We start from the raw sequence: 72,089 nt of genomic DNA, 5'->3' as shown, positions 1-72,089 counted from the left end.
TTACTTTGCTTCTATATATTGCTAACTAAGGAAAAAGGAGGTTTCAGATCTTAAACTATCATTAGACATATCATCAGAACCGGGACAGAGCCTGACTTGTGATTTGCATTTCCTGTCTCAGCAATTGCTTCAGCTGCCTCACTTAACACTGCATTTCTCGGGGGCCGGGCGCGGTGGCTCAAGCCTGTAATCCCAGCACTTTGGGAGGCCGAGGCGGGCGGATCACAAGGTCAGGAGATCGAGACCACGGTGAAACCCCGTCTCTACTAAAAATACAAAAAATTAGCCGGGCGCGGTTGTGGGCGCCTGTAGTCCCAGCTACTTGGGAGGCTGAGGCAGGAGAATGGCGTGAACCCGGGAGGCGGAGCTTGCAGTGAGCCGAGATCACGCCACTGCACTCCAGCCTGGGCGACAGAGCGAGACTCTGTCTCAAAAAAAAAAAAAAAAACAAAACACTGCATTTCTCATTACCTTGGTGGAGCTGGGGGGAGATGGAAAGGGGGAATTTCATGAGCTCGAGCGTCCTCTTTTGCATCCTTTGAAATTCAAATCATGTTCAGCCATGAGCAATTCATAGACAGGGTGTAATTGCCGATACAGCTTATAAGATGTCCTTTCCTCACCAAAACGCGATCAGTCTACACACCCACCTGAAGGCCATGCAGAGGAGCGGCGCTCCTGACAGGCACAGCCTCCGCGAGGCAGTGCGTTCTAACCATACAGAACTCTGTGCCCCAGAGGCCCAATTACACGGCAAAATGCTGTGTTTCCTCACATAGTTCTCAAAGACAGTCACCTGCTCACTGTGGGGAGATTTAAGGTCTTAAACACCGAGGAAAGGCATTTCATGAAAAGGTTACCCCCAAAGAGAAATCCAAGGTCGAATTTAGATGGCTAGATACGCATTGGAGGTACTCTACTCATTAGTTCTTAAAACAAGGGACACCTAGAATTCAAAGGGGGCTGTTTTACATCAGGGGCACCCAATCTTTTGGTTTCCCTGGGTCACATTGGAAGATGAATTGTCTCAGGCCACACACAAAATACACTAACTCTAATGATAGCTGATGAGCTAAAAAAAAATGCCAACATAATCTCATGTTTTAATGTTTTAAGAAAGTTTACGAATTTGTGTTGGGCTAAATTCAAAGCTCTCCCGGGCCACATGTAGCCCACGGACTGCGGGTTGGACAAGCTTCTTTTACACATTCAGAGAAGGAATTTGGATGAATACGTGGGACATTTTTTCCTTTTATGAGCATCCGTTGAAGGGAAGAAACAAGAAATCCCAGGCTGCCCATGTATCCCCGTGGTGGGTGGGTTGAGAAGCAGCACCCAGGCCCCCGGGGGGCAGATGCTGCCCCGATTTATCCAGTGTGTACTGAGCTATATAAGAGCTACACCTACAACTGTGTCAACTTTGCACACAAGTATATGAACAGTAAATAGAAAATTACAAGCAGCTTGGCATTGAAACACTCTCAGAGGAAAAGTGAACCATGGCAGACAGGCAGCGTGAAAATCCTAAACCAACAAGTGGAATAAGTTTGGTTCAGGCAAGGATGGTGGTTAATTCCCCTGGTCATTCCAAGGGACCTTTATACCTTTATCCTTGGCTACTGTGCCCTCCATCGCAAAGGCCCCAAAAAATGAGCCACCGTGCTCTGGGTCGTAAAACCTGCTTGCTGCCTGACTGCTGACTCAGAGCGTGGACTGGATTCCCAGATCTTCACCCATGAGCCATGTCACTCCCTGTCTGATTCTTCCTCCCACACAGCAAGGACCTGGGGCGCTGCACCTGAGCTGCGGTGGGTGGAGTCTGCATGCCAAGACTGGGTGTAGTAGCTGGGTAAGGACTTGCCCCTGGGCTATGATGCTTGGAGACAAGGGAACCCAGCAAGAGAAAACATCTTATGTAAAAACCAAAGTTAAAAACTAGGCAGTCCTCCCAAAGAAGAGGTGGAACGAAAGAAACTAAAGAAGACTAAAGAAGACAGGCACAAGGGGGAAATTCAGATTTGAGGCAACTGGACAGAAGAATGTCAAGGAGAAGAACTTGGAGAAAATCCTTGAGCCATGAGACTACATCCAAGGCCAGCCTTTTGAGTACTGAGTAACGCCGTAAATTGCCATTCCTACCGTGAGTCTTGGTTGACAAAACAGGGCTCTGGTTATGTGCAGCTGTGTGTGTGCTGGAAAGTTTCTGTGTAAGCAGCTCCACTGAACAGGTTCCAGCTAATAGTGTGTCCTCAAGAAGTAACCCAAGTCCCCCCCAGCACAGCACACCACACCACACTGACCAAAAGGTCAGGGGCTGTTTCTTGATTGTTGGCTGTGCCACCTCTTGTATCTCAAAGAGCATGTTTCTCCCAGCACTTTGGGAGGCCGAGACGGGCGGATCACGAGGTCAGGAGATCGAGACCATCCTGGCTAACACGGTGAAACCCCGTCTCTACTAAAAAATACAAAAAACTAGCCGGGCGAGGTGGCGGGCGCCTGTAGTCCCAGCTACTCGGGAGGCTGAGGCAGGAGAATGGCGTAAACCCGGGAGGCGGAGCTTGCAGTGAGCTGAGATCCGGCCACTGCACTCCAGCCTGGGTGACAGAGCAAGACTCCGTCTCAAAAAAAAAAAAAAAAAAAAAAAAAAGAGCATGTTTCTAGGTTAGGCCTGGCCTGAAGAAAATGTGCTTAGCCCCAGACCAACTATGCCCCATATCCCATTGCTATTTCCCTCTATGCTACTTGACAGAGGTTGCTCCTATGCCTGGCACTGACCACAGGACCATATCACATGTCTCTATAAGGTTACTTTTTTTTTTTTTTTAAACACAGTTACAGGGAAAACAGAGTTTATTGAAAAACTGCAGCTCTATTATCCCTGGCAAATTTACGCTGACTTATTCTTTCAAACTCTTCCACAGGTTTTAAAATTTGCAGAATCTTGGCCAGGTGTGGTGGCTCACGCCTGTAATCCCAGCACTTTGGGAGGCTGAGGCAGACGGATCACGAGGTCAGGAGATCGAGACCATCCTGGCTAACACGGTGAAACCCCATCTCTACTAAAAATATAAAAAGTTAGCCGGGCGAGGTGGCGGGCGCCTGTAGTCCCAGCTACTCAGGAGGCTGAGGCAGGAGAAGGGCGGGAACCCAGGAAGCAGAGCTTGCAGCGAGCCAATATCAGGCCACTGCATTCCAGCCCGGAAGACAGAGCGAGATTCAGTCTCAAAAAAAAAAAAAAAAAAAATTGCAGAATCTCAGGATGGAAGAAATCCTAAACGTGTTCTACGTAGTGTCCGCCCTTCGTAGGTTTTCTAACTCCCAACCCCGTGCTCTTTTGTAATGTGCAGTGAAAGCCCTAAATGCTTTTAACAAGTGAAGAGCTCTTCACTCCAGAAGTACACATAGAGTTTGAAATGTAAACACAATGAGAGAGGTAACCTATGATTTAATTTCCCTCTAAGATAATAATAATGGCCATGAACAATACATTCTGCAAAAAAATGATATGAGGAAGCAGCCAGGGAGGTTGGCAAGAGAAGGCTGAAAGACAGTAAATGATGTGGCAAAGAGAGACCCTGGGTGCCTCAGAAATGTCCTTGATGGCAAAGGCGGCAGAACAGGGCTGAAGAGAAGCCTCCTAACCTCCTCCTGGGTCACAAGCCTGTCTCCCTTGCTGAGGCCCCTCTGACTGACTGTGTTTTGTGTCACCTGGACTGCATGGTGGGGTGCCCAGATTAACTACGACTTCTGTAAGGATGTTTCCAGGGATTAGCATCTGAAGCAGATGGCCCTCCCCAGTGTGTGTGGGCCTCATTCAACCCCTTGACAGCCTGAATAGAACCAAAGGCAGAGGAAGGAAGAACCTGTCCCTTTTCCTTCTTGCCTCACATCTGGGGCTGAAATGTCTCATCTTTCCAGCCCTCAACTGTTGTTTACACCGTCGGCTCTCCTGGGTCTGCAGCCTTTGGCTCCTGTTGAATTACCACTGGGTTTCCTCGGCCTCCTGCTTATATACAACAGATTGTGGGACTTCTCAGCCTCCATAATCACAGGAGCCAATTACTGATTTTACAGACACCATTGACTCTGTTTCTCTGGAAGACTCTGATTAAGATAGTAACTTGTTGTGGAAAATGTCCTTTTAATTTACTTTATGTTACTTCGACCCACAGAGGTTGCAAGGTTTTGTCAGCTGAAGAATGATGAGGTTCATCCATCTGGAAAGGAGAGCTTCATGTCTCATAAAGGGCAGCCTGCTGGTGGCCATTCTGATAGGCTGGAAATCGTAGCCTCTGGCCAGAAGCCAGAAACATATTCGTAGGGAGGGGCAAAGGGAGCAAGAATGTATGAGGAGTGGGGTGGCCGAGCACACATATTTAACAACCCCTAGGAGGAGCTGTGCATGTTTATGGAAGGAGAAACATGCACATGCACAACTGAGCTTCGTGCCTCTCCTTGGGGACCCAGGTCCAAAAACAGTGGCATTAGCACGACATGAGGATGGAGACTTTAGCCCTATGATGTCAAAAGGTGAAGCAAAGGAAAAAAGAAAAAAAAAAAAAAAACCCTCTCTGTGCATCCCCTGTAGAGTGGCCAGAACCACTCTGTGGTCAGTGGTAGTCTTATCAGGAAGGAATGCTGGTCAGTTGTTTTGAAACTGCAAAAGGGATGGGCACTGTCAGGCGGCTGGTTGATATCGGGGTGGAATAGTCTTTCCAAAGGGCTGGTTTCTGTTCAGCCCCCAGTGGAGAAAACCTCCTGGGGCCAGCAAGCGAGGGGGGATAGTGAAACACGTCTAAGCTCCCCTCCCATCATGGCCAGAACTCAGTTTTTAAGGGTTATCTGAGGTCCCCTTGGCCAAGTGGGGGTCTATTCAGTTTGTTGAAGGACTTAGGATTTCATTTTTGTTTCTCAGTTCAAAGCTCTGAATTAGGCACTCTGAAGGGTGCAGAAATAACTTAAAGGCCGTCCCTTACCTTATATAGCTTACAGTCTGTCAGAGAAGATACACTTGCAAATATTAAACTGTAATCTGAAACAGAAGTATACTGAGATGAGCCAAGCACTGTGGAAACTTATAGGAAGGTGTCATTGTACCTAGCCAAAGGGAAGCTGGGGAGGGCTTCGTGAAGGCCCTTTGGCCCAGCAAGAGTCCCCTGCCCAGGGCTCCCCTCTTGAAGGGGCCTGTGCTTTGACCCTATGCACTGCCCCACTCCTTGCAGGTGCCGAGAGCAGCTGAGGGACCTGGGCCTGTGGAGTCACGTGGGTCGTGGGTGGGCTCTGGCTCCAGCGGGCACCCCGGCATGGCCATCACTCCCACTCACTGCCACAGAAGATTGTTTGGGATCTGGCCATCAGAGTGGTGCTGACAGCCTGGTTAAGGTGACCCTGGTCCTTGAGTCTCAGCCTGTGTGCAATTCCACGCATGGGCTCCTCCCCCTGTGTTCCGGCTGTGGTGCCCTCTAGCTTATAGCACTAGATGGTGCTGTAGGTGCCAACATGTGTCCCTCATGGTGCACAGCTCCCACCGACCAGCCGCCCTCCACAGACTCTGCACATGTGACTTGCCATCCTTTGGAGGTGGCCAGATCCATTTCCCCTGATGAAACTTCCCATCAATGTGGCCACACTGCTCTGTTGGGTCATTCCGAAGCCATGACTGGCAGGGATGGGCCATCTTGTATGGATGGGTTTCCTGTCCTTGTTCTGCTTCAGCCCTCTCACCTGGCCTCCTGCTGTTGCGGTGTGGAAGGCAGATGCTGTCCATGGGCAAAGAGACCCCATTCATTACAGGCATGCAGTGATGTCAGCCTAAAGAAGTCAAGGGATGGCCGTGTGCAGTGGCTCATGCCTGTAATCCCAGCACTTTGGGAGGCCGAGGTGGGTGGATCATGAGGTTAGGAGTTCGAGACCAGCCTGACCAACCTGGTGAAACACTGTCTCTACTAAAAATTAAAAAAAATTAGCCAGGCGTGGTGGCATGCACCTGTAATCCCACCTACTCAGGAGGCAGAGGCAGGAAAGTCGCTTGAACCCAGGAGATGGAGGTTGCAGCGAGCCGAGATCGCACCTTTGCACTCCAGCCTGGGTGACAGAGGGAGACTCTGTCTCAGAAAAAAAGAAGCCAAGGAATGATGCCATGGACGATTGGTTATTCTACATTCATGCTACATAACTCGAAATACCACATGACCAGAAAACGAATCTTCATTTGCATTTTCCTGAATCATCTGGGTAATCCTGGCATTGGTGGTCCATGTCAGCAAAGCACATAAACCACTTTGAGAGTCAGAAGCAGCCATGCCCAGTTGTGGTGGACACTGCAGCCTCACAAATGATGTGACCAGTAGTGCATGAATGGTCCCAGGTCTACATTGTTTCAGTACAAACGGGTCCCTGACAGTCATGGCAGTGAGTGATGACAGCATAGTGTTGTTACCTTTTCTTCCTAGAGATACGACCTTGACCAGGAATGTTGCCCTTGACAATAAAGAAAAAGAAGAGATGGTGCCCAGACACCACGAACGTCATGTGCACTGACTGGATGATAGAAAAATACAGAGGTTCTTCTTCTCCACTCACTATCGCAAACCCCCATTGATAAATCACTATACCCCACACGGACCCATGAATTTTGTAACATATTTTACAATCAAATTGTGTAGACAGGAGCCTTACAAAAAATATTTGCCCACAGCCCTGCAAACCCTAAAACCAGCCCTGGTGAGGAGGATGGTCACTGATATTGTTTTAAATCCTCTTTGGTGGCCTCCTTTGAATTATGCCCATTGTACCAGCTCAGTGCCCAATGAACAGTCAATCTCTAATAAATATTTCCTGGAGGAGAGAGAGAGAAGTTGGTGACACTAGTCATGCCCCTCATGTTTTATTTTTGCTCTTCTAAAAAGCAGTGCATAAGAAAGTTACCATACTCAGTGAAATAAAAATGCTGAATTTACCTCTTTTGCTTCCAGAAGGAGGTGAATGTGAAGGTCAGATTTTAGGCAGACTTCAAATTGAAGCTCGGTTTTAGATAAAACATTCTCAGTGCAGAGGCTCAGAGAGGACGCAGTGAGGCGGAGGGTGCCGGAGGGAGGGAGGGAGGCAGGAAAACTCAAGCCCTGTCTCTGATCTCCGTGGACGGCCAGATTAGGAAATGCACGTGGAACCACAGGAAGCGCCACACGGGCCACAGAAGCAACATGCTCTTGAGTGACAAACCCACAAATGAACACACAAGTTCAGAATTCATAAGTGTCCCAGAGAAGACAGCAAGCGTTAGAAGCAGCATGCATTTCATTACTAAGCACATTTACTGATTTGTTTCAGTTTTACGTCTTTGGACAGATACAGATTGGCAGGATTCCCATATTCAGCTCACTTCATGCTGCTGCTTTTGATTTTTTCCTTCCTTAGTTGTGACCTCTTCCAGAATTCCTGACACTGAGCTACAATGTTCTCAAGCATGTTGCAACGGCAAGCTCAGGCACTTAAGAATCTTTAAATCCGAAATTTCTCTCGTCTCTGTTGTTTTTGGAATTGGGGTTAAAAATGGGGTTTGAGGGCAAAGTATTCTTTCTAAGCAGAGACCTGGCAAGCACTGGCTTAAAATGCTGAAATGGTTGTTCTGTCTAAAAATCTACATTTATAAACATGTGTAGTAAAATAAATAAGAGCCACAGCCACATGCCTCCTTGCAGTGCGACTGCATTCCTGATGATGACATCTCCCTTCTCTCGAACTCTGGGAAGTCCTTAGTTTCTCAAAACTAAAGGATTCAATATCTTTTATTAGACACAATTTCTTCCCCAATTAGGAACATGATGATGGAAGCAATTGGATTTTCCAAGTGAGGAAACTGCAACAGAAAAACTTCTGGTACCTGCTGGCCCCACGCCTGCAGCCCCCACTGGCCCCTGTGTATTGAGACCTCAAATATTCATTGCTTCAAACCTGCTGGCAGACACCATTTGGGGCATCTTTGCTCGTGATGACCACTGTAGTCCGCAGTCATCTATCTCTGAGCATTTCCCTTTACTATGACTACAGCGGTGAGGTGATGGATATAATCATTATCCTCTGCTGCTTTCATTTGCATATTCGTTCATCCAACATTTTTTGGATGAACAAAAAATGTTAGATGAATGAATAAAAAGTGTTGGATGCACAAACACACAAATGAAGGCAGCAATGGATAACGCTATGTCCCTCTAGGGGCAGCCTTGTGAACATTTATCATTACACAACATGCTGGGTCACTCAGAAGAGAATAGAAGGTGAGGTGGGGAAGGAAGCCACAGATGTAAGGAAGACCAAAATGAAGCTGCCTTCATCAGGCCCTACTTCCAGAGATGCACGGCGGGATGGAACTTGTCCCTCTGACCCAGTCCTTCAACCGCATGTGATGCCTTTGGGACCCACGCCTCCCATCCCTTCTGCCCTGTCCTTCTCCTGGATGTCGTACGTTGGGCTCCAGGTGTTCAGTTCTGTCTGCCTTGTTCTTGCTCTGCCTGTGATGATTTAGGGACCCAGGTGTCCAGTCCTCTCTGCCCCATCCTCCTCATGTGCATGATACCTTTGGGACTCAGGTAACCAGTCTCCACTTCCATTTCCACAAGAGACAGCCGGATGCTACTTTCAATCAGGGATGTCAGGGATATTTCCCAAAACATGATTCACCCCCTGGTGTAGAAACCTGGTAACGAGACAAGAGGCTGTCACAGCACCACAAGTTTTCCAAATGGGTGAAAAAGGAGAGGTCCTTCTGTGACCCAGTACCGTTTCAGCTTTGCCTGGAAACTGTGGTCTTATAAAAGGAAAAGAATCAGACTCTGAACTGGAAGAGTTTTGTGGATCATCTAGTCCAACATTCAATCGACTCAGGAATTCTGCCTACAAGATAGCTGGCAGGATCTGCTTTTCAAGCACGAGGACTCCCAGCTGAAGAGGCGTATAGGGCATGGCCACACAGAGCTTTCGCAAATGCAGTCTGGCACACCCCTCGCAGCTCCTACTCGCTTAGGACACATCATGTGCTATGCATCACGCTAAGTGCTGTGAGTTCATGCTCAGTCCTCATTACAACCTTAATAGATAGGAACCACTAATACCCCCATTTTACAGATGGGGAACCTGAGGGTTAGACACGCTAAATAACTTGTCCTTGGTAATTCAACCAATAACTGACACAGCCAGGATTCATAATCAGGTTTGTCTGACTTCACAGCTAATTAGACAGCAGAAACTCTACTTGTACTGTGGCCTTGGAGGCCATGTAACACAGGGTCAACTTAAGAGATGCTTCCAAAGGCTTGGAGAGCAAGGATACACTTCCTTTTGAGATGTTTCAGAATGCCAAGAAACCTCCCCAAATAGAACACTCCAAACTCCCCATTGTTCCACATCTATGCTACACTGTGGAACCATTACAGCCCTTGTTTAAGAAATACTCATAACCCGACTCATTAGTAATCCGCTGTAGAGTTTTGCCATCAACTTCTCTCCCCTGTTTTGGAAGGTGAGGTCATATTTTCACATTTCCAAACTTTTGGCACTTTCTCTCTGTTTTGGTGGAACATTACCAGTGATGTCAAAATTCTATCTTCAATTCTTAGGTCTTAAGAACAGTGTTATTAGAATCATGAAAAATGGTGGATTTTCTTCCCCCTTCAGACGTTTATGATGACATTTCTAGTAGATTTTTAACAAACTTCCCATCATGTCAATAAATAAGGGCAGGTAAATTGCATGAACTATTCCTTTTCAGTTAAATATTTTTAAACATATTTTACTAAAAATTCTACTCAGGAAATGCATCATAGACCAATTTCATTTCTGTCAACTTGGTTTTGCCAGCATCTTAGAATGTATTTACAGTTTTAGGAGACCATGACAGTGACTCACACTTTTCACACTTTTCATCCCAAGGTCAATCCCTCCGTCTATGCAGGTCTGCCTACCTCTTGTCGGCAGCATAGTGTAGAATGGCTGATATTTGGAGGTCATTATTAATTCCCAGGTGTCAGGGCTTACTTACAATTCATGCTACAAGTAGGCCCTCAGTGAACATCTGTTATAACTAACTGGGTCACCAAAACTAGATGAAAAAAGTTTCCTCTGATGAATAGGTGAGGCACAGAAGATTGTATGGCGGTGAGACTATTCTGGATGACGCTGTAACGGTGGATACATGGCGTACATTTCTCCAAGCCCACAGAATCTATACCACAAGAGTGAACCCTAGTGTAAAAGATGGATTTAGTTAATAATAATGTATCAATACTGGTTCACCAATGTAACAAATGTAGCATACTAATGCAAGATGTTAAAAGTAGGAGACATTGGTGGAAGGGCAGATTGTGAGGGGGTGTATGAGAACTCTGCACTTTCTGCTCAATTTTTTTTATAAACTTGAAACTGCTCAAAATGTAAAATACATTTTTTTTTAATTTTTATTTTTTGAGACAGTCTTGCTCTGTCAACCCAGGCTGGAGTGCAGTGGTATGATCTCAGTTCATTGCAACTCCACCTCTCAGATTCAAGCAATTCTCCTGCCTCAGCCTCCCAAGTAGCTGGGACTATAGACGTGGGCCACCGTGCCCGGGTTTTTTTTTTTTTTTTTTTTTTTTTTGTTGTTGTTGTAGTTAGAGACAAGGTTTCACTATTGGCCAGGCTTGTCTCGAACTCCTGGCCTCAAGTGATCCACCTGCCTCGGCCTCCCAAAGTGCTGGTATTACAGGCATGAGCCACCATGCCTGGCCAGGAAAATACATTTTATTAATTAAGAAAAAAAAACCTTCTCTTGGCTGGTATGCAAATCTGCAACAACAAAATTATGAGAAGAAAAAAGAGAAAGTAAAAAGAAAAGAGAAGAAAGAGAGAAAGGAAGGAAACAAGAAGCATTACATGATGACAAAGAACCCAATTAAGAAGACATAACTTAGGACATGGAAGACATTTGAATACACCCTGAGAAAAAGAAGACGATCTCTAAGTGTTTTAGACGATAGAATTTTGAAAACACATGTTAATAAATGACTATAGTGAGGCTGAGACTTAATCAAGAGAAGTATAAAATAATTCCAAGTCCAACAAGGCAGTCAGGAGGCTAACCGACTCTATCAGGTCACAAAATAAATTGGCAGCAGCAGGAGCAGGGCACAGGATTCCATCTCTCCCAGTCGGGATTAACTCCTGCCGCAGAGCAGGACTGGAAACACGAACACTGAGCATATGATGCACTAGCCTGTGAAATGAAATCTCCCTAAAAGTGAGGGTTGGGGCTTTGCGGCTGCCCTAAAAGCCAGCACTGATTATCGGAGAGGTTCAGCACATTCATCCACGGCTTGGAGTCACCATTAGCACTTGACCACTATGACGTGTTTTTGTACAATTTAGAAACAGGCACAGCTCTGGGAGAGTATGCCGATGAATAAAAAGATGCTTTTTTGGCTGTACCAGTTAGATAAAGCCAAGCCGTCTGGGCAGAGCAGCGCATACGAGTGTCCTTTTTCCAGTTGTGTCTTGGCAAAAGTGCTGGCTGGATTTTAGCTCCCGCAATGCCCTTTTGCAGATACCGTTGTGTAAGGCACAATCGGCACAACTGCTCCTGATATCTTCACTCGGTGCAATAATTCTGCAAGCGTGTAGCCTCTGGTTCCTGAATCCTTGGCTCAGATCCCTGGCTGATAAGCAACCGCACTGATGCCTGGAATTTTTGGCCCAAGAAACCTTTGTCAAGTTGAGAAGGTAAAATTACTCCTCTTTGTTGGATGTGGAAATGTACAAGAACACAGAACTTGAGAGAATGAATATGGAGACAAAGTAATTCAAACGTAAGATTATTTGTATCAAATTCGTATTTGTAAAACAGTAAGAGTTGTGTGTTAAACCTGAACTCTTAAAATTAGATTTTAAGATTTGTGGCTGGATGTGGTGGATCCCAGCACTTGGGTGGCTGAGGCAGGTGGATCACCTGAGGTCAAGAGTTCGAGACCAGCTGGCCAACATAGTGAAACTCCATCTCTACTAAAAAATATTAAAAAAAAAAAAATTAGCCAGGCATGGTGGCGGGCGCCTGTAGTCCCAGCTACTCAGGAGGCTGAGGCAGAGAATCACTTGAACCCAGGAGGCAGAGGTTGCAGTGAGCCGAGATTGCACCACTGCACTCCAGCCTGGGCAACACAGTGAGACTCTGGCTCAAAAAAAAAAAAAAAAAAAAAAAAGATTTGTAAGTTTAATCAGGTAAACTTAAATTAAGCCAAATAACCCATAAGTAATCCTTTCTGCACATAAAATCACCAATCTAATGTTAACGAGAACTCCATAAAACAAGAGGCAAAAACACAGACTGAGGAAAAACACAGATTGAGGTGAATTGTAGAGCTGAGGAAATAAATTGAGCATTGAAATAATACCATCACAGAACCAGTAAATAGACTGGAAACAGCAAGAAACAAAATATATAGTTAAGGTCAGAAGTCAATTATTGGCCAGGCATGGTGGCTCATGCCTGTAATCCCAGCACTTTGGGAGGCCGAAGCGGTTGGATCACTTGAGGTCAGGAGTTCGAGACCAGCCTGGCCAACATGGTGAAACCTATCTCTACTAAAAATACAAAAATTAGCTAGGCACGGTGGCGCATGCCTGCAATCTTAGCTACTCGGGAGGCTGACAGAATAATCGCTTGAACCCAGGAGGTAGAGGTTACAGCGAGCCAAAATCATGCCACCACACTCCAGTCTGGGCGACAGAGTGAGACACTGTCACAAAAAAAAACTAAAGTGCTAACATAAAAGAATAGCTTAAAATAATCAGAGTGAATACAAAGGAAAAAGATTAATTCCTTATAACAAAGAGAACATAATAGATATAAAGCTAGTGTCCTTAAAAAAAGAAAAATGCCAGCAAATGAAAACCTAACAGTATACAAAGACGTATCAGGAAAGACATTTTTCTGAAATGAAGGAAGAAGAGCCTTCCAGATCATAGAGGTGCATTTTCCAGAAAATAGATTTTAAAGTGATGACTCTAAAGGCTTATCCTGGTTGTTATTAACCTTCAAGGGAAAAATCAAGAATTCTTCAGTCATCCAAACAGAGAAACTCCTGGGGCCTAGTTGGCTGGCCTTAGACTTGTCCATAACAATCTTCACAGCCAAAATACATTGGAGCAACGTTATAAGGGAAAGAAACTCTGATCTAAGCATGTCACACCCAACCAAGATGTCATTCAAGTACAAAGACAAAAGGTCAAAAGTCCTGAACATGAAAGAACTCAGGAAATATAGCACCCTTGAGTCCTTTCTGCAAAACTATGTATTGATGACATGAAGCTCACCAGGGGCTACATGGAGAAACTGAGGACTAACATTTCATGCCAGAAGATAGGCCAGCAAAGTTTACAAGGTTTACAAGGTTTCCCCTTAGGGGAAAGTGATCCAGGAATTTGAGATCCAGCCAACTTTTCCTTTCAAACATTTAAGAATGAAATCCAGCCAAACGAGTGATAAATCAAAATAAAGAAACAAGGAATAGAACAGCCACAGTAAAAGAATAAACGGTAAGGCACCACCTACAAGTACAGCTAAGGCTAAACAACCTGTGGTTATAAATGAAATAAATGTGTTATGAAACTTACTAGGAAGAATCATAATAAAGCATAAGAGCAGTGTCAGGAAGAATAGAAGTACTCAAATGTCCCACTGTTCACAATAGGGGTGAATCTAGCCTATCTAATACTGAAACGTATTGTAAAATAGCCAATGATTTCTACCACTTATTGTTTCCCCAATCATTTTTATAACCATAGAAGGATATCTAGGCCAGGCACAGTGGCTCATGCCTGTAATCCTAGCACTTTGGGAGGCTGAGGCAGGCAGATCACCTGAGGTCAGGGATTCTTTTTCCCTTTCTTCTTTAGATTTTCTGCATTGCTTAAATTTTCATAAAAATTATGAATTGTTTCTTCAAAAAGAATGAAATAGTTATTATTAAAGGAAAATAAAACTGGTCCCAGGTAGTGAAAAGTTGGATGGGGAGGGAGAGAGCTGTACACCCCAACAGTCAGTTTAAACAACTCTCCTACAGTGACAGAGCTAATCCGAAAGACAAAGAAACCACTTCCTCTGTGTGATTTGAAGGCACAAGAAGCTATCAGTCCGTCCAAAATGATCATTCTTCCAAATGATTAACTATGAGTCTATCGAGGTGAACTCATTGATCAAATTCCCTTCCAACTTGTTAGTGGCTGAAAGACCGCAAAGCATGCAAACAGGGGCCAGGCAAACTGTTTACCTCTTGGCTAGGGCAGACCAGTTTACAACTGAGAAGCAGGTGAGGATCTTTGCTGGGTGTGCAGAGTGACCAGCATGGATAGATCGCCTCACGCTGATCTATAGAACCCTCACTTTTGATGTATAGGAGGCTGGCTCCTTGCCACCTGAACATACCTTTTGCATCGGTTCTTCCACACTTTGCCTTGGCTTATTACAAAGGGTGTGTCCTACAGTTTCAACAGGGGCAAGACCAGCTGGATGTGGGGGAAAGTGTGAAGATGTCAGGTTGACTTTGGGGGCTCACCCATCACCCATCTCCTCACACACACTTTTCAAGGCTATGCTTTGCCCCCTCCCAGTGAAGACTCAGACATTGCCTGCTCCTCCCAGGCTACAACTGAGACTCCATCAGAGTTAGCCCACTTGGATCATGCCTGATATTTAATGTTGTCATTGCACCCTTCAGGCACCAACATTGGAGAGTTGCGCCTATAATGTGAGCCAGGGTCCCCCCAGAGAAGAAGCTGGCAAACAACTCTTGCCCAGGGAACTCTCTTAAAGGAGCTCATCTGAACCTTTATTCTTCCACCTTATCTTCCCTTGGCTCTTAATCGACTTTGGTTCTCAGACTGACCTCCTCTGTGCTGTATGCAGTCTTGGGCTCTCTGGGTTGCTGTTTCTTGGCCAGTTTTGCTTCTGCCTACTATCTTGGCTTGCTTCCATCCTCATCCTCCGTGTGCCACAGGCCTCCAGCCATCTGCTGACCCTGGGATTGCTTTTCCTAACTCAGTCAGGGTACCGATCACTGCTGTCATGGATCAGGGTGAGGAAATCTATCCGTGCTGGTCACTCTGCACACCCAGCAAAGACCCTCACCTGCTTCTCAATTGTGAACTGGTCTGCCCTAGCCAAAAAGGAAAAACAGTTTGCCCGGCCCCTGTTGCACAGCAGCAGAATGGAAATTGCACCGAGTCCTGTGAAGCTGGCTGAAACATGCTGAAACTCAAGATTTATTTCTAATTAGTGCAGTGTGCAGTAGAAGGTGCTCCTCAAGCAGCCTTGAAACACTCCCACTGTGTCAACAGAGTTCTCAAAGATTGTGTTTGGCAGCATCATGACACAGTGGGCCAAAAAGGGAGAAGGGATTAATATCAAGCAATAGAAACTCATTTAAAAACCAATATTAGTCACTCAAGTGTACATCCAAAGACTACAAAAGCCAAGTACACATACTGCTTCACTAATGTGAAACTTGGAACGAAGACGAGAAAAAACAGGCACGCACAGGGTCAGAGTAGGAATAAAGAGCCACCTGTGAAATGCAGTAAGTGGTGGTCTCCTTCTGAAAAAGAGGCACGATGCCTCCGTTAAAGGAAGTTAAGGACTAAAGAGATGCTCTGAGCACAGCTGCTGAGAACAGCTTCTCATCACCACTTATAAAGACCACTGGACAAACCTACCTAACAGGTGTATGTAGAAAGCACCATGGAGATGTGATTAGTCCATGGAAGAGCGAGTAGTGTGGCAGGAATGTTCCATACGGTCACACACAGCTCCTCCGCTCACGGACGCTGTGGCCTTGGCCAATCACACAAACGCTCAGGGTCTCAGTGTTTGTCTGTAAAATGCGCATTTGGTCAGCACCATTCACTTGGCCCCAGACCACAGGCCTTGGAGTCCTCCTACATTCTTCCATGGGTTGCTGAGTCCAGTGCACTCAGGCTTCCAGCATCGTTCGCCTCTTTCCCTCCTCATCCGCGTGCTGCGCCCAAACACCTGCCTTAAGTCATGGCGTCTCCCACCCAGGTCACTTCAGGAGCTTCCTCCCTGCCTGAGTCTCACCCTTTTCTAATCAGTCATCCACATGACTTTCAAAGTGATTTTTTTAAAACCAAAAACCTTGTGCCGGGCACAGTGGCTCACACTGAAATCCCAGCACTTTGGGAGGCTCAGGTGGGCAGATTGCCTGAGCTCAGGAGTACGAGACCAGCCTGGGCAACAGGGTGAAACCCCGTCTCGACTGAAATACAAAAACTTAGCTGAGCGTAGTGGCGGGCGCCTGTAATCCCAGCTACTCGGGAGATTGAGGTAGGAGAATTGCTTGAACCTGGGAGGCGGAGGTTGCAGTGAGCCGAGATCAGGCCACTGCACTCCCACCTGGGCGACAGAGCGAGACTCCGTCTCCTCACCACCTGCCCCCGACAACAGCAACAACAACAAAACCCTTGTGATCTGCCCTGTTTACCGCCGTTTTTATGGCTCCCAGTGGCTTTCCAGTTAAAGCCCCCTGACCTGGCCCGGGACAATCAGGGCGTCAATTATGCCCACCTGTCTGGTCGCATCCTCTTGCTGTTCCCAGGTGGCCAACTGTCCAAGTTTGCCCAGGACTGTCCTGGTTTTGGTCCTGCGTCCTGGGGAAACTCTCAGCCCCTGGCAAGCCAGGGAAATTGGTCTCCCCACCTGGGCCCTTCCCTGCAGCAATAAGACTTCCACAAAGGCTTCCTACCTGGGGCTTCCCCCGTGGCATTTTGCACGCCTAGGATGGTCCTCTCCTTTTATTCCTCCTGCAAAACTCACCCAGCATCTCCTCCTCTAGGACAGTGGTTCTCAAAGGGCAGGCTCCCAACCACCAACAGCAGCAGCCCCTGGGGGACTTTCTGGGAATACAAATCCTTGGGCCTTACCCCAGATCTACTGAACCAAACTCTAAGAGTGGGGCCCAGCAATCTGTGCTTAAACAGCCCTCCGGGGTGTTCGGGGGCACACTGAAGTGTGAGAACTGCTGCTCCCTAAGAACTGCTGCTCCCTAAAACCTTCCCCGAGCAGTGACCACTCCCCAAAGCAGATTTGCCTAGTCCCCTCCACACATTACCATGGGCCTGTTTCCTATTTTTATTATTGTACCCATCCCACTAAATTGCAATTAGCTGCTAACATGTCTATCTCCCCAGTCCGACTACAATTTCTTTGCAGTGTTACCACGTTCTGTTGCTTTCCAGGTAATATCAGTCTATGTTTATAAATCCTTGGCAGTTTTATTAGCTCTTTTATTAAGGGAACATGCTTCTTAAGTTATATTTAGTCTCCTAAGTCAAACCATGTCAAAGAGAAATATGTAATCCTAGCGAGAGGATTGTCAGAAAATGAAGAGGAGCAGGTGCTTCTATGCTTCCTTGAAGTATCTGTATGGGTAAATGTTGCCCTAATTCTCAATAAAAGTCACAGATCTTAGATGCTGTCATTTAATACTGAACAATAGACAGCCTTTCTCCTGCTCTAAGGATTGCCACCACTTTTCCAACTATCTTATCCCTTGAACTCTAAGGCTGTACACTGAGTTTTTTGGCACTTCAAAAAGTGGAACACAAAACAAAAAAGCCTCTGACTATTCCCAGTCACTCCTGAGCATTTCACAGTCTGAGTTTGCACTGTCTTTGTACTAGGAAGAACCTCACTTTTGATCTCAATTAAAAACACTACCACATGTCTGCCATTAATAATGACAGCAATTTACTTATGTTGAAATTGAAAGGCTTCGATTCACTTTGAAAATCCTAAATGCATTTCACATGGTTTACAGTCATATTTCAAAGCTTTCTTCTCCTTTATAGGTTTTTCTTTCCTTTCTGTTTTTTGAAATAGGCTTAACCTTCAAAGTTTATGGTGGCCATTTGGTGTCTGAAGATATACATCTAGACATACACATATGTATGCATATGTGTGTGTGTTCATACTGATTTTATATTGATGCTGATATTTATATGTTGTGGTCAAACAAATAGTTCTGCCTTCTGAGGCAGCTTGTTATTGTTCATGTGAATATAATTTAACTGGTTTTGTTTCTAGAATTTTTACTTGACATGTTGAAAGTCAATGAATCTAATGAAAAATAAAAAGAAGGAAAAAAACCTTGCAATGAGGAAACATAATTGTTTTCAGCAAACCACATGTGCCATCTCAGATGTAGGTTTTATATGGTATTGTCTTGAAAGAGCATATAATTGGCATGATTTTTAAAAGTAAATCATTAGAAGAAAACCTAAAACAACTAATTAACATTCATCAAATACATAAGAAGAAATGTGATTTTGACCACATCAAATGGCCAGTCTTCATGCGCTGAACATTCGAAAAACAGATCCTGATTCAAAGGGATTCTTTTCTCCCCCAGACAAGGGCTAACGTTCTGGAAGGGCTAGATGGGTCCGGAAAGGACACCTGGAAGCAGTTAGGGCGGGACTTCCCGGTATTCAGTAGGAAGCAAATGCTATGCCAGGGCCTTGGCTTTCCGAAGGACTCAGGAAACAGGGTCAAAACTAGCTAAATGGTTTGTAAGGTCATAACTTGGAAGATTCACTTTTAAAATTATCTTAAAGCCATTAACAACAAAGTTTGGGTTTTTGACTGGATTTCATTCAATCGAGTAGCCTAGCTGTCCCAGTTGCTGAATAGACACAAAATAAGCCAATGTGCAATCATGCAGTTAAGTACAATATAGTAAATCCAGGAAATGTTCTATCTTTAAAATGTTCTATCTTTTTCATCATAAAGCATTTTCATTTATTCGTTAATTTACTTGTTCGTTACTGAAGCAGTGATTGGGTCCATTAGATGCTCCACAGATTAAATCTTTTAGCAATTGTTCAGTAACTACTATGAACTCCTGACAGATAGTATATTTTATTATATTGCCTTTTTAACTTAAGTTTGTGCCCAAGAGTTGAACAGACCAAATATTTTAGGATTATATATTTATGAAGCCATAACGCGAAAGGCATAGATAGATGCTGGGGTGGTGATTAATGAGAAAGTAGTTGGAAGTGACAATATATTGGTGAATCAAAAGTAGGCAGGTAAATAGACTGAAAATTCAAATGCTGCTGTATTATCTCCACAGGAGTATGCAATTAAAATCAACTAAATATCAATCATAAAGAGCTCAGTTAAAATAACCAGATTTCAGTGAACATACAGAATATGCAAATCTTTGCAATAAAGTTAACATGGCATACATTATCCTGAGCAGAATAATGCAGGGTAAGAAAACCAAACACTACATGTTCTAATGAGTGGGAACTAAACATTGAGTACACAAGGACACAAAGACGGGAACGGCGGACAGTGAGGCCTACTTAAGAGTGGAGGGTGGGAGGATCAAAAAACGACCTATTAGGTACTACCTGTATTACCTGGGTGTTGAAATAATCTGTACACCAAACCCCCAAGACATGCAATTTACCTATATAATAAACCTGCACGTGTATTCCTAAACTTAAACTCAAAGGTTTTTTTATTTAAAGTGAATGTGGCGTAAACATTCACCAAAATTCCACTTTAGAGCATATCATTTATATTAGCCATTTGAAAAAAAAACTGCTATTATTTAGTAAACCAATTATTTAAAATATATCAAAATTAGAGCCTGGAAATAAGCCTTTTAAGACAAATGCAATTAAATTAAACAGGTTACTATATTCAAGTGGTCAACAATTTCTGTATGATTTTTCATGTACTGCTAACAGCTATTTTTGACCTTTGCTTATTAATGTAATGTTAAAAATCTCATAGTCAATACGTTTATAAATAGTTAAACATGTAAAATTGTACACACTTTCTCAGGTTAATCTTTGTCCTTCACTTCTTATTTGAGACATGAAATTAGCAAATTTCAGTCATCTCCTTGAAGTTTTAAATTTAGCTTTAAATTTTATATGGTGCAATTAAAGCACCTTCTAACTTTAGAAGAAAGTTCAATGGAGAAGAGATCATCTTCCACTTGCCTCACCTGAAGGAAAGAAATCAAATTTCTCCAAATTTATAAAACATTTACAGCTGAAGTCTCTTATTACTATTTCTTTTTATCACATTAGTCTTATTGATTAAAGAAAAAAAAGTGTCACACTGCTATGTCCTTAAGGAGACATATAGGAAGACTAAGATTTTTTAAATGATGAGGTAAAGGTAAACCAAGCAATATTTTAAAGCTTATCAATGATACAGAAATCTTGTTCCTGCATGGTTGACTATGCTTCTTTGAAAATCTTGCCTTTGCACTTTGTGATAAAGTGATTTAAATATCTGGCTCTCAGCTTATTTATCTGATTCTCTGCTATAGTGGCTTTGGTGACTGAAGATGGCAAGACTCACGTTACATAGCTACAAACGGAAGAAACTCTATTGGCTGCGAGCACCCTAAATCACAACACTTATTCTTCAATCCCATCCACCAATTTTATCAGCATTTTAGAAATTTACGTACAAAGTTTTCATTTCCTTATTTCAATCAAGATTTTGCAGTGTTCTGTTTCTTTGCAAACTAATTAGAAAGTTTTGCACTTTAATTTTTGGACATTAAATTGGATATTTTAGAGAATTTTCTTTCCAACTGTTTAAAGAGTAGAGATATGAAGGTTTTTGTATTGTTTTAGTAACAAAATCATATAATGATTGAAATAATCACGAACATCTATTTTCATCCTTTTCTGCACCAAGTGTTTCTTTTGAAATCCTTCCTCCCTTCCTTCCTTCCCACCTTCTTTCCTCCCTCCCTCCCTCCTTTCCTTCCTTCCTTTTTTAAGTCACTTTTTTTTACTTATTTTTGAGATTTGCTTTTCTAGGAGATAGCTTCCTACCAACCACCCAACGAAAACCCTGCTAGGTAGCTTTCCACTGACATAGAATGAGTTTTTGTTATAGAAAAGGTCAGAATTTCTAAAACATGTTGCCTTTTATTAATGAGAAATAATGCACTACCTATTTGTACATTAGACAACTTTTCTAAGAGCTTTGCCATGAGATAGCAGTAAATCTCCGTGTGGTACAAAATATTTTCATGTTAACTCAGAATCTCATTAGAAAATATTGTAAGTATTTCCATTCAAAATTCTTAGTGAGGTCAGGCATGGTAGCTCATGACTATAATCCCAGCACTTTGGGAGGCCAAGGCGATGCATCACTTGAGGTTGGGAGCTCGAGACCAGCCAGGCCAACATGGTGAAACCCTGTCTCTACTAAAAAATACAAAAATTAGCCGGGCCTGGTGGCGTACGCCTGTAGTCCCAGCTACTCAGGAGGCTGAGGCAGGAGAATCACTTGAACCTGAGAGGCAGAAGTTGCAGCGAGCCGAGACCACGCCATTGCACTCCAGCTTGTGCAGATGGAGACTCCGTCTCAAAAAAAAAAAAAAAATTATTAGTGAAAGAGCCAGTGGCTGACACCCTAGGCAGATGACATGCCACCTGTCATGGACTGGAAGGGAACAGGGAGAAAAGGTGCCTCCTGCTGTGTGGGAGTCCCCATGGGCTCACGGCATTTGATATGTGATTTGAGACTTCCTGACATACAGACCAACTGAGGGTGACAGGCCAGCCTATGAGTTAAAAATTAGGGAATCTTCAGTATTTCTTATTTTTAACATAAGAATAACAACAAGGCAAAGTACTGCTATTTCCTTCCTGTCCTGACTAAGGCAGCAGGCGCACGCACACCACGTTGGAAACCTCCCTGGCTTTCCCAGTCATGCCCTGTGGTTCTATCCTCCAGTCTCCAACCTACTTTCCGCCTGGGAAGAGGCAAAGCTATGGCTTCATTGAATGATGTCACATCAACACGTGCCAGTGATACCCTAAAAAGCTCTAGCTAAGTCTGTGTTCTCCCTAGAACACCCTCTACCGACCCGGGGTTAGGGAAAGCTTTGATGATGTTCCATGAACTTTGCTGGCAGGGCTTACCTAGGAGTAAAGGCTCTCTGAGTACAGGGAGGGGCATGAGGAGTTTCTTCAACCTTTCTCAGTACACAGGACTGGGACTCGGATAGCCCAGGCCTGAGCCTGTGACGATGAATATGACACGCTGAACTCACCTCCCAGCAACACAGGCATCCCCGACTTCTCCGGACCACGGTCCCGGGTGCCAGACATTTGAGTCAGCTCTCCCGTCTGCCCTCTCAGCTCAAGGTCCAGCGTTGTCTTCCATCTTCACATCTCAACACGTTACTTTCTATTCCCAATTTGTTTTCCCTGGCTTCATCTCCCAGATGTCTTCTATAAGGAGGCCTGCCAGTTTCCTCCTTCTGAGCTATAGAGAAGATGGAGGCAGTTTCAGGTGGGTTAAGTCAAAGGAAAACACGTGGGCCTGCAGAGCCCAGGTGTCAGCCAGTCTTCAAACCTGGCTTCCTCTTGACACAGCTGCAGGGGCTGGAATCCACTCGGGAGCTCCAGTGCAGAATCAGGCAGCCCCATGGGGCAGTCATGCAGAAAGCCTGAGTAATTCCAAGGGGCTCCAAGGCGCAAAGCCCTCAGGAACACAAAGGGAGTCCTCCTGTGCCTAATGCAGTGAGTAGGAAAGGAACTCTGATTTCTGTGTCTTGTGAGGTGGTAGCACAGACCCAGCCCCTGACTAAGCTCCACTGCCTCCCGGCACGTGTCCCCATGCCTAGACTCTATGCCTTCTCTGTCTTTTCCTCCTATCTTTGACCTCTTTCCTGGCTCAGGACACAGCTTTTCTCATGATCAAAGAACACTTGGATTCTGTGGGAGACAGGAAGCCCAAACCCAGCGCATATGGCTCCCATAAAGGATTTATTCTTCAAGCGTGCTAAGAAGTACAAGAAGAGGCCATGGGAGAGGAATCTTAAGGACCCTCCGACAACACAGGCATGATTCTAACCATCATCTCAGGAGGTAATCAAAGTGCAAGGACCAAACCTTGGCACATTCTGAGGGCACTGAATGCCAACTGTGTCCTAGGGACTGTTGTAAATGTCATGTAATTTATTCTTCCAGTTCCATTAGATAGTTATGATGATGATGCTCATTTTTCAGATACAGTAACTGGCATCCAGAGATCTGCTGTAACGACCCCACAAAGCTAGTAACCTCACAAAGCTAATAAATGATAGCGCGGGTTGCACCAGGTCTCCTGACTCTGTCCAGTCCTCCTTCCACCATCCACAGCTCTGTCTCAACTGTCAGATACGTAGAAGGTCTTTAAACATGCGAGCTCACTTCCCACTTCTGAGGCTGTGAGAAATGGTACTCCCTTCACATTGGGCATAAAGGCAATGAACATAATCCAGGATATGAGAGAAAATTTTCTGCCTTGTCAAACACTGCAAACATCAGTCTATCATTGGCCTCTAGGGAATCAGTTCATTATTACAATCTGAGTGTGCAGACAGTAAGTAGACAACTACAGGAAACTCTAGCGACATCTGCCAGGGTCCTTGTAGTAGACATTTGTCATTTTTGCTGGTCTCCCAGCACGTGAACTCCATGGACGTGATTAGTGGAGGAGCCCACCTCCCACAGAAAAGCTAAAAATGCCTGCCCCCTCGCAGGTGGTTCAGGCATGACATCTAGGCACTGCCAAACAGCCCATCCAGCCTAAGTTTGGATCATAAGCTCGTGGCGATAAGACGAGTTCTCTAGGAATCCCTTCTGCTATGGGTGGGGGCAGCAGGGGCAGCCGGCCACCATTTCAGAGGGGACAGGGGCATAGTTCTAGTGGCTATTCCCAGAGCCCAGTGTCAGTGGTGTCTGTGAGGCAATCTGCACTGTCTGGTCTGATGGTGCAGTGACTATGTTTTTACAAACCCAGCTCTATGCTTTGTGATTAAATTAACCAAACTTAGCCTCTGCTGCTTTACAACCGAGGGGTCTGCTAGCTTGTGCGATCTGGTAAGTGGATCCAAGGCTGTGTGGAGTACTGCAGTCTGCTCTCAGAATTGGCTGTGGACACGGGCCCAGGCAAAGGCCAGCACCAGGAGGAGCTCACCCGCTCAGCTTCTCTCTGGGCTGCTCACCCATCACCACGATTGAACTTTCCGTGGTCATCTCACCGAATCTTCACAGCAGCCCTCAGAGATCAGCTCTGTTGCTGCTACCATTTTACAAAGGAGAAAGTAGGTGTTCAAGGGATACAGTGACAGGGCTGGGGCGGGGGTGGCTCATGCTTGTAATTTCAGCACTTTGGGAGGCCGAGGTGGGCAGATCCCTTGAGGTCAGGAGTTCGAGATCAGACTGGCCAACATGGTGAAACCCCGTCTCCACTAAAAATATGAAAATTAGCCAGGTGTGGTGGCGTGCACCTGTAATCAAGGCTACTCAGGAAGCTAAAGCAGAAGAATCGCTTGAACCCAGGAGGTGGAGGTTGTAATGAGCCGAGATCGTACCACTGCACTCCAGCCTGGGCAACAGAGGGAAAGTCCGTCCCAAAAAAAAAAAGAGGGGGGGGGATCCAGTGATGCATCAGAGTCACACCGATACAGTAAAAACTTCACTGCAGCGCATCAGACACTAACGTCTGCACTTCTACCTGCTTCAGCACTCCAGTCTCACCAGCCATTCCTCCCAAACTCAGAGCTATTTATCACTATGCCAATCAGCACCTCGTTGCTAACCCTGACAGGAGTCTCACCTTTGATCCAGCATGAACTGATCTTAAAATGGGGAACAGGTTGCAACCTAGACATTCAGACCTCTGCTGCCAACAGCACAAGTTTGAGACACGCCTCAAACAGCCAATTCAAGTCATGTCAAATGCAGCTGTGACCTTCAGTGTAACTGAAAAAAAGTTTGCCTAAAAAACCGTTGAGTACTTAGCCTTAAGGAACAGAACAGAAAGTGCTCTTCCACCATTCGGCAGTCTGTGGCACTGTCTCCTGGGAGCCTGCTGCAGCGTCCTGCCTTAGACGCCGAACACCGCATCACTGATAACACAGTCTGGTGGTTTTACGTTGCCAGACAATGAAACACTCTCAGAATCTTCCCTGAGCCTCTGATCAGCTGCCTCTCTGCCTTGGCCCGTTCAAACTCTCTTTTGTCATCTGTGTTGACGCTGGGCAAGGCCGTCATGGAGTTGGGACAATACAAAAATCAGTGCTCTGAATGCTCATTCAATGCACATACAAGGCCCAATAACGCCTCCCTGTGCATGGGTCTTGTTGAACAGATGGTTTGTTTTAGTGTTACAAAGCCATGTTGTCCAATCTAGTGACATGGCTCCACTTCATATAAAAGGAGTGGGTTCTGGACTCTATGGTTTTAATATTGTTCTTTTTTGTATGAATATTCATGTTAAAATGCTGAAAGAAGATTGTAAACTGGCTGGCAGTATTAACTTTGTCCAATTCTGCTTTGATTTCCTCTAACTTATTCAGTTTATTCATATTACCATGTGTATTTTGTAAATGTATGAAGTGAGCACCACACACACGTGCAGACACACACAAGCTTGATTGTTTAACAACTGCCTGAAGATGGCTTCTTTCGGGTAATAACATACAATGTCATTTAATACCCTTTTTTTCTTTGTGTAAATTCAGGCTGTATTTTAGTCACTCTGCATATTTTATGAACTTTAAATTAAATTGCACCCCAAAAAGAAAATGAAAGCTAAACCATCCCATTTCTGCTTTTGTAACCCAAGTTTTGTAAAAACTTTGTAAGAACTTGTATCTCCACTTGAAATGAAATTAACTTAATAGGTTGAAGACACCACATCTTCATAGTGCTAGAAAAAGTCGTTCTACTTCGAAAGAAGAAAATAAACAAAGGGGAAATTTCGAATAAACATGGACAGTACACCTTTCAGTAGGACTAAAAGAAACTTCTCTTTGCATTTCCCATGTCTTTTAAAGAGTCATGAGGCTTGCTGTAGTCCACAGAAATGTTTTTAGGTTTTTTGTTTGTTTTTGTATTTTTGTTTCTATTTATTTTAACTTCAAAGAGTTTTGTATCTAAATGGAATAGAAAGTGCAAAAAATTGCATGGGGGGGCAGCAGGCAGGGTGGCTCATGCCTATAATCCCAGCACTTTGGGAGGCTGAGGCGGGCGGATCACAAGGTCAAGAGATTGAGAGCATCCTGGCCAACACGGTGAAACCCCGTCTCTACTAAAATACAAAAAAATTAGCTGGGCATAGTGGCGTGTGCCTGTAGTCCCAGCTAACTGGGAGGCTGAGGCAGGAGAATCACTTGAACCTGGGAGGCGGAGGTTGCAGTGAGCCGAGATCGCGCCATTGCACTCCAGCCTGGTGACAGAGCGAGACTCCGTCTCAAAAAAAAAAAAAAAAAAATTGCATGGGAAGTCTGGTAAGAACATATCTTTGCTTTCATCTGCAAGATTGGCAAACCTCTAGCAATCCTATGGTGTCTGTCAAGGTCTGTACCATTTATTTATTTAAGCCAGGTACACTGATTTTTATAATGAGCTATAAATAAGCTTGTTATGGCAGACATTTATGAGATCAAGGTCCCAAATGTAAAGACAGACTATTTCTCTTTTCCTTAGATAATAGTGAAATACCAGAGTAATTTGCTTGGGTCTTGGGCCAGCCACCCCTCACTCCACCCAGCCCCAGGCCGCTATCACCACTTTTGGGGCCCTTGACACGTCTTGAGATCCATCTAGAGCCTGTGAAATCCACCCCAACACAGCCTGCTACTTGCAGGTATCCTCAGGTTTTTCCATCTCACAGTGTTCTTGGACAATACGGAGGATCATCACCGTATTCAGTGCCAGCCCTCACCAGCTGTGGAATGCATCAACTGTTCATCTATTGCAAAGGACCTCGGGAGTGGGGCCACAGGCCAGCAGGGGCAAGCACTAGAAATCACAGATGCCTAGCTTGCTGGTGTGGGAGAAATCACCACTAGGAAATGGAAGAGAGAGATCAGGGCAAAGTGTGGACTAAAAAGTTGGTAGTCTTTGGTTAGCACCCTGCATGTGAAGTCTTTCTCAGTAATACCTATATCCCCTCTCTCCCAGGAGGAGAAGGGAGGGAAAGGAAGGGGAGGGAAAGGGAGAGGAAGGAGGGAACCGCATGTGAGAAGCAGACAAACCTAAAAATTCAACTAACAGGTATGGTGGCGATCTGTAGACAAGTCCCACTCTTCCTTTCTGCTTTCACATGGGAAAGAGAAAGGTTTTGCAACCTGATTAATGGCTCAGATAATTGAGATACTGGATCTATATTACATAAGGTGGAAAACAGAACAGAACTAGATAACATTTACAAGTTAGAACAGAACCAAAAGACAACACTCGGTGACGTTACCAAATTCCCCACCCCCGGCTAAAATCAATAAATAAAACGACCACAGCTATAACATAAATGAAAGAGAAATCTGGCTGGCCCAGGGCTCAAGATAAACACAGCAAAGCCAAGTCTCCACCACTCCCTCCAAACTCACACTCCCAGAGGGGGAGGGCAGTCTCTGAAACACAGGTCAGTGGTTCACCGGTGGTAAAGGTAACAGTGACACATCATGAGTGCCATGGAATTCCACCTTTCCAGGTCTCTTCTGGCTCAGGGCTTCATTTTCAGTTTAAATGCAAAAAATCCAGATAAAGGCTAATGCTTTTGGACTTACAAATTATTTATATTTTAGCACGAATGCGTTTGTGACATCAATTCTTATTTTGTTAAGAAAGAAAGACAGAAGACATAAGAATACTCTGGTATCTTTTGGGAGGATGAGGGCAGAAAAAAGAAGCCCAAAGAGATGAATGTGGAGTCCTGCAAAGCAGAGCACAGCACGGGGGACCTGGGAGTGAGAGAAGCTGGGAAGTGTTTCTCACTGAAAGTCTTTCATCCAGTCCGGATGCTCTTCTGTGCTTTCCTAATGAAAGTAGTGGTGTACTGACTGCATGGTGCCTGAAATACAGTGGATACTAAGTAAATATTCATTGAATGTATGAGTGACTCAAAGTAGACATGGAAAACCCGTGTTCATGTTCCAAGCAATAGTCATAATAGGTGGCACAGGATGTGGGAAGACTTAAACAGAGGCAATCGGAGCTGCAGCCCCTCCGGCCACCGCACTTGACCACGGATGAAGCACATTCAGGAATCAGGCAGTGCATTAAGTACTTTCCATCATCCACTTCCCTAATCCACCATTGACTCTAAGCAGCAACTCGTATTGCTCTTAGGACCACTGGCTTGCCCAAGGAGTCACAGGTGACAAGTGGTAGAATCAGAATTTTCATCCTGTTCCGACAAATCCCAAAGCCTGTACTCTTAACCACAGGTGATGCTGCCTCCCTTCTTGTGGAAAAGGGGAAAATACCATTATGATTCTTTCAGTTCTTATCACAAGTGTTTGGCAAGACCTTAGATATAACTTAATAGATTCTCTCAGGCAATTCTGGAAAACCACTGGTTTTCAAATGAAGAGTGTATCTGTCAGCAGTAGTTCCCACACACGTGACTATACTTGTCACTGTAGAGACCTTAATTTTCAAAAACATACATGTGTAAGAGGAAGAATCAGATTTGGTTCTCAGTAAAGCTTTGTGTAACAAAAAAAGGTCTGACATGCTTCTCTCTCTTTACTGCTTGGCTATCTGTATACAGCAGCTTTCTTCGAGGATTGCGCTGCAACATTTCTTTTCCTTATTCTTTTTTTTTTTTTTAATTTTCAGATCTACCTATTCTCTGGCTGGCTGGAGAGAGATAATTTGATTTTCAAATTATTTTGGTAACAGATGATCTCAGTTTTTGCTTGTCCGAAGTCTCTGGCCACAGCCATGCTTAACCAGCCACCTATCTCTTGGAGCTAACCTGGCCAGTGGCAGATAGAATAGAGCATCTTTGTCAGCATCACTTATGATCCAAGGTGAGGATTTAGGTCTTGGAGCTGGACGACACATACATGAATGTGTTCTCTGGTGGTAGTTGTAATAACTCCTGACTGGAAGCACTTTATAGTTCTTCCATTCCAGCATCTTCTACACCCCAGCAGTCAGACCCGCATGAATGAATGCTTGGGTTCCATGGCAGGGATTTCTCCCTGGCAGAGTGGGAGGTGAGTGTGTAGGAGGGGATGGGGAGGGTCTTTAATGCAAAGTGTTGTGCAGGTGATTGGTCAAGATTTAAAACCCAAGCTATTGAATTCAGTACAATAGGCTGGGTCAACCACCTTCAGACGGCTTTATAGCAAGACGACCCACCTTGAAGAGAGTTTGCTTTCATGAGGTCTGTCTGCCACAGCGGCTTCCATGGAATTGGTGACAAGGTGGACCAAGTTAATTTCAGCTTGGGGTGGGAATGACTTCGTCTCTTTTCCATAAAGCATGAACCAACTGCTGCCCTTATCGTTCCCGCCCTGTATTCCTGGAGGACCACTAGTCTTAGCATACTCGGCACATCCGGCTATGCAGTGGCAAAGAATGTTTTCTGTACTTTATTCTGCATTAAAATACAGGAAAGACAGTTTGAGGACCTGCAAAGTATGGCAGAATGCACACGGGAATGTGGCCTCTGATGTCTTTGCTTGTCTATCACTCTCCCAGGCAATCCAGGCCTGCTCTGCAACAAGAACAGATTCTTCTGGAGTGTTCTCCCGATGGCTCACCCTCATGGAAGCACAAAGGCCATCCCACAGAGGGGCACAAAGGAAACAGCTAGGACGAGCAAGGTGAACGCAACACAAAACAACACCCGCAAGTACCGCAGGTAAGACTGAATTGCTCAGTTCACAGTGTGAAAAGATTGTATAATGGTTAGAAACCAGGGGCTTGTGGTGAAGTAGCAAATACTTGGATACCAGAACGGGAAAGCCTAACATATCTTTAGAAGCAGCAAAGGTGGAATTGATGCAATGAAGAAAGGAATTTGTGATGTGGAATTCATATTTAACAGGCATCTGGCATACAATTAATTGAATACACATAATGTTTCATAAGGCCCTTGCTTTCCAAGTTTTTAATCATTACGAGAGATAAAATATGACCCCGAAGCAGAGGAAGTGGAATTGGAGGTGGAAGAGGCCCTAAAATGAGATGAGGAGACCTGGAATCTAAACAAGCGTTCATACTCAGGAGAAGGTCTGACTTCAAGAGGTCTCGGTTTCCTTGTAGCCCTAAACCCTCCACTGAGACTCAAGGCTCTCTTCCACCCATCACGGGTGGACACCACCTCCCTAAGATGAAGAGTTCTACCTCAGTGCTGCTTGCATCTACTTCTACTGATGATTTTGGAGTTGCTCAACCCTTCTTGAGTTCCAAGAGAAAAGCACAAAGGTCTGGTCTAAATGCCAGCAGTACAGCTTTACAGTTTACCACCTGCTGCATCCCTGGGACACCTGCGGACACCGCATCTGATGGAGACTGCGCTCATCCAACTATCTCGCTGGGGAGATGTTTCGTGCCCGCTGATGTATGGCCATCCCCACTGACATAAGATCAGCCAACTGACTGACCTCTCATGCCCAGAGACTCCTGCCTAAACCTGCTGTCCTGTAGCTCATTCTGGATGAGCTCATAGCCATGTTGATCTTCTGTGCTATAAGTTCTCCAGAGCTTGGTTGGTGTCCTTGACCCTGCTTCAAGAAATTCTCCTTACCACCGCAGAGCAACATGTGCTGAGTATGCAAAGACTTGGAGGCTCTCCAAGAACACAGGGATTGGGAGTAGAGGCAGCAGATGGTTCAAGCTTTACACAAGTAAGGCTAAGCCGTTCCTGTAAGGCTAAGCCGTTCCCACACCAAGCTGAACTTAACATGGAGCACATTATGATGCTAGTCTCTTCTCCAGTATGATTTGCCACCATATTAGCGGCTGTTCATTTAACTCAAATGGGTCTATTGGAGTAAAACATTTGGCTTCATCTAATCACTCAAGAGTCTGTGAAGAGTTACTAATTTAGGCACTGGGCTAAAGCCTATGAAAAATTTAGAGACACATTGTAAGACAATAAACTCTACAAGCATGTAAGGTTTTCTTAGGTTTATAGGGTTCATTTATTTTTGACTCTGGGGCATGTTTTTTGTTTGTTTGTTTGTTTTTGTTTTCGTTTTTGTTTTTTGAGACAAGATCTCTGTCTGTCGCCCAGGCTGGAGTGCAGTGGTGCAATCGTAGCTCACTGCAGCCTTGACCTCCTGGGCTCAAGAGATCCTCCCACCTCAGCCTCTCAAGTTGCTGGGACTAGAGGCATGTGCCACCATGCCTGCCTGATTTAAAAAAAAAAAAAAATTGTACAAACAGGGTCTTGCAGTGTTTCCCACGATGGTCTCAAACTCCTGGTCTCAAGCAATCCTCCGGTCTTGGGTTTGTGTCTGTTTATAGAAGTTTTCTCTTTTTGTAAGGACAAAGGCATCAAAGTCACCAAGTTCTGTATGTGAAAATAAAACACATTGTAAGTTAGCGCCTGGTATGTTCTCGCAGAACAGAAGGTACATACTCTCAGCGCCTGCAGAGGCATCTCAAAACTCTCTGAACTTCAAGTTTGCATCTCCACATTAAAACAGCCTTGGCTGTCCTCTGACCCTCAAAAAATTGCATGGTGATCAGAAGAGACCATGTATTTGAAAAATCTTTTGAGCATTTCAAAGTGTTACACAACTATGGAGATTAGGCATCATGTGAACTTTGTGATGTTGAGTTTGGTGGCTCAGAGGACTGTTTCGTTTTCGCTTAGCTCTGCTTTAGAGACCTAACCTTCAGCTAGATGAAATGTGATTTCATATGGCTCCTCTCCCTGAATATGCATAACCCAAAGCAAACACACACAAACGTGTACATTCTAAAAGGACTACTCAAGTCCTAATACTGAAAATTTCAGACATTCATGGCAATGGGCAGCATTTTAGTGGGTTAGCTGGTCCACCTGCCTATCTTATAGAGTGCAATAATCTGTTTCAAACACTAAAACGTTTGAATATTTTATGCACGAAATAGTGAACTGTAGTACCAACCAGATACCAACTGCAATAAATGTCCAAATAGCCTATGTAACATTCCCATCTTTCCCCTTTAGCTTGAATGTCTCAAAACACATCTAAATCAATTTTTCTACTTTCTACTTGTTTTTTGTTTGTTTGTTTGTTTGTTTGTTTTTGGTCTAGTCTTAGAGCTGAAAATAGCACCTTACTGAGAGCCAGAAAACCCAGTGACACTACCCCTTTAAAGTTGTGACTTTTAGGCAAACTACTCTTTGGCCTCAGTTTTCCCACCTGCAAAGAGAGACTAGTAATAGCTGAATTATCTCAATGAGAGATAAGCAACACTGAATGTAATGTTACAATGATGTAATCAGATGGTAGACTGCCACCCCAGATGGTCAGCTGAAGTAAAACATATTTGGTTTCATATAATCAAAACATAGTGAATTAAAGGAACAAAGTTATTAAAATGTTTGATACATGATTAATTGTAATAGGACTAATCTTATAATTTCTCATCTTGTACAATGTTTCTCAAACTTCCTTTTTATTATTGCCCCTGAAGAAAGCTTTTTAAACATTTTCTTCTACTCATCCCGTTAGATTGTAAGTACCATGGATACACTTTACATCTGTTTAAGTACTGTCTTTCTGAAGGGCTATAAATCATTGTAATATCTAAGTTTTTTCACCTCCCCCACTAAGAACCAATTTTTGCTCCCTTGGGGGCAATTTTGCTATTATTGAGAATGTACAGTCTAATCTAAACTCATTATTGTCAGTGAATTACTATTTAGGGTACACTTATGTAGCACTTAACTATGTGCAGGTATATGCTGCTATTATCCCCATGTTATAGATGGGGAAACTGGGGCACAGCCAGATTCAGTAACTTGCCCAGGGTCATAGAGCTGAGAGATTGTGCCCAGGGAATCTGGCTCCTTAGAATTGTGCCAGGCTGCCTCTTATTTGTCGCATTTGTTTGAGTGTTGCTATGTGTGCCATAACAACCTCGGGCATGCTTGCAGTGAATACCAGAGTTTTTTTATCTTCCTGTTTCTGTAGTTGGGTGCCGAAGTGGCTTAGGGTGGTGTTGGCTCATAAAGACTCTTTTTTGATGGTCTGATCTTATCCTGCCTCATTTACGAGTCCAACAAATGCCCATTATAGAAGGACTTGTGAAGGGACGGGGGGAGGAGACACACACATAATACCCGATTTTCTTCCTGCCTTCAAAGGGCCAAATAATTTAGTTGTGCAGATAAAGCAGTTGGACATAGAAGGCAATCGGCACTAAAAGGAAGAGTCGTCTCTAAGTCACATGAAGGTACAGACAAAAACGCTATTGAGGTCCTTGAGTGTCCCCTGTCCCTGAGGAGGTCTCATATCTTCCTCCAGTGGGAAGGGTCCCTAGTCTTCTCATCAGTCCCCCAAACAGACTTGTGACAGAGGGTAAATGAACAGTGAAGCCGAATCCCCTTCACACGTATCTGTTCCTGTTTTCAGGTGGTTGTACGTATGTGTCTGACACTCAGCAGTTGGTCAAAACATGAATGAATGTTTGCTAAGCTCACAAACATTTTATTTGTTTTCTCTGATAAATGCCAGGAGTATAAAATGGAATGTAACATTTAATTTCTTAACCTCAGAGGTTGTGTTGCTCAGGGATACATCTCAACTGCATTTTATTTTCAAAATAGAGCTTGTTCTAGTTAGCGTGTTTAAAAAGGATAACTCAAAAATATGCCCCCTTCTAAGGATCCCTTGGGATAATTTCATCGTCTAGGCCTCTGAGGGAGCTGTGTAGGATTTTTGAAATTTTATGTCTACCATTTCTCAAAGTCCTGCTGTGGGCAAAAGACTGAAAATACTGGCTTTGGTGCTAAAAGCGGAACGGTGATGACTCAGCCACTCCTGGCCTTTGAACGCTTCCAGTCTGTGGGAATTTAATGTAACCTCACAAGCTTCGAACTGATATCTGACAAATTTCAAGAAAGGTCTATTCCTGGTGACATTTTGCAGGCTCTGAGGACTCAGAGGGTAGTCAAATGCTTTCGACCGTACTCATAGTTCGCTGTGATCTAGAATCCATGTGTTAAATACCCTGGCCCTTCTTAGAACCAAAAGGCCTAGAATCTCAGAAATTCCAAATGACTAAATGACTTGCACGATGGTGCAACTTTATACCAATTTTCACAACGACTGCGTTAGAAAACCAAACTGTGGCCCAGGTTTTTAAGAGGCAATGGTCCTTGTGCCTCCCAGGACAACAATGAAACAGAACTTTCTACTCCTCTGTGCTCACTGAAAATCAAGACACCCTCCAAAAAAATCAAGCCAAGGCGATCACCCAAGCTCTACATCCCAGGAAATTTACTCATGACTGAGCGTTCCTAGGGAAGAGCAAAGGTCTGGTTCTGACTCAAAGACAGGCGACTATAGAGGCTCAGAGTTAGGGCAACTGCGCTTGTGGAAAAAGACTGCTTGGTAGACATGTGAGAGGCCTCATGAGTTGGTGACTGAACAAATTACAGGCGTTCCAAGTGCACTGGTGATGTGTTGTGTGGCTGGGAACTTAGCTCGTATGAGTTTCCTCTTCTTCATCAGCATGGCCAAGGCTATTTATGAACAGCTCTGGATATTCTAACAAACTTGTTGATGCTCTTAAGGGGATCCTGTCCAGCTGTCCCTGCCAAGGACACTCCCATTATCACCAGGACCTGGGCTCCACACGCTCCTGCTTGAGGCTTGGGTTCTCATAAGTGGTCTGGGGAATCCCCTGTGCTTGTTTCAGGGGTCCCAATTCTGTGCTGGATTTAACAGCCACTTCATTACCTCCCTAGCAATGCCTCCTTCCCAGCTATTACGCTAAACATATATCCACAAATAACCTCCCTAAGACAAATTTACATGTCTTCCTTTTTCTTTCATTATTCTTCTCCAGAAGGAGGTACATTAACAGCAGAAGTAAAAAGTAATGCAAAAAATGCACCCTATCCTCGGACAAATCTAGATCTTCTCGACTGTTGGACGTTGCGGGGACATTTTCAGGGAGTAGTCACTCTGGCAGGATGTTATGTTGAGGGTCGAGTATTTAAATCTGTGGGGGAAATAAACTGGCAAAACAAATTTCAAACTGCTGACTTCATTCTGGCTACGTTTATACCACACCAGTAAAACCAGTTGGAAAAACAAAAATTGAAGCAACTTGACTGTCAAAATGATACTAAATTACAGCTGACCTATTGGTTTTATCCTTTTTTTAATCACAAAATCAAAACATTAAGCACATACATGACCTAACTGTTCTTCTAATATGTGATGAATAACCTAAACATTTTTCCATTACTGTCAACCAATTTGCTTATACAAAAATGCACCATCCCTAGCACCCTCTTACGCCATTTGCTTGTTTCAAATATTCTTTGATAGACTAAAAGGCATCAAATGACTAAAAGATATTGAAAAACTAAACACTGCCTCATATGTGTTTTTGGTGACAAGGCTTTTGTTCTGCATAACCAGCCAAGTATGCTGTTTACATCGTTTCCAACTGCCCCACATTTGTGAAGAAGTCAAGTTCTTGGTTTAAAATGAAAATTTCATTGGTCCTTGGCAAACATTCAAATCTTACAAATCATAGCCTGCTACCCAAGCCTAGCAACCATGATGAGAGAATGATTAGGAACAAAGTCAGGCTCAGGAAGATGTGGCAGAGGAAGACTAACGCAAAATAATGCCTGTGCTCATAGGCATCGCTTTCATGATCTTCTTTTTGCCCACACAGGTATTCTTTCATCTTCAAGATTTGCAAACAGTAGCACGTTAATCTTCACAACGTCCTTGTGAGCTGAGCAGCTGGTACATGTTATGATCCTCTGTATTAACGATGGAAAGATGATAATGATGGTGATAAAAATTAAGACACATCAAACAGCGTCAGCACTATCACATGAAAACACCCATGGATTTCTCAGGTTAAAAAAAAAGAAAAGTGGAAACTGTCAAATGTATTCTCATCTATGTTACTATTATACTGTTGCTAAGATCCAACTAGTTTTGAAAGTCTAACACATAAGGAGTTGAATTATTGCATTGTTCAAAGGGGCAGAGAATTCTCTCGGGAAATCAGGCATTTATTTTAATTTTTTTTTTTTTTTAAATGAAAAACACTAGCAGAGTTGAGTCCAGAAATGTTCTCGAGACTCCACTGGGTCTCCTGTCTGCTCTCTATCCTAGTGTGGAGAAGAGGTGACATTTGCCTCAGGAGAGGGAAAACTCCTGGGAGAGGCGAAGGTCTCAAGCAGGCCCTTGGCAGGGGAGGGACCTTCCAGGTAAATCAGATGGCTACTGCCTTGTACCCGCCCTGGAGAACGAAGGACCCCAGGGGAAACTCTTCCTGCCTTTGGGTCTTAAACGCCCATGTAGTCCCCCCTCCCCCACAAGACCGCGGGACACAAATAAAGTCAGCGTGATTGTGGTGATTAAATCTGCCCTGGGAGAGCTGAGGACTCGGCGAAGGGGCCTAAGTGCACGTTCTTAGACTGACAGGGAGCGTTTCTCGGAGATTTCTCCCGTGTTTCAACAAGTCATTTGCCTCGTGAAAGGGGGAGGAAAAAGTGAACGGGCTCCTGCCGCCTATACCGTGCCCTTCGCAGGTTGGGGCCTGTGACAAGGCTCCCTGTGCTCCCCAGAGGAGCCAGGCACTGCGCCGGGGCAGGCGATTTGTAGTGAAGACCTGCCCCGCACCCACGAGGGGGCCCAGCGCTGAGGCATCCTCACCCCCAGCAGCCCTCCAGGCCTCTCTCTCTGGCCTCCCCTCTCTCCCACGCCTGCGCGCCGGCACACACCCCGGCTCAGCAGGCCGCTTTGCTCGGATCCCACGCGAGGCCTCCAGCCTCGCCGCCCGCAGCCCCTTTGAACACCTTTCCCCAGTGGCGTCGGCGGAGGCTGGAGGGCGACCCGCGCATTCTCTTTCCTGGCGGGCGGGGTGCGGGGCCGAAGGCTCCCAGCCCCTCCAAGGAGGAAGCGCGCCCGGAATGGGGGGCGGGGAGGAGAGAAAGGGGTGCGCAGAGCCAGAGGGAGGCAGAGGGCCCTGGAGGGAGGAGAGGAGGAGGGGAGGATGGAAGGGGTAGGCGAGAGAGGGGAAGGAGGGAAGCGGGAGGGGAGCGGGGGAAGGAGGGGCGGCCGGAGTGGGAGGAGGGGAGGCGTTGCCCGACGCGCCCTTTCAAGTCTCCGCGCTCCCCCCGGCGGCGGCTGCCCGGGGGCGGTGGCTCGGCGTCGCCTCCCCCGACCGCCCCCTCCCGGGCCCCTCCTCCGTGCCGCGGCCAGGCTGCCCCGCCGGCGGCGCCCTGGAAATATGAAGAGACGCTGCAGCTGCGGTGGCGGTGGCGGCCACTGCAGCTCGGAGCGGCGCACGCGGCGGCCGGGGCGGGACGCGGGGCCGGGCGCGGAGAAGTCGGGGCGGGCGGCAGAGAGGCCGGGACGCGGACCGGGCCGGGGCGCCCACAGCCGCCCGACGGCGCCCAGGGAGCGCGCGCCCCGCAGCCCCGCGACTCGCCCGCCGGGCATGGGGCGCGCCGCAGCCGCCTGAAGCCCCGGCCTGGCCCGGCCGCACCCGGCCGGAGGCGGAGGGCAGAGCGCGCGCCCAGCTGCCCGGTCACCAAATCGGAGCGCAGCGTGCGGGAGGGCCCAGAGCAGGACTGGAAATGTCCTGGCCGCGCCGCCTCCTGCTCAGATACCTGTTCCCGGCCCTCCTGCTTCACGGTGAGTTCCCGAGGGCCACTGGAGCGCTCCCAGACGGAGGGGGCGGCCGGGCGCCGCGGAGCCCGCGGAGGCTTCGGGTCCGGATCGCGGCACGGTCTACACTGTCCCCTCGGCGGGGCGGATCCGAGGGGAGCAACGCGCCGACTGTGTCAGCCCTGGGAGAGGGGGCTCTGCCCGCTTTCCTAGGCTCGGAGCCCTCTACCCCAGGGCGCCCGGAGCTCTTTGCTGCGCGACTGTTCTCTTTGGAAGGGTAGAAGCTCTCGCACGCAGACACTTTTATGTCCAGAATCCTTTGCATCCAGTCCGAGGGAAACTTTCGTCCACTCTGCTGGATTTTCTAACTGTACACTGCCATGAAATCGCCGGCTCTGCGAGCCTTTTTCCAAAAGGTCAGAATGCAGCAGGCTCTTGATGTGTTCGAAGCTTTTAGGAGAGTGGAAAGAGAAACTGATCATTTGGGAAGACGCATCTGTCTGCCTTCGGAAAACTAGTGTTTGTTGTCTGCCTGCACTTTGCCTCGCGATTGAGGCGGGGTTGTGGGGTTTTCTCCCAAGTGGACTGCTGCGTTCTCTGGGTGTAATTTTAAGAAACAGGGGACTCCTATTAGCCAAGATTTAAGCATTATAACCGGTCTCCTAAGGTGCACCCAAACTTGACGCCCCATTTCCTGGGCTTCCTGTGCCACTTTTCCCCAGGGGTTCTAGTAAACCTTTAGCTAGAGAACATCAGCCCTTTCAACGGGTTCCAGAAATTGCACTGAAAACACCAAAACAGAACTTCTTTGGGGTGAACAAGGCAGATTTTTATGGCGCGTCGGGTTCATAATCCTGACAGGCCGTGGCAGATCACGTCGTGTTGATATGGGTGTCCTGAGCAAACTGTCCCTAATGGTCAGACACCTGACATTTCAACAGCATGACTTCACGGCTCTCCTTCCTCAACACCCACCGCAGCCACCCCAAACCTGCAGCGGGCTCCAGCTTCAAAATGCATGGTAGCCAGGACTGAAAGTCAGGCTGAGGACCTTCCCTCCGGAGGGTCAAGGAAAGGGAAGAATTGTTAACCCACAAGCCACCGGGATGCTGTTTTCTTTGTAGTCCTGCCCCAGGTGGATGGCTTGCATAGCTCCACAGTCTTTGTGAACTTGTCTGGCTGGGTCAGACCTGTCCAGTTGCCAAGGTGTACTCAGAGCCCCAGTGATCCCAGAATTTTAACAGTCGGGATAGAAGGCTTGCAGTTCGAGGGCAAAAAGAGAGAAGGTATAATTATAGGGTTGGACTCCTAGGCCCATCTGCTTAGAATTACAGAGCAGTTTTAATCTTTGGCTGAAACATGAAACAAATCAGAGCCAATGAACAGATCAAACAGCAGCTGCCACACACACAAGAAAAAAGAGAGAGATGAAACAGGAAAAATTGTCCCCCTTAAATTGTTGTAATATCTGTGAAGAAAAAAAGATAGTATGGTCAAATGATTTTAAAATTTAAAAAATTACTTGAAAGCTTGGCATGAACAGCATTTTTGGGGGTAAAATAATTGCCTTTTAAACTACAAAAGTGATCCTCAGAGATGCAACCTAGTGTAACTCTGAACATGTTCTCCCTCTTTTGAGAGGTAGGAGTTGTAATTACACTTCCTATTTAGCAGTCCAAACTGGGGTAGTAATGGCTGACAGGTAACAAGAGCCCAAGTATATCCTCAATGGGGACAGGAGCCCCAAATTTCCTGAGTTTGAAAATGTGCATCTGGAATCTTCCCTAACTCTGGGGATCGGGGGAGGAGGGCTCCCCAGACCCCATGGTGTTGGGAGGGGGATGGGGAGCAAGGAAATAACTGGGAAGGGTAGTCTGAGCATAAATGGGAGCACAGTGGAGCCAGACCGTGTGCGTGCTGATATGTGTGGGTGCATGTGTGTGTACACATATGTGCATATGTATTTTGAAGATAAGATAAAAAGGGAGGTTTGCAAAGTTGAGTTGGATGACACAGATAAACCTATGAAAAGTTATCCAATTTCAGAATGGATCTGCAATGGCACAGTTATTAAAACTAAAGTTGCTCAAAGATCTACTTAGATCCAGCAGAGAGTATCAGACTCTAGTGCAGAAAATAAACAGAGGAAATCAGTGTTCAAGTTATAAATCCTCAGGATTCAAGAACGGTTTGCCATAATTAGCAAGGATAATGTAAAGCACCAGAAAAGAATGGGATATTCTTTCTTTCCCCTTTTCCCCATTGACATCTACTTGATTGAAGTAGTTTTAACAACAAACGGGTATTACTCAACCTAACCAAGGGAATGGTTTGCTGAATATTCCTACTCAACTGATAGGCGCTTTGCAGGCATTTAAGAAGTCTGTAGTAACAGATGGAGCGTGATCATATATTTAAATAGAAGTTATAAATCTGAAGGCAATTCTTGAAATCTTCTTAGAATGGATTAGTGGTTCTTTTCCTGATAAACAGGCATTTTATTTTCCTAACCATAGGATACCATTTGTCTATTTATGGGTCAACTTAGTAGATAAAAGCATTTGTTCTAGGGTGTTGAATGTTCCTGTGACACACTTTAATAAATTTAGTTTCACACATCATTTAGAGATGATTTGTTAACACCACCAAGTCAGGTTAAGAAGTGCAAGAAGTGCATCCTGTGTGAGGATGCAGTAGATAACCATTATGTTTGGCATCCAGTCTTTGTTCAGTTTTGTGGCTACTTCTATTTCAATTCACTGCAATTTATAAATCATCCCTAAATCCTATCACTGAAATGAGGCTCTGGCAAGACTTGAGCCTGTTGTTTATTTAAGACTGCAAATGTGGTGCGAGACCCAAGTTCAAAATTTGATGGCATAAAAGTATACATGTCAGTTTTCCTTTCCTCCTCTTCAAATTCTGAAAACAATTGCAATACTTAATCCAAATAAAGCCTATTTAATGTCATGAAGGTATGCAGCTGGAAGATGTCCATTATTACTGTTTTCTTTGCTTAGATAAAAGCCACAAAAGTTTCAGATGTCAAATGCTAGAAATCATTCAGCTCCAAAACACAGATTAGCATGAGGTATCCAGAATAATTGTGGCTGTAATGCCACAGTGGAGTGCCTGATTCTCTTTGCTAATGGAAACATTTGATTTTGAGTTTTGGAGCTGATGTTGGGAGAGATGTTCTATTCCCACACCCTGTTTACTTTTGTAGAATTCGTTGACTTTTCTGAGAGGTGAAGGCTCTTTCAGCTCTCCCCTTTCATTAAAGCATATTCTGTCAAGACTTTTAAAAACTTTGCAGGTTGCCAGATGAGAGTTTAACCAACACAATGTGAGGAAACATTTATATAGGGTTAAATAGAAATCTTTGAAAAACTATTTTACTAAGGACAGTTTTTGTGGCCAAAGAAACATTGTCTTTCCTGCACTTTTTTCCCCTCTCTTAGTCATAAAAAGAAAATGAGATCTTGAAAAGAAGCATGACTCATCTGTACCCAACAGGGGCAAGGGTCTTAGACAGATGTTAAATATCCTCTTGTTAAATACATTGACAAGCCAATTTCATTCTTTTATACTAGCCAAGTTCATTCTTTTTCCCCTTAAATGAGAAAAGAACTAAATATAGGTGGGTGATATGTCCGTGTAATTGCATACTACTATTTAGGGACAGACTGATGACAATATAATCAATCAAAGGGAGGCATAAAACATTTCAGACCAGAAATAGAAGATGATGTGTTAGTGATTATTGTCTACCTCGGTTGAAAGATACACAGCAGGCATGTCTTGGGTAGACTCTCCCCCTGGTGTTGAAGTGATCGCAGGGAAAACCAGGAAAAAATCCACTACTGTCCCCCAAGTGTGAGTTCTTAATGGGTTGGTTTTGTGGACACAGGCCATTGCTTAGTCCTCGCCAATTTGGGAATAAAATTATTCTGGAAAGTCATGTGATAGGTATGTACATCTCAAGGTTGGAGAAAGGATATGGTATCACCCTAAAATTATCAAGAGTATTTTGTTCTGCAAGGGTTTTCTGGTTTCATTCATTCAGCTAACCATTTATTCAGTAAGTTCATCTATGAGGGCCTCCTACGTGCCAGGAGCCACCATTTGCCAGGTCTAGTGGCTGAAAGGGAGGGTTCCCCCTTCGTTTCTGTTTGTGTGTCTGTGTGTGTGCGTGTGTGTGTGTGCGTGTCTGAATGTAGAGCCTCAGAGCTGAGTGGATGGCACACTGCAGTTGATCGCACTATTTTCCCTGCTGGGAATCCCACAAACGTGCGCACACACATACACACACAGACAACACACAGACACGCACACACACACGCACACACAGACACACACACAGACACACACACAGACCACACAGACACACACAGACACACAGACCACACACAGACACACAGACCACACACACAGACACACACACAGACACACACAGACACACACACAGACCACACACACACAGACACACACACACACACACAGACACACACACAGACACACAGACACACACACAGACCACACACACACAGACACACACACAGACACACACACACACATAGACACACACACACAGACACACACACACATACACAGACCACAACTGTGCTGAAGAGGCTGGATGTGACTAGTCAGCTGCAGATCCAACATGCAAACTTTGCAACCTCTGGTTCAGCCCCAGTGTCCACCCTGAGGACTATGGCACTAGAAAATGGCACAGAAAAGTAACTTGTTTTCAACTAAAGTCAAATGGTGCCAGGAATTTGAAAACTTGACCTTATTACATTTCTCATAAAGAGAGACTGCCTTTAGATATGAAGATTTCAAGATGGGTAAAAGCAGCAAGCTTACTGCAAAAAAAAGAAAAAAAAAAGGAAATAAAAACAAGAACTTGATAAGCACAAGTACCACAATGGTGGTAAAATTCAGTACTGTCTGCAATACATACATGCTTTTATTTCAACAAAGTGGAAAGCAGTGCTGGAGTTTATCTACCAGCCCCCACTTCAAAGCACACATTTACAGTAATGACTGCCTATTTAATTGGGCAGGCAATTTCATGGCTAAGTAATTACCTGCATTTAATCTAATCAGTCACATTTTATGTGTCACAACAATTCTAACTTGAAAACACTTTTCTCAGTCTGATTATTAAAGTATACAGGGCACATTAGATAAAGTACAGAAACTTGCAAAATGAACAAGGAAAGAATCATTTTAAGCTCTCCATCATTGTTGATATTTTGACATTATACTTAGTCTTTTTCAAGTTCAGTTTTTTCCCTTAAGCCTTAGAGTACATGTATAGAGATTAACCTGATCAAAGATTGGTTTAGCCCCAAGTGTGCTTGAAAATTATTGTTTGCTTCCCAAATAATTTTACACTTTATTATGTGTAAAATAGATTGGAACTTTTTATTTCTCAGTCAGTATAGATAGGCAGGTGAAAAACCATGGAATATATTCATCTAGATAATTCAGATTGTTAAAACTTTGTTGAGGCTGGGCGTGGTGACTCACGCCTGTAATCCCAGCACTTTGGGAGGCCAAGGCGGGCAGATCACCTGAGGTCAGGAGTTGGAGACCAGCCTGGCCAACACGGCGAAACCCCATCTCTACTTAGAAAAATGCAAAAAAAAAAAAAAAATTAGTTGAGTGTGGGGACGCATGCCTGTAATCCCAGCTTCATGGGAGGGTGAGGCAGGAGAATCACTTGAACCCAGGAGGCGGAGGTTGCAGTGAGCCGAGATCGCACCACTGCACTCCAGCCTGGGCGACAGAGCAAGACTCTGTCTTAAAAAAAAAAAAAAAAAAAAAAAAAACAACAAGCAAAAAAAACTTTATTGAAAAATCAGGGACTTGGGCATGGAGTATACTGTCCTATTTCACTTTTTCCCGTATATGTCACGATGATTCAAGCCTAAGAGATACCTGAGCACATAGTTGGCACTTAACCATTTGTTGAATGAATGAATGTTGACTTGCAAAAGTCCAGCAGGCACCCCACCCTTTTTCTTCTCTCATTCTCTACAAAGGCTCTGTTTGGTTTCTGCGTACACTGGCATGCTTGCTCAAAGCACCATGGGTTTAGGAATGAGATCTGCTGTGGAGGGCTCTAGCAGAAGTACTGTGTGTGTTCACTTTGGAAACTATGCCAAGGACTGCTTTCTATGTGCATCGTCTGGTGAATTCAGGGGATGTGAACAGTTAACCCGACACATAGACCTTTTATTTAGGGCATAAACCTCCGTGTAAATGGTCAACCCTGTGCCTCCTTTCATTTAGGTGACTCTATTTTTTAAATGTGTTATCTTTGGGAATTTTCACTCTCCGGTAGACTATTGTGATTATGACTGTAGTTACAATCATTGTGCAGTCATTTAGGATTACTGTCGTGGGGTAATGTATTCCTTGGGAGTAAATCACTAGTCCACACACGCAGGTGCACACACTTACATACCACCGAGCCCTCCAGAGCTCCAGGATCTCATTTAGTTTTCTGGACATGGTCGTCAATAAAATTATGTCCTAAAGCACACAGGACTTAATTTGTTTCTAACAGATGAACCACTCCTTCCAGAATCTACTTTATTCTCTGACATTCATTTGAAAGAAACTACTCCCTTTGCCATAATAATTTTATCAGGGCCCAGACCATTGGCCCCCCAGTGTTTGAGACCATTTTATGGTGGAATCATTTGGATAACCTTATTCAGAATTCCTCTGGACTGGGAACAGTCCCTGGAGAGCTTCCAGTTTAGATAGTACCATGGAACTGACTTTATACATTCTCAATCAAGAGTGCCTCTGTACCTGTATAGTAGCTAGCATTTGATCAAATGAGATGATATATGCATAAAGTGAATTGTCAAGTGTGATGCAAACATTCTTCATCATCATCATGATCATTATGTTTAGTTTATAGAGGAAAAAGAAAGGCATATATTAGATGACTTAGCCAAAACCACTTTGAAGACCAAAAACTCACAGCCATTTTCTTAATATTTGTTTGATCCTTTCAGATATTCACTCGCAACAAAATCTTAGTGAATGGGAACTCCATTCCCTAGTCCCCTTAATTAACATCTAGAATCTTCAACTAATCAAAATGTTGACATTATTTGTGTGTGTACTCTCACATATAGTATATGGTTTCTAACTCTTGTTTTATATGTATAATAAGAGGAAAAAGCTTTTCACGGTCTACACAGAATTGTTACAGGTTCATTCCTTTCTACCCACAGTCCCACTTTACAGGCATGGTTGTTCCTAATAATGACCTTAAGGCACTTTTAAGAACCTGGATCATCAAAGAAAGATAATAAGGTCAAACTGCATTTGACATACAATGGCAGAAGTTTCAACAACCGAATATTGTGATTAACCAACACTTCCAATTACACAAGTAATCCAATTAAGTGGAGGAGCTTAAAAACTTAGCATTATATATAATAAGCACATTTATTATTATAAATAATAGGTGTACTCACACAGGAATGGTTATTATTAGTGTGGTCCTTGAACTTTGCATTGCTAAATAGTGGGATGATTGATTTATGCAATTTAAAATGTATTAAAAGAGACTGTATATATTTTACAAAAGTTCCTTTTCAGATGCAGATGTAGTGCTAAATTACTGTAGCTTCCTTCCTTCCTTCCTTTCTCCCTTGCTCCCTCCTTCCTTCCCTCCCTCCCTTCCTACTTCCTTCCTTCCTGTGACCCTCCCTCCTTCCCTCCCTCCCTCCCTCCCTCTCTCCCTCTCTCCCTTCCTTCCTTCCTTCCTTCCTTCCTTTTTTAATATAACTTTTTGGTAATTCTTCCCCCCACAAGATGCGAAAGACGGTCAATGCCTCTCCTACACTACAAAAGAGATTTACTGTAGTTTGTTGGGAGCTGTTCCCTTCTTTTATCTTTCTCATTTATCCAATCAAGAAATCATGCAGGACTGAACCATTGCAGTAGCCTCATCACTGATCTTCCTGCTTCCAATCTGTCCCCCATGTCCCTCCAAAAAAACCAGAAAAGCAATTTTTCCAAAATGAAATTCTTACCACACCACGACATTGCAGAAAATCTTTTGGTGACCCCTCTTCACCTTTCCAGTGAAGTCCCCACTCTGCATAACAGATGTGTGGTGCTTTCAACTGTGGCCCTGCCTCCCTCTGCCCCTCGTCCTAGGTCACCCTGTGTCCCCTTCTTTTAGAGCCTCCTAGGTGAATCTGTCACTCCTGTCCCCCCATGCTTGAGTGTGCTCAAGCACACTCCTCCTAGACCACTTCTGTTCCATCTTCAAGATAGAGATGCCTCTCCTTGAACCCTCAGGGAAGAATTCAGACCCTTCCCCCTCTGTGTAGAGTCCTCTACAACCCTACAGTTTCTTGTCCAACGGAGACTCCCGGGGGAGAAATGTTTGTAGCTGCTATGTCCAGAACAGTGCCTGGCCCTTCAGAGCCTTACTGATTGAATGAATGAATGAATGAATGATTCACTAGTTCCAGTCCCGAATTTGGAATTGACTTACTTCAGGCGATGCAACAAACACAGGAGCTCCTTAGTTGACCAGAAATCTAAGACGAGTGTCCTTGGAGGGCACACCGTGACTGATCCTTGAGAAGGAAGCTTTGGGGTTTACCGGTCTAACTTTTATGCTTGGCCTCTGCTGCAGCTGAAATTGGTGCTTCAAATGACTTTTTAATTCCCAGCCATTTAACAGAAGTAGTACTCACAGGAAAGTCATCCACATTTGCCACATCAGATGAGCCAAGTAAACACTGGAGACCACTTGCAGTGGTGAACTGAAGGCCTAAGAGTCAGTTTCTCCTGCCTTACAGCAACTTCTTTCACTTGACCCCTTTAATTTTGCTCCTTAAGAGTAAAATTAATTTTGTTTCTTAAGAGTAATGAAGATGTTGGGTACTTTGAAGGGAAAATTTAAAAATGGAATAAATACCAACCCCATTTTTCCATCTTAGAAATAGAATATTAACCTAGAGTGTGAGCCTGAAATCACTGTGTCCTTGAGGAGCTGTGCCAGCCTTGGGGTTCTCCATCTGGCCGCTCACATGGGTGCCCTGGCTGCACTGCCAGCCTCGCTGGGTTCCTGAGCTGTGCTCATTGTCATATGTGAGCAATAGCGAAATGGATATTGATCTTTAGAAACCCTGGGCTCTTTAATATCATTTTTTTCCTGCTTTCCAATGATTTGCATATTGGAGGTTCTTAGATTTTATTTCTTCCATCACTGGTTAAAAACAGCTGTAGGCTCCTTTCCTGTGTGGCTCTAGTCTTATGAATGGCCCATGCAAGTGCTACCCACCACTCCCTCTCTCTCCGCCTTTGAACTCCCTAGCTTCCTCCCCAGAACCTCCTTCATCATTTTGACCCTTGTTCTTTGACATCCAGGCCAGTGAGACCTTAAAAGCTTCAAAGTAAAAACAAAACAAAACAAAACACAAAACATCTTTGTTAGTCTTTATGCTTCTGGCTCCTAAAGTCTAGCAAGTCAAGGTGAATAGGTATGTTTTATTTGTTTATTTTAGAGACAGGGTCTCACTCTGTCACCCAGGCTGGAGTGCAGTGGCGCGATCATAGCTCACTGCAGCCTTGAACTCCTGGGCTCATGTGATCCTCCTGCCTCAGCCTCCTGAGTAGCTGGGACTACAAGCATGTGCCACTATGCCTGACGGTTATTTTCTTGTAGAGATGGGGTCTTGTAATGTTGACCATGCTGGTCTCAAACTCCTAGCATCAAGCCATCCTCCCACCTCAGCCTCCCAGAGTGTTGGGATTACAGGCATGAGCCACTGTGCCCAGCCTCACTGACAGGTATTTGTTAAACTGAGTGGAACTTATCAGCAACCGCAGAGCTTGGCACTTTGGGCCTCACTCTCTTCTACATTGAGGGTCATCATTTAACTTTGCCTGGAGCCCCTGTGTCCTTATACTTCGTCCTCTTCAGAGCTCAGAGTGAGCCTGGCTCCTCCTTGTGACTTTACCCTGATTTTAACTGTTCTGTTAGTTAGAGGGGACTTTTTGAGGATGGTCTAAGATCATTACTTGAAATAATACCAACCAACATGGTGCTAAACTGAAACCAACCTTAAGAAATGGGTGTTTTTATCCCTTCGTCACTGACGAATAGACCGAGGCTTGGAGAGTTAAGTGATTTGTTTAAGGTCACTGTGCTCATATTGGGTTTTATTGACTGCAAGATGCCCATCTTTTTCGTAATTTAAGATCTCTGCAGGGGGTGTGCATCTCACGGTCAGTGGGGGCCCCACTTTCCTTTGGCCTCCAGGCAGTAGCCATGAGGGGTGACATTCCCTTTGCCTGTGTGAACCTGAACACAGATGCTCATCCTGTCCCCACATCACCTCTTTTACGTTCATCCTTGGGACTCATCTGAAGATTCATTGCAAATAGGCTGGTTTTGAACATCAAGAGAGTACACATCTGAGTCAGCATGCTTGGTTTTTTTCCTCCCTCACTCATAAGTTATATTCTCAGCACTGAAAAGGAAAATCACGGTGAAAATCAGACAGATCTTGTAATAGAGCAGTGGAGTGTTAATTTGACATTAGTGAAGCAAGTATTTATTGCTGGAAGAATAACTGCAACTCCATATTTTCTCACACAGCATCAATCAACTACTTGGAAAGGAGAAAGGCCAAAAAAGATGAGGCAGTGTTTTTGTTTTGTTGCTGAGATACATGCAGAGCAAACAGATTACCTGTCACACGTGCAGCAGTGCCACCAAATGCAAGAGAAATTGCCAAATATCTTTGACTAGATACAGAAATGTCAGTGCCATCGGAGGCTGCTGCAAATAATTCACGGTTATCTCAGGACTGTTGTTAAGGCATCATGTCATTGTTTAAATGTGCATGTTTTGTCACTGATAATAAAATAATGATACATCTTAACACTCCTTGATGTCTTGGATCCAATGCGATCCTTCAAGTGGCAGATGTAGTTTCAAACTCAAGCAGCTGAACTCTGGAGATCTTACCCACATCCACTACACTCCTGACTTTTATTATCTTCATGGGAAAACACTTGCAGGGTGTAGAGGTTTACAAATCAAGTTTTAGAACACAGCTTGGTTGACAGTGAGATGATGGCTTCTTTACTGAATGCTTAGTAGCATATTTAAGCAGAATCTTCCCCAACTCCCAATACCTTGTAACTTTAACTAAAATCTATTTTAAGTTAGCCACATCAAAATCGATCATACTGTTGACCCACCAGACAGCAAGTTATACTCGGTTTCATTCCTTGACTGCCTAGCAGGGACACTGAGGAAATGTTCACAGTTATCAAGATAACTACAACTGTTGAGGCTGGTGGAGGTCCAGTGAGCAGTCCCCTCTCCCCTACTCTGGTTCAGAACTAAGAGAGTGTTCAACACGAGGGTGAGGCACATGGGGATTAAAACATTAGCATAGTGATGAATACTCGATCAGAAGACACAGTGTAGATGGGTGCCCATGACAGGAGTGCTCATGGTTCCCCCCGAATGTTTCAGACTTCCCATCTGGCCCAGTGCCACAGCTGACCAACGAAAGGGGCATGGTCCTCACTCCCTGAGGAAGCTGATCAAAATGCATGTGATTGGTAAATAGGCTGGTTTTGAAAAGAAAAAAGTGACTGAGTCAAGCATGCTTGCTTCCACTTCCATAACTCATGTGCCTTCACCAGGGGAGGGCAGAATGAGGGACAGGGAGGGAATGCCCAGTGGAGACGCCTTCCCTCAGTGGAACTCGAGGCCTCAGGAAAGGAAGCCCTGGCTTAATAACCATGACCATGAATAATAACAACACTGGGCAGAGTTCTCATGTTTAGAGTTTGCCCCATTCTAGCTCAGGCCAGAATTAAGGGACTTGGCAAAACAGGGCTGAGTGAGGTTGCCTTCAATGTGCACATGGCACTGTCCTCTTGTGTCTAGAATCTCTTTTCACAATCTTCATTTAGTTGAGTAATACCCTTATCTGTCTCACTGACATCCATTGCATGTAAAGTCTGTAAGAACAACCAGAAGCTGTCCTTCCATCTCAAAGCCAGAAACCTACTTAGAGGGAAAATCTGGGAGTTCAGATACAGAAACTTCTGTCTTCTCAACACCAAGACTTTGCATCAAAAACTAGTTCAGTCTTTTGAATGTTTTGTCCACATGATGGTAACTATCTGAATATTTAACAGATATCTGAAATTATCATCCTGCAGGTCTCAGTTTATCCAGGTAGATTTTCATCATGTTGCTGTAAGTCACTATATTCTGAATCTAACTTCTCATTTTCAAATCATCTGTCAGAAACCACGCCTTCTCTATGAAGCTGTTTATGTGTTGATTACAACATGTAATTACTTCCTCACCAGTAGCATTCTAACAGGTACATTTTATTTGTTTTTTATGTTTTTAAAAAGTTTGTACCGTTGTCTAACTAGTGTCTTTTCTGCTAACACAGGGCTAAATACGTAGTAGGTCCACCATAAATGCCTGTTGATTTGTTAATCACTTTGGGAGTGAATATCAGAGGAGACTGTGGCTTTCGGATAATAACTCCATTAGTTTAGTTTTAATTGCTTCATTCTGAACATTAGGCTGGTGGTAGTTTTGCTTGGGAAGATTGTGGCCAACCTGCACGACTCGTTCTGAAGATAAGCTTACTGCTAGTATTTCTTTACCCCTGGGAAATAAACATATGTAATATTGCCATTATTCTTCATTTAAAGCCCTATATTGTATGTTTAGCTTGTTTCTGGCCTTTTGAGGGTGAGGGGCTGGACTTGGAAGATTATTGGGGGGAAATGTCACACCATGTCCCTATTGTAGGAGGGTGCAAGGCTCACACCCCCTGGTGAGCAGCCGTGTAGGGGGCATCCACTTGAAGACAGAGAACCAGAAGATGCAAGGCTTGGTGTAAGCAGATGGAGTCAAGCCAGCAAGCAGATCCCAGCTGGGAATCTTCCTAGTCCCCTGGGCCTTCTCCTTCCATCACTGCCCAGGCTGCAGTTTCACTGAGGCTGGTCTCCTTGCTGTTTCCTTTCCTCACTGAAATCTGCCATTGTGTAAATTCACTGTTATTGATGACACGTCTTTCACCTCTCCCCACCTCCTCCACTTTGGTGACTCCAGAACATGTTCATTTCTCTCTCCTACAGTGCCGGTCACGTTCCCTTGGCCACCCTGCACAAACCCTTCTTAGATGCACAACCTTCACTGTTGCTTCATAGATGCGTGGATTTGATCTCTGGCTTTGCCAGGAACTAGCTAAGTGACCTCAAGCAAGTTATGTTGGTGATCAACAAGGACCTCAGTTTTCTCGCCAGGGAATTGATCTACAATGACACTTGGCACTTTGGAATGTGCATCCTATACGAGAGCGTGCACTGTGATGACGCTTTGTAGAATAAACAATCATTTCCCACCTTCAGCCACTGACTGCTGCAGAGGTGGTTGTTTGGCCTGATTCATGTCTGCTGCTACTTCTTCTTTTGGCTAACTTTCCACCTTTATTTTTCAGGGCTGGGAGAGGGTTCTGCCCTCCTTCATCCAGACAGCAGGTCCCATCCTAGGTCCTTAGAGAAAAGTGCCTGGAGGGCTTTCAAGGAGTCACAGTGCCATCACATGCTCAAACATCTCCACAATGGCGCAAGGATCACCGTGCAGATGCCACCTACAATCGAGGGCCACTGGGTCTCCACAGGGTAAGAGGACAGGTGGGGTCTGGGAGAGGCCAGAGAGCACACCACTATGGAAGACCCTTCTTATGGGTTCTCAGATGCATAGAGACTTTATCACTTACAATGATTTAGGTGTTGTCTAAGTTCTAATGAAGAACCAAACTACTCTTTGAAATTATGGTTGGTTAAGAAAAAGAGCTAAGTACTGTAGAAATCTTATGCTAAAGCAGAGATTATATTGTACTCCTGTTAACCACACAGTGTGAGTGAATAGATCCTTGTTTACTGAACTCTATGGGACTACTTGTGTATAAAAAGAAACCATTAGCAAGTGAAATTAAGAGTCTGTGTTTCACCAACCCTGAAACATGACTTGCAAGCTCCGGATGGTGTAAATATTCTAGCCATATTCTGGTAATTTAATATATGGCTCCGGGGTTCTAAGAGTAAGTTAAAAGCTACCTCTGCTAGCCAGGGTGCAGTTCTTGGATTCTTTTCCATGCTATGAAGCTGAGATTTATCCCAGTTTGAGCTCTGGCTTATCTTCCATTAGAGCTTTTAAAAATAGCCTAGAGGCAGATCTGCGATTTTTTTTTTTTCTACCCATTAAATTGCTGAGAATTAACAAGACTAACTCTGGGATCTGATCACTTCTCCCTATGCGCTGTTCCTGGGATATGGATAGCAGCCTCCAAGTTCCTTGGGGAGGGATCAGATGAATACGGAGAAGAGAAAAAAAGAAATTGTATAAGATGATGAAGACGCAGAATTTTATTTCATAAAAATGAGGTCTCTCAAAATAACCACAATAAACAATTTGCATAAATAACCTTCATGTTACATACTTTTAAAATATTTATTATTTTATTCAACAAATATTTATTGAGTGCCTACCATATGCCAAACACTATTTTAAGTTTTGTTTATATAGCAGTGAACAAAACAGACCTGGTCCCTATCATCAGGGGTTTTATAAGTAAATACACGAGAAGTACTATGAAAGTGGAGGGGTGGGGAAGGCAACAGGTGCTAAAAGAGAATACCGGGGGACCCATTTTAAAATCGGGGTGGAGTTCAGAAAGCCTACCAAGGAAGGGGACCCTTGAACTGAGACATTGTTGGCTGTGCAAAGACTGTGGGAAGAGCTTTGTATTTAAAGAACCAGAGGCCAGGCTAGAGGCAGAGTGAGCAAGAGGCTGGCTAGATTGAAGGAGTGGCCGGCTGAGAGCCCTGTGGCTGGGATGCAGTAAACCAGGGCAGATAGCCTCAGATGAGGCTGTTGGGGAGGGTAGGCCAGCTCTAAGGCATCCTGCAGACCAGCTTTTCTAACCTAAGAGAACTGAAAAGTCATTGACGAGCTTACAGCAGGGGCCATGCTTAAAACATGATTCAACTTTTTGAAAGGGCATCCTGGCTGCTGTTTGGCAAATGGATGGGAGAAAAAGTGATTTGGGGGTGACCAGTTTAAAGACCTTTGCAACCGTTCTGGTTAGAGAGGACGGAGGCTTAGGTAAGAGGAGCTGCAGGGGCAATTGAGAAGTGAGTGGGCCTCAGATCCACTGTACGTGGCAGGCAGAATCAACAGACTGTTGATGCTTAGATTAAAAAATTTAAACATAAGGGATCTTCTTTTCTAAACCTACTCTAACATGAATCACTGCTTACATTAAACTTCTCTTTCCCTGTGGGAGAAATCTGGGGTGTTTTCTGTCTCCTTTTTCTAAGATTACAGATACCCCAGGTACCGTTGAGTGCTTTATGTCCATAGGATGCTACTCGACAGCAGGTGTCAAACTTTGCGTAGCAACGGTACCCCCTTCTAAATAATGCTTATCTTTCACCAGTCCATCAGCGAACAAATTAAAGTGTTCGCAATCTTGAAAACCACTTGTGTTTGGCATTTTAGCCTGACTGCTTGATTTAGCAACGCTTCGTCAGTTCAAACCAGAACCTGTGTTAGCATCACAGATGAGAGCAGACTGGGAAGGCCAGAACTGATGAGCTGAAAGTCACGGAGTAACTGAGACTAGGAGCTAACAAAAGGCTAAGGCCAGGTTATTTGGCCAGGGCTTTAAGTACCTCCCCGTGCCCCCCGCTGCAGCCTCAGCTAGTATATATGAATGGCTGACAGAGCCGTGTGTGAAATCCCTCAATTCCATCCCACTGCTGTTACGCTCTGTAGATTCTGCCTTAGTGTTTCTGGCTCAGGAACCTAGCATTCATCTAATGCCACATTGGCAACCATCACAAACTAAAAGGAACCCTTACTTCTGTTGTGCCAGCTTTGCTTTTAGTTAATTGCCCCTTTACTTTTCTACTAGAGAGAAAATTAATTTTGAATGGACAAGAAGACGCCAGGTGACTAGTTTCTGTCTCGGGATGACAGACATTTTGCACCTGCCTACTGTAGACAAGGTCCATAAAATAAAAGTGCTCAGGGAGTCGACCGTTTTTGAACTAGCATAAGGAAACTTCTTTTATAGGCCAGCACAGCACTCGTCCTCCTTATCCAGAAGGAAATGCCCGCATAGGGCAGCAGGTATTTGCCCTCCTGGCCTGCTCGTGAAGCTGGTGGAAGGCTGGCTGAGGCAGTGATTAGGAGCACGGCGTCAGAGCCAGGCTGCCTGGATTCATGGACTGGCTCTGACACTTGCTGGTCATGTGCTCTTGGGCATGTTCCCTAACCTCAGTTTCCCCACCTGTAAAATGTGGGTGATGATAATACTAGCTCCTAGGTTGTTGTGAGGAGTCCATGAGTTGGTATCTGTAAAGGGCTGACAACAGTGTCTGGCCCATCAGCAGCAGCTTATTATTATTTCTGTAATTTCTTCATACCATAACGAATCTCTTTCCCATACCTTTGGGCTTACAAAGGTCTCTTCTTCCCCTTTCCTTTCCCAGCTGTGAAGTAAGGTCAGGCCCAGAGTTCATCACAAGGTCCTACAGATTCTACCACAATAACACCTTCAAGGCCTACCAGTTTTATTATGGCAGCAACCGGTGCACAAATCCCACTTATACTCTCATTATCCGGGGCAAGATCCGCCTCCGCCAGGCCTCCTGGATCATCCGAGGGGGCACGGAAGCCGACTACCAGCTGCACAACGTCCAGGTGATCTGCCACACAGAGGCGGTGGCCGAGAAGCTCGGCCAGCAGGTGAACCGCACGTGCCCGGGGTTCCTCGCAGACGGGGGTCCCTGGGTACAGGACGTGACCTATGACCTCTGGCGAGAGGAGAATGGCTGTGAGTGCACCAAGGCCGTGAACTTTGCCATGCATGAGCTCCAGCTCATCCGGGTGGAGAAGCAGTACCTTCACCACAACCTCGACCACCTGGTCGAGGAGCTCTTCCTTGGTGACATTCACACCGATGCCACCCAGAGGATGTTCTACCGGCCGTCCAGTTACCAGCCCCCTCTGCAGAATGCCAAGGTACCTCAGAGCTCTGTGTTCTCCTCTTTATTGAATAAAGTGGGTCATCCTTCTTAAAGGCTTGCCATGGGGGCTTCAGGGCACCCTTGAAAGGGGGAATTCTGCCTCCTGGCGGGGCAGGCCAAGGTGGGGCTACGGCGAGGTGGGAGGAGACGGGGAAGGCTGGGGCTGGAGGGCGCTGTAGCCAGTCAGGAGACCTGGGTCTGCCACCAACTTGCCCTGTGACTTGGAACCTCGGTTCTCTCCTGAAGTGGGTGGTGGTGTGGGATGATGGTTCTAGAAAATTCCTAAGGCTCCTTTCAGCTCTCCCATCCCAGGAACCTCTTCAGTGATTCCAAGAGGACAGTGCGAAGGTGATGTCATAACCACACCTGGAAAAGATACTAAACAATAGCAGCCACCCGGGCCCTGGAGGAGGTGGGGAGGGAGAGAAAAGGGAGGTGACAGTGGGATTTGTGTGGCATGTTAGACTCCACAGAGACCATCCACCAGAGTCACTGCTTCCAGTCCTCAGGACACCCTGGTGAGTCCCGACACTCAGGCGGCACAGCCTGCTGAGGTCCCAGGGGTTACGGCTCCTGCGCAGGCCACACGGCTACTGAGTTTTCCTGCTGGACCATGAGCCCAAAGGTCCTTCCTCCATACCCCACGTTCTTTTCATTTCACTAAGGAAAATGTAAAGTCACCATAATCAGAAGAGGGGACTAAGGAGGGCAAGAAACAATTAAACCTTATAATGTCTTTTCCTTGAATGATACTCTACTAATTATATTTGGAATTCACAAGGCGTTTCCTTCCCACCAGCTCAGAGTACATGTCCATGTGTAACTCGATCGCCTCCACCATCTCCCCGCAGAGCCTGTGGAGTCCCAGGCAGGAGGGGAGTGGGCTCCTGCCCAGTGCGCAGTGTGAACATGCAGACCCGGGCCTGCTAGGGCTGGGCGGTGGGCAGGTCTCTGGAGTATCTCCCCGGCCATCCCCATTGGCTTCGTGGAACACTCTCTAGCACAGTGGCTCCGTAACTGGGGAACCCTGCTTAACTTTTGTTTGGTGGTTTCTTCATTTTTTTTAAACCTTTTTTCTTATTAGTCCTCCAAGACTACTCTTAACCAATAGAGGTATCACAGGGCACTTCCTCTGCCAAAGACTGCTCCGTGTTACCTTTTTTTATCTATGTTATTGTGAGCTTGTGCAATGCAAGTGGCTTTTATTATAATTATGAAATAGCTGCTGAGAAAGCCCGCTTGGTGGAGGCTGCTTCCTCGGGATGAATCTTTTCATGGCTGTGTCCCTGCGTGTGAGATGAAGCCCTGTGCTCAGCCCGTGTGCCCAGGCCCAGACTCCCGCCGACTCAGGATGCCCTTGGGGGTTTGTTCCAACACAGATCAGGAGCCAGGCTCATTTCATTCTGCCTTGTAAGTTTCAAGTGCACTGAAGAGGCCAACATGAATTAGGGCAGAGAGGCAGGGCAGCCTCTGATGCCGGCTCCATTGCTGCCACTGTCGGGGGATCCCAGAGGTTTTCCTAGAATGGGACACAGGGAAAGGAGACCAAAGTTCTGCCCCTTCAACATATGGATTCCCCAGGACAGGTATCAGGAGGAGAATCGGCTCATAGGGTGATACCTGGACTGGGGTGTGCTTTCCGGGTCAGGCTTGAGTGGGTGTCTTGGGAAAATGGGTGGGAATAACAGGCTTCGAATTACATTTTGGGACCTTTCTGGTTGGCAGCACTGTCCAAAGGCGGCACTGGACACCGTAGCTGCATAGCATTTCTCCTGTTTTATACTGGCCAGGTCCACTTGGTTTGAGATAGCAGCAGGAGGAGGGGCTTCATACCTACCTTTGGCTCACTCTGAGTATAGTCTAGCCATCTTTCTGGGAAGGTTTTTTTTTGTTTTGTTTTTGTTTTTGAAGCGGGGTTTTGCTCTTGTCACCCAGGCTGGAGTGCAGTGGCGCCATCTCGGCTCTGCAAGCTCCGCCTCCCAGGTTCAAGCGATTCTCCTGCCTCAGCCTCGAAAGTAGCTGGAACTACAGGTGCCCACCACCACGCCCAGCTAGTTTGTGTATTTTTAGTAGAGACGGGGTTTCACCATGTTGGCCAGGCTGGTCTCCAACTCCCCACCTCAGGTGATCGGCGCGCCTCGGCCTCCCAAAGTACTGGGATTACAGGCGGGAGCCACCGGCCTCTGCCTTTCAAATGATCTCAGGTAACGGGAGGAAGCTGTGATGAATGTCAGGAATAAAAATGGCCCAGATAATCCGGAAACCTGGGGTTAGCCAGGAGCATCCTCGCAACCCGCCGTTCCCTCGGGGCCTTTGTGAATGTCTGCTGAATAGGAAGAGCCTGCCCACCCCCTAGCAGAGACACCAAGGAGCCGCAAAACACCAAAAAGCACAGGGAGCCTTGAGTGCGAGGTCTGAGTGAGGAGGCAGGTGCGGCCAGGGAACTTGCTGTGCCGGTGTCCGCCGGGCTGTAGGCTCCGAACTTGACCTTGGGTTAGTCTTTTGCACCCACTCGGGTTCTGGTTCCTTTTCCTCACCTTCATGCACCTGCATGGGCTCTGATCTCTTTTGCTCTTTTTAGCACTTGGGGAAAAATTAACCATAACCACGTTTATTTTCTTACTTGCCTCTCTACCCCGTTGCACTCCGGGGTGTGGCTCCGCAGATGGAGTCTGAAAGCCCAGCCAGCATTGCTAAGGCTGGCGCCCAGGGGTACTCCAGGAGGGGACACTTCAGTCCCGTCCGTGCCCCTCAGCAGACCTGTCTGTGGCTCCTGGAGGGAAAACGCCCCGCAAGTGAAAATGATTAACTATTGGCATGGGAATTAGAGACAGCAATTGTAAAGCTGACCTTTTTAGAATTCAACACCTTCTGGACAAATTGGCAGGTTATGTGGACTTCAGAAACGGCAGCCAATCCTGGAAGCCAGTTCTGCTGTCATCAGCCGGGTGGCATTGGTAGTTATCTGACCTACTGGAGACTTCGTTGTCCTTTTCTGTAAAATGGCAAAAATATAAGAATCAATAGGGTTATCCTGTGGGCATCAGGATAGGGCCTGAACGCAAAGCTCCATCTCTCTTAACCTAGAGTAAGTCGCCCTTCTAGGCCAATGGCTCAGAGAGGAATGAGAATGACAATGACAACTGACCAGAGAACATCGAAGTGTTTCACGATGCCTAGCCATAAAACGCTTCCTCCCATTTTCTCCTCCCTGCTCTGCTAAGGCAGTTGTGGGAACATTTACCCAGATTCTTAAGAAGTAGACCCTTTAAACGCTAGGCCTGATTCCTTGATGACAGAAAATTAAGGTGGAAAGAGCTTTAGGACCTTAGATACTACACGAGACATACTGTTAAGTGGGAAAAAAGGAAGTTACAAAATAGCATGAATAATATGATACCATGTGCATAAAACTAATAATGAAAGGAGAAGAAGAGGGACTCTTTGCAAAGGAATCAGATATTTCTGGAGGAAATTGATGACTGCCTCAGAGGAAGAGACAGAGCTGTCTATCTGGGATGGTCGGACAGAGACTTCACTTTCGGTTCCTCTTGCATTTTGTGCTGTGATCTTCTATTACCTAAGCACAGTCATCATGGAAAATTTAGATTTAAAAAAAAAAAAACCCAGCGAACACTCCCAGACCCAGAGGAATGCTGTGGCCACAGATGCAGGTGGCAGCCCAGCTGGGAGGAGGACCCAGGCTTCCTGAGCCAGCCCGGCTGCCTCGCGAGATGGCTGGGAGGTCAGTGGAAGGCCGAGTGGCTCCGGGAGCTGAAAGGGTCCATTCTTCTCTTGTCTCTCGCCTTGTACCTCTTGGCCTGCAGTGTGCAGCGGAGTCTTCAGGAAGTTTTCAGATCCTTCCCCAGGACAGCTGTGAGAAGGAACAAAATGGACTCAGCCATTGGTGTCTTTCCAGACCCAGGCACCAGAAAGACTGGGCACTGTGTGCCCACACGGGCCCAGCCACAGCAGGTCGTCCGAGCTGTCTGTGGCCGCCAGGCGGAGACAGGAAGAAAGGCTGGGAGAGCGTCTTCAAAGACCGCACACGCCTGCCCAGGAGAGGCTGAAACCTTCTTCTTTGAACTCTTCTCCTTCCCTAATTGCTGGTCCATAGAGACCGAGCTGAAAATTAGTTTAAATGCTAAATTGAGTTTCAAACCACGAGTCTCAGCCCCTCTAGAAACAGGACACCGTGTAAAAATAGAAACTTTAAGTCAACTTGTTTTTCTAAGCTTTATACAGCTTTGCTGTGAGGTCCAGAGTCCTTTGGCAAATAAGTGATGTTTGAAGAGATTCAGGTGTGCTGGGAGGGTTCGTTCAGGATGGAATTGGCTACTCTTCATTATAAAAAAGTCAAGACAGCCTAAAGTAATCCTGAAAGAAGATGCTTTGCCTGAATTGAGTTTAGCATCAGAGCAGCCATAACCCTCTGCCGAGATTCTTCAGAACCATGCAGTTGGAGGGGTAGAAGCCAGGCTCATTCTTTCAGGGATGGAATCAAACGGTAATTAAAAGCAAATGATTGCCAGAGTCGTTAGAGATGCCAGAGCCTCAGGATCAGACTCGTAAGCAAATGGAATTGGTCTTTCTCCAAAATCCTGCACTGATTTAACCACAGGATCGTAAATCAAAGGGGCTGTCTGAAAATGAGACAGCCTTCCCCAGGCCGTGCATCTGAAACACTCAATCCCAGCACATGTACAGCAGGGGAGCCACACACGGGAGGAAGAAAAGCACCGGACTTCGGGAGTACCTGAGCACTGCAGGACAACAGCATGCTGCGCTCTCTCTCTCAAATTCTTCAGGAGCCGCTAGGCTGTGAGCCAGCTTATGTTTTTGAGGTAGCTGGCCTCTCAGAGGCTTGTTAGAGGATGTGTGACCTGTGCGGCTTCCTGGTATCAGTGACACCATGGGGATGTTGAGTCAGGTGGCCTTGGGGCCTGGACTTTTCAGCCCAGCTGCAGGAGCCGGCATGGAGGGACGTCTCCCTGAGCATGTGCTTGGTGTGGCTCCTGGGTGGGTGGGCGACCGTGTCTCTGGTGTATAGAAGGAGCCAAGTGCTTGTGGAAGAATCCATGCCACTTCTCTTTCTGCTGGTGTGGATTTGCAGAGGTGATGGGAGATGAAGGAGGTGGTGGACGACCAGAAGTTCAAGAAGTCGTGACCTAAGACAGTTTCAAGGACTAGTCTTATAGGAAGGAGGACCCTAGACGAAAACTGACTGCTCCCTGGAGCCACGTGTTTCCTATAAGGCAGCAAATGTTGCACAATTCTATAAAAAACGGAGCTGGCAACTGGGATCCATTGAGGGGGTCCTGACCCTGAGGGGTTGCTTTTGTGGACATTTCATCTGGGCCGAGGTGTGCAGTGTCACAATTGCTGGGCTACAAGGCTGCTGATATACACTTTTATTGCAGAAACAGCTCATTATATTTCTTGACTCCGGAGTATTTCAGCAGATAAACAGGCATGCAAGGTTGCTTTATTTAAGGAGTTAGGGGACCAGGAAATATTTGTTGTCAGGGACAATGCAAGTGGTAAACATTTTATCCCTTAAAAGGCAAGAAAGCTCAGAGGACATGAGGAAAGCCTGCAAAAGCAGGAAATGGCCATTTGAAAAGTACGCATGAGGTCCCTACTCCAGGGACAGTTTGCTGAGCCCCAAGGGGAGAAAGGAAGAGGATGGGCCAGCCAGGAGTGCCCAGTGGATTTACAGCAGATTTAATAAGTCTACTTTAATTATTTAAATGAATCAAAATGCATAGGAGTGGAAGAAAGAAACAAGTAAAAATAAATGAAAATTCTTTTTGGAAACCACTCTTGAAGTCTTTTCTCTTAAAGAACCATCTTCTTAGGGTCCTTTTTCCCCAGCTGCTGGGTCAGCGGTCATGTGTATGTATAAGAAGGTGGAGGCAAAATCGTCTTTTTCATGATTCTAATGTTAACTAAAACAGAAAAGGACTTTGTGAGCTCATGTCTCGGATTCTAAGCTGCCTTGGAAGCCCATTTCCAGAAGGCTAATGTTGCTCCTGAGGACCTATCAGCTGCCCCTGCTGAACTCCAGGACGCAGAAGTGTTCAGTTGAGTTTTGCTCCCCTCTGCTTCGTAGCCAACTGCAGGCCCAGGAATTAGCAACCTGATTTCTCCTTTTCTCCCTCATCCTCCTGGCCCAGGCCCTTCCTGGATGGTGGTAACAGGCTCGGGGTGGCTGTGCAGCCTCCCTGAGGCTCTCTGAGTTCCCCTGGCCCCACAGAGGTGCCTGCATCCTGGCAGGGATGGCAGGATCCTGGTAGCTGCATGGGGTCTGTACACTGAGGGGGCTGCCCTCACCTGCAGGGATCAGGTGCTGGGCGGCAGGTGCCTCAGTCCATCCGGGCTGCCATAGTGAAGCAGCATGGACTGGGGACAGCCACTCACTTCTCACAGTTCTGGATGTTGGAGGGCCAAGATCAAGGCACCAGCAGAGTGGGAGGCTGGAATCCTGGTCAGGGCTCTCCCGGGTTGCAGACTGCTGTATCCTCCCCCTGTATCCTCATGTGGCAGCAAGACAGCTGGATAACTCTCAGCCTCTTTTACAAGGGCACTAATCCCCTTCTTAAGGGCTGCACCCTCATGACCTAGTCACCCCCCACAGACCCCACCTCCTAATTTCCTCACATTGGTGGTAAGGATTTTAACATGGATTTTGAAGGGACACAGACATTCAGTGTATTGCAGTGGGATAGACAGCAAGCCTGCCTGGGCAGTCTGTGCCTAAAGCCACAGCTCTTCACCCACTTCCTTCTGAAAGTGGCATCATCATGCTATCTTTAGTTGATAAAAATAAGCCCGAGTTCACAAACTCCTAGAATCCCAGATCTGAAAAGCACCCTGAATTCCTTCCCACAAGGGAGGTGGGGGCCCATTATTTGTGATGAATGCTAGCTACTCCATTTAACTCTTTACATATCCAATGCCAGCTTTCTCTCCATTTGCCTGTTAGCCGAAAGCCCTGTGCAGTTCTCTCCTGGATGTCGTGGGAAATACGACAAAGAGAGAACACTTGGTCTTGGCCTCAAAGAACTCGTAATAGAGAAGACCCGAGAAGGATGTACCTGCAGGGTTATCTACAGCAGAAATTTAATCAAATACTCGGCACATCCCAGTTACAAAGAAGGCTTTCAATGTGGGCCATTGGCCGCTGCAGGTTTCTTTGTGAGAAACATTTGTGTGCTTTTTATCCCAGGGAACAAAACCCTAGGAAAGGAAGTTTCCATCATCTACTCCCATTTTTCCTCCTTCTTGAACAAAACTTTTAGCTCAAGGGACAGTGCTTTTGAAGACTTGTGTTTCATGCAGCCTGCTTCCTTAGTTGATCTGTTCACAACATGATCACATCAAGTAAATTCTTCCACTCTGGGAAGATGGCGAAAACAAGCGGATACTGTCAGCAAATGTTGACGAACCACCTCTCCAGAAATAAATACTGGCAGGGAACAGAGAAAGCCTGGAGTATCCCCATCAGTCATTGGCCGGAGAAGACCTTTTCCTGGGCTGGAGTCCTTGCTGGGGAAACGTCTGTTCTTTGCAGCCTGTGAGGCAACTCTGGCCAGGAGGCAGCACTCAGCAAGTCCTGAGACCAAATTACTATCCTGGCTCCACTTTGGGTTTGTAACGTCATCTGACTGTTTGTCTCCAGGTGCCTTAGTTGCCTCGTCTGCCGTGGTCTCCTGAGAGGTTGTAAAGTCTAAGGAGATGCTATAGTTGAGCCCCCGAGATACGAATACCCTGTGAACGCTCGCTGTAGTTATTTAACTTGTTACCTGCAGCTAAGCAGGAATCAGAGCAGAGTAGGCAGAACTCCACTCTTTGCCTAGAACATTGCTCATTTATAAAGTATAAGCTTCTTTCGCATTTTTAGAATAAGCTTAATTTTTTTCCCAGAGATTATTTGCATAGGATCTTTTTTCTCCCTTCCCCTTTCTGATGGATGCTTTTTATAGTGTGTATAAAGAATAGCAACAAGGAAACACTTTCTGGTTCCTCTGCTTTAACCTTCAAATCTTCTGTGTACAGAAGCTCTGGCTTTAAACAGCCCTTTCTAAGATTCGGGGAAAGGGGGTGCCGTGGAAGCCAAATTGGTGAGCCTGGGAGAGGACACTTCTCAAATGAGAGTCATGTCTTGGAACATGGATCCCCAAAAAAGAGGGAATAATTTTACAGAGCAAATGATATTCCCCAGTACCAATCACTCATCATGTTTAAAAACTGCATATGTAATTCTCTTTCCATGTATCCATCTTGGAAGAATACTGTTTCTGAAAAACATCTCAGAAAAGAGAAACTTTAGAACCAATACAATATACCGCCTTTAATTTCTGCTTCTCTGTAGTTGTGCCTGTAGGTCTCTATTTTTTATTCAGGCCAAAGATTATGAGAATTAGGAGCATAAATTATATTTTTAAAATTTGTTGCAATACAGAGGTATCTCCTTATTCAACGGTGGCTAAAACTACCCCCTTGTTGACAGTGTACACACAGGCCAGAAACAACTCCGCTTGTTATGATAACTTTGGTTTCTTCATGGCACCTAAAGAGTTGTTCCAGCACTTGGGGAGGCTGAGGCAGGCAGATTGCCCTGAGCTCAGGAGTTTGAGACCAGCCTGGGCAACATGGTGGAACCGCGTCTCTACAAAAAGTACAAAAAAACAAAAATTATCCAGTCATGGTGGTGCACACCTGTAGACCCAGCTACTCAGGAGCCTGAGGTGAGAGGATTGCTTGAGCCTGGGAGGTGAAGGTTACAGTGATCCGAGATCACATCACTGCACTCCAGCTTGGGCAACCCCCAGTCTTTCTCTCTCCCACCTCCAACAGAGTGAGACCCTGTCTCAAAAAAAGAAAAAAAAAAGGATAACTAGACAACAACCAAAAAATAAAAAAAAATTTAAAAATTGGCAACGGAAAATGTAAATTAAAACCACAATGAGATATCAACTTACCCATTGGGATGGCTATTACAAAATACAAAACAATCAAAACCAGAAAATATTCAGTGTTGGGAAGGATGTGGAGAAACTGGAACTTTATACATTACTGATGGATGTAAAATGATTCATCCACTCCAGAAAATGGTACGGTGGTTCCCCCAAAAAATTAAACATAGAATTACCAAATTGATCCAGCTGTTCTCCTTCTGGATACATACCCAAAAGCATTAAAAGCAAGGACTTGAACAAACATAAAGACACCTATGGTCCTGGCAGCATCAATCACAGTAGCCAAGAGACAAAAGCAACCTAAATGTCCATCGACATGAATAAATCAACAAAATGTGGAATATTCATGCAAGGAATATCAGCCTCAAAAGGATGGAAATTCTGACACATTTTACAACGTTGATAAAACTTGAGGAGCTTATACTAAGTGAAACAGGCCAGATACAAAAAGACAAATAGTGATAGTTCCCCTCAGATGAGGCACCTCTAAGAGTCAAATCCATAGAGACAGAAAGGAGAATGGGAGTTTCCAGGGTCAGGAGGGAGAATGGGGCGTTAGTGTTTACTGGGTGCAGATTTTCGGCTGGGAAAGACGAAAAGGTTCTAGGGGTAGCCGCACGACGGTGTGAATATAATTTAAAATGGCTAAGATGGCAAATTCTATGTTAGGTATTTTTTTGACACACACACACATACACACAAGCATCCAGTTTAGGGATTCGGCAAGACCATACCCAAGAGCCAGGTTTCTCCCACTCCCTGCACCCTCCCTAAATTCTCAGGCCCACCTGGTGGAAAACAAGCCTCCCTGAGCCTGTGCCCCCCACAAAACAAACAAACAAAAGCCCTGCCTGGCCTGCTTTTCTCTGCTGTGGAACAGCAACACTTCAGCCCAGGACCATCATTTTCCTGAAGTGACCAAGTCCCACGGGGCCCTCATCTCGGAGCTCAGGACCCCGGCCTCATTATTCCTAAAGGGAAGCAGCCCTGAAAACACCCGTTCTGGAACAGCCGGGGCAACAGCAGGGCCCCCTCCCGTCCCCCGAGCCTTTTCCTTGTCTGAGCCAAAGGGCCGTTGCTCCTCGACGTCGTCCCAGAACCATCTCTTGCAAGAACTAACATCCCTTGTTTCCTTTCTCTCTCCCACCCCCAACTCAGAAGCTCTGTGAGCTCCTCCTGAACTGATCCTGGTATTTGAGGAATTAAATCTTTTCAGGAATTGAGACTCTCACCTCCTTAGAGTGACCAGAAATGAAGGAGTCAGCAACTGATGTTTTTAAATTCCCAGATTACAGATGGCAAACCAAGTTGTGGGGAATGGCACAGAGGGGAGGTGGAGGTTGGGGTTGGTGTAGGGAAGCGGGGCTGCCAGCTAGGCTTTGGGGACCCGCCCAGGCAGAGGGGACAGCCGCTACCAGCGATGAGCTGCAAATGGTAGGAGTGCACAGCTTCTCCCGCCTGATTGGGGAAGATCTAACCCCACGCTTCTTACCCTGATGGAACCAGTGCTCCAAGTGGCCTCTCTTATTTCAGCATGTGCTGGGCTCAGCTGTAGGTGGTGCTGGGCCAGGGTCCGGCTCCTGCACAGCCTGTGTCTCTGACAACAGGCATCACAGGAAAACACGACCTTCCTGCCTGTGAAGCTTTTGTGATTTGAATCCAAGCTCCGAGCCAGTGTCAGAGGGCGTGTCACTGGTCCCCACACCAGGACCGCAGGCCTGATTTCAATGGTGACAGTTCCAGCACTTATGCAGGAGTCCTGGGCTGGGCACGCTATGTCATATTAACTTTCCATCCTGGGTTTTGAATATCAGAACCCTTGTTTAGGTGAAAAATCTAGAACCTTTACCCCATAGTAGTTGACTAAGGAAACATAAAGCCTAACCTACCGTACTCAGTGATGCTTTAACTCAGTTTGTATTTTCTTCACCTTCAGGTGCATTTGAAAGACAGTGGCACATAGGGTGGCAGATAGGCCTTTATTTAATGTTCACACCAAGTGGGTGCACTGAGTGGGAACCACCTTCATCTGCTGTTCATTTCTTGCAGCAGTTATGCAAGTAAGTGTCATGATCACCATTGTATAAATGAGGAAGTTGAAATGGAGAGAAATAAATAACTTGCCCAAAATCACCAACTGTGAAGTGGCTGGGGCTGGCCTCGGCCCCTAGGAACTGGGCAGAGCCATCTTTCCATCACGTAATTAATCACTGGGCTAATGGGCCTCATGCAGGAGTTCTTCTCTATTTCTCCTGTAGCTTGCAGAGGGCAGCTCACTGCTGAGCACAGGTTGCAGGCAGTTTCTCCGTGTGCCCCAAAGCCCTCTGTAGGAAACCGCAGGCCAACAAATGCACGTAGAGCTTGGGGACGCCCAGGACTTGGCCTTCATCTCAATGCTGGAGCTATTTGATCCAGTCGTCTACAAGCCACAAACCATGTTAGCAAAGGAAACATTCTCTCACGTGAAGTGCAACTCCATGCCCGTTTAACGCACACAGCAGCAGCGCAAGTTAGCGAGCACAGCTGTTCTCCGGGGAGAGCGCTCCTCCTGCCCTCTCGGAGAAACCAAACAGCGACCACAAGGAAATCACATGTTGAGTGAGGGCTGTAAACCCAAAGACCCTGGTGATTGAGATCTCCAACTTTAAAGAACTGTGTTCCTGCGCAGTCAGTGGGCAGCCCTCAGCCTTGGCCGCAGGGCAGATGTGAGGCCACGAACTGATAGCATGGAAGCACGGGGCTGGGGTGGCCCAGCCGTCCCCAGAACGCTGAGCTACCCACTTCTATCTCCCCACCACAGCCTGATCCGGTTGGCACGTGCTGCTAGTGGTCAGCGCTCTGCTAGCCTGCCAGCTTTGCACCCCCTGGGTGGGAGGAGAATAGCAGAGGGATGATCCACGTGCAGGAGGAGGCAGCCTGGGCTCAGAGGTGTCTGGAGACCTTGGTCAGACAGCGAGGCACTGGCACTGTGTTCAAGCACCCTGTGCCCTGACTTCCACTATCTCTGACGTGTGCACCCCTCACCAGAGAGGACTGTCTGTGCCACAGACAGCCCTTGTTCCCTGCTGTGTTCCTGTGATAAAACAGACTAGGCATTACAGGGTCTTCTGGAAGGTCCGAGCTGTGGCTGTCTTGCTTAAAGCTGAGAAGGCAGAAGGAGGAACACAAACCTTCTGAACCCGGAGGCGGGCAGACCGGGAGAGAGAGCAATGTGTGGGTGTGCTTGCTGCTCCGCGGCCTCCAGCTCTCCCTTCTTGCAGGCCGCCTCTTCCATTCCCTCTTCTAAAGGACCTTGCCTTTCCTACACAACTCCATTTCATCCACAGCCGGTGGAGTGCTGGCCCTTTTTTTTTTCTTTGTGTCTCCTAACTTTTTTTATTAAAATAAATTTTAATTGTGGTAAAATACACATAATGTAAAACGTATCATTTAGCCAGTTTTAAGTGTGCAGTTCTGTGGCACTGAGGGCATTCACGTTATTATGCAACCGTCACCACCTTCCACCTCCAGCACTTTCTCATCTTCCCAGACTGAACCTCTATTCATTAAACCACAACGTGTCCCCCCACTTCCAGCCCCTGCTACCACCGTTCCACTTTCTGTCTTTCTGTCTCTATGAATTTGATCACTCTAGGAACCTCATATAAGTGACATTACATAGAGTCTCCTTTTGTGTCTGGCTTATTTCGCTTACCACGATGTCCCCCAAGGTTCATCCCTATTGTAGCGGGTGTCAGAGCTTCCTGCCTTTCTAGGGCTGAAGGGTATTTCACTGTGTGGATAGACCGCATTTTGTTGATCCATTCATCTGTCAGTGAACACGTGGGGTGCTTCTACCTTTTGGTTATTGTAAATAACCCTGATGTGAACATGGTTGTGCAAATAGCTATTCAAGTCCCTGCTTTCAACTCTTTTGGGTGCATACCCAGAAGTGAGATTGCTGGGTCATATAATTCTGTTTCGTTTTTGTTGTTTGTTTGTTTGTTTGTTTGAGGAACCACCTGACTGATTTCCATAGTGGCTGGACCGTTCTGCATCCTCATCAGCTGTGTGTAAGGGTTCCAATTTCTTCACATCCTTGCCAACTTGTGATTTTTTGATAGTGGCCATCCTAATGGGTGTGAGGTGCTGCCATCATTTCTTTTTGAAATCAAGTGTCCAGTGCATGTGGTCTGAAAACTTAATAGGATTCTAAAGAGGCCACATCACATCTGAAATGTCTGCATAGGTCTGTACTGTCAGGCAAACATGTGTGCACTTTGAGTACACAGGTACACATCACTCTCACCTCTGTCTGTGCCCGGAGCATGATTCCAGTTGGTTCTTGGTGTCGAGGTTGTCAGTGACGGTGACCTGGTACCTGGTGAGACCCCATTTGCCAGAAGCACATGTGCGCTGCTCCCTTGGGAAGACAGAGGTCTCTGAGTGTGTGTGTTTCTTGGCTTCAGAACCATGACCACGCCTGCATCGCCTGTCGGATCATCTATCGGTCAGACGAGCACCACCCTCCCATCCTGCCCCCGAAGGCAGACCTGACCATCGGCCTGCACGGGGAGTGGGTGAGCCAGCGCTGCGAGGTGCGCCCCGAAGTCCTCTTCCTCACCCGCCACTTCATCTTCCATGACAACAACAACACCTGGGAGGGCCACTACTACCACTACTCAGACCCGGTGTGCAAGCACCCCACCTTCTCCATCTACGCCCGGGGCCGCTACAGCCGCGGCGTGCTCTCCTCCAGGGTCATGGGAGGCACGGAGTTCGTGTTCAAAGGTAGGATTCCCACCTCGAATCCCGGTATCGCAGCCGATACACAGCCCTGTGACATTGTTGTGGAGGCAGAGCTGAGGGAAGGGACCTCTTTTCTGCCTGAGTTCCTAGGAAAGAAATCGGGGAGCCATTTCTGCTTCAGTCCCTCCCAGCGCCCTCTGAGTTTCTCCCGCTCAGAGTGGATGAGGTGGACAGCCTCCGCTTGCAGGCCTGAGTGCGGGAGGCGTCCGCTCCGCTGCCTGTGGGACGTGGCCAGTCCAGGGAGGATGTTACTGGGAATGAAATCTCTGGCCAGGTGCGGCGGCTCATGCCTGTAATCCCAACACTTTAGGAAACCAAGGCAGGAGGCTCTCATGAGGCCAGCAGTTTGAAACCAGCCTCAGAAACAGAGTGAGGCCCTAACTCTATAAAAAATAAAATAAATTAGCAGGATGTGGTGGCATGTGCCTGTAGTCCCAGCTACTCTGGAGGCTGAGCTAGGAGGATCGCTTGAGCCCGGGAAGTTGAGGCTGCAGTGAGATATGATCGTGCCACTGTACTCCAGCCTGGGCAACAGAGCAAGACCCCGTCTGTAAAAAACAAAAAAAGCAATCTCAAGTCTGCACTTTGTGTTTTTTGTACACAACTCTGGCGGATTCCATGCCACCCCTCTAATAACACTGCAGTTGCTTGCGTGCCACGGTGCTTTCTTGAGCAGGCAGGAAAGAGGTATTAGTAACACCTCAGGTGCTCAGAGCTGCTCTTTCCAACCCTGAGCTTGTCGTGTAATTGAGAGGTTGTCACCTGCTTGGAGGTGGGAGCATCTGTGGGAAGGTTCAGGCTGTGTCCTTATCACTAAATGAGGAGGGGAGGGAGGAGCTACACCAGGCTGCCAGCAACAAAGCGGGACTTGTGGTTGCTATTTTTAGAAGGTTGCTTTTTTTTTTTTTTAAGTTTGAGCATCTTTGTAAAATGGTGTCGGCCCTATCATGCCAAATAAAGAGGGACAGCCTCGATCCCAGGTGACTCCTCCAGGACGGCATTCCAGGGTTCAGTCCCATTGCTATAAAATGTTTCTGTTAACCCAGAAACTCCTGGAAGACTTTAGCCCTCCTTTTGGGTGGCCAGGTTTGCTCCAGGAATACAGGCCCTTTGAGAAACTTAATTGAGAGCAAGCGATCTTTACGTGACTCCACCCCGAAGCTCATCGCGTTGTACACGGAAGTGGCCCCCTGGAGGGACCTTCAGAAGCAATTCTCCACAAAAGCTGGGATTTGTATTTAATTTATTTACTCACATTTGTCTTGCTTGCAGCCTAACTTATTTTAGATGCCTGATGTATGGGCCCGTAGGAATGTGTGAGAATGCCAACTAGAATAGGTGTTTGACACCAAAACTGTTAGAAACCCGAAAACCTTTTGATAAAAGCAAAATTCCAGCCTTTGTTGAGTATTTTTTCAATCCCAAGGAGTCAGCATCACCAAATAAAACTCCTTAGGAGCACTCCGAGCCGTAGTTGTATTTCTTGCCTGCAGGCGCTCCCAGCTGTATTCCAGGCTCAGTGTTTCTACACCAGATGGTCTGTGTCGCGTGGCCACACCTGCAGCCTATCGGTGTGACTGCCACCCAGATCAACAGGTTGAATCTTCCCCGCCTGACAGTGCTTTGACGGCTACTGCAGTCAGACGGGTGGGTCCGTAGGTGGGACTGTTTTTGGAAAAGAAGCCTTGTCTTGTTGGAGTGTGGCCAGTGTTTTCTGGATCCCAGGCCTACTCCCTGGAGTCATGGAACTCTCCTCTCTCCTTTGCAGTGAATCACATGAAGGTCACCCCCATGGATGCCGCCACAGCCTCACTGCTCAACGTCTTCAACGGGAATGAGTGTGGGGCCGAGGGCTCCTGGCAGGTGGGCATCCAGCAGGATGTGACCCACACCAATGGCTGCGTGGCCCTGGGCATCAAACTACCTCACACGGAGTACGAGATCTTCAAAATGGAACAGGATGCCCGGGGGCGCTATCTGCTGTTCAATGGCCAGAGGCCCAGCGATGGGTCCAGTCCAGACAGGCCAGAGAAGAGAGCCACGTCCTACCAGATGCCCTTGGTCCAGTGTGCCTCCTCTTCGCCGAGGGCAGAGGACCTCGCAGAAGACGGTGGAAGCCGCCTGTATGGCCGGGCCCCTGGGAGGCACACCTGGCCCCTGCTGCTGGCTGCACTCGCCTGCCTTGTCAGTCTGCTGCATTGGAACATCCGCAGATAGAAGTTTTAGAAAGTTGTATTTTTCCAAACCAGGATTCCTTACTATTGACAGATTTTCTTTACCGAAAGAAAAGACATTTATTCTTTTGATGCACTTGAATGCCAGAGAACTGTCCTTCTTTTTCTCCTCTCCCTCCCTCCCCGCCCCTGAGTCATGAACAGCAAGGAGTGTTTGAAGTTTCTGCTTTGAACTCCGTCCAGCCTGATCCCTGGCCTGAGCAACTTCACAACAGTAATTGCACTTTAAGACAGCCGAGAGTTTTGGACGAGCGTGTTTGGTAGCAGGGATGAAAGCTAAGGCCCTCTTATTTTTTTCTCTTAATTATTATTATATTTCTGAGTTAAACTTAGAAGAAACAACTATCAAGCTACAGTTTTTCCTGCCATTTTCCTGTGGTTGCAGCCTGTCTTCCTTTGAAATTGTTTCCCTCTCTGAGTTTTATATGCTGGAATCCAATGCAGAGTTGGTTTGGGACTGTGATCAAGACACCTTTTATTAATAAAGAAGAGACACAGGTGTAGATATGTATATACAAAAAGATGTACGGTCTGGCTAAACCACCTTCCTAGCCTTTATGCAAAAAAAGGGGAGAATCAAAGCTTCCATTTCAGAAATGTCGCGTGGAAAAGTATCTGTAATTAAAGTTTCGAAGTAATTTAACCTATTTTTACATCATTTGTCTTACCTTGTTGAGAGACGAGGCTCGCTTGTTGGCTTCTGGTTGTTGTAGGAGGCATGTGGCTTCCCAGCCCTCTCCAGTAGACAGGATCACTGGGAAAATAGCAACATCAATCCCGTTACACAGGAGCAGTGACACAGGGGTGGCTGCAGAGTGGCACACGCCACACAAATGATAGAGAAAGTGCCCGTTCATTGCAGTTTCCTCTTCCTCGGGGACCTGAACCCTTACTCACACTGTCTTGTTAGGGGCAGGCAGAGGAAACTGCACTCTGGCATCCATGCCACCTTCTAAGATGAACATGCAGAGACAGAACTTTAGCTGCTCAGAGAGAGTGCAGTGGGCATGGTCTGCCCTGGGGGCTTGCTCCATTAGACCCTGATTTGGCATGCAACCAAGTCTTTGTGTGAAGCCATCCTATCGTTGCACACACTGACCCACTCAGTGTCTTTCCTGCCGCTGATGTGGCTCTGTGCTGGCGGTTTCAGGCCAGTGCGCTTCTTCGCAGGGACATTAGGAGGGCGCAGGAGCGCATGTCTGCCCACTCCTTTGGAGTATCGCGGATGGTGCTATCCAGCACCAAGTGTTACTGTTCACAGAGACTGA

The 72,089-nt window shown here is 45.9% G+C and overlaps 1 protein-coding gene across 1 annotated transcript; it reads left to right on the top strand.

Moving 5' to 3' along the window:
- The first annotated feature begins 37,294 nt into the window (after positions 1–37,294).
- Positions 37,295–71,468, top strand: APCDD1 (APC down-regulated 1). Its single transcript, XM_025365607.1, has 5 exons — positions 37,295–37,706; positions 51,221–51,404; positions 54,282–54,813; positions 68,248–68,569; positions 70,356–71,468. Exons 1-5 carry the CDS (start codon positions 37,649–37,651, stop codon positions 70,802–70,804), a joined length of 1,545 nt encoding a protein of 514 aa, XP_025221392.1. The 5' UTR covers positions 37,295–37,648; the 3' UTR covers positions 70,805–71,468.
- Positions 71,469–72,089: the final 621 nt, after the last annotated feature.

This window comes from Theropithecus gelada, chromosome 18 (genome assembly GCF_003255815.1).
Source record: "Theropithecus gelada isolate Dixy chromosome 18, Tgel_1.0, whole genome shotgun sequence".
NCBI classification, from domain to species: Eukaryota; Metazoa; Chordata; class Mammalia; order Primates; family Cercopithecidae; genus Theropithecus; species Theropithecus gelada.
Note: the sequence above shows the minus strand (reverse complement) of the source record. Positions and strands in the feature narration are given on the sequence as shown.

What these genes read in the sequence shown, in the direction of transcription:
- APCDD1 (XM_025365607.1), top strand. Translation starts at nt 37,649, where the DNA reads ATGTCCTGGCCGCGCCGCCTCCTGCTCAGATACCTGTTCCCGGCCCTC. An exon ending in GGCCACTGGGTCTCCACAGG is followed by an intron (nt 51,405 to 54,281) that starts GTAAGAGGACAG and finishes TTCCTTTCCCAG; the next exon opens with CTGTGAAGTAAGGTCAGGCC. An exon ending in CCCCTCTGCAGAATGCCAAG is followed by an intron (nt 54,814 to 68,247) that starts GTACCTCAGAGC and finishes TCTTGGCTTCAG; the next exon opens with AACCATGACCACGCCTGCAT.